The sequence below is a fragment of the Phragmites australis genome, chromosome 10 (genome assembly GCF_958298935.1).
Source record: "Phragmites australis chromosome 10, lpPhrAust1.1, whole genome shotgun sequence".
In the NCBI taxonomy this organism is placed as follows: Eukaryota; Viridiplantae; Streptophyta; class Magnoliopsida; order Poales; family Poaceae; genus Phragmites; species Phragmites australis.
The window spans coordinates 1,217,892-1,275,194 of NC_084930.1; the positions used below are offsets into that span (position 1 = coordinate 1,217,892).

At 49.1% G+C, this 57,303-nt stretch overlaps 5 protein-coding genes across 5 annotated transcripts; 2 read left to right on the top strand and 3 right to left on the bottom strand.

The window, feature by feature from the left end:
- Positions 1-2,125: 2,125 nt before the first annotated feature.
- LOC133883216 (NAC domain-containing protein 22-like) lies at positions 2,126-4,076 on the top strand. The gene is made up of 3 exons (XM_062322454.1): positions 2,126-2,425; positions 2,521-2,822; positions 3,367-4,076. The coding sequence occupies exons 1-3, from the start codon at positions 2,236-2,238 to the stop codon at positions 3,754-3,756; spliced, it is 882 nt and encodes a 293-aa protein (XP_062178438.1). The 5' UTR covers positions 2,126-2,235; the 3' UTR covers positions 3,757-4,076.
- A 17,513-nt stretch (positions 4,077-21,589) lies between these two features.
- Positions 21,590-22,815, bottom strand: LOC133931217 (chitinase 1-like). Its single transcript, XM_062378057.1, has one exon. It carries the CDS (start codon positions 22,713-22,715, stop codon positions 21,756-21,758), a length of 960 nt encoding a protein of 319 aa, XP_062234041.1. The 5' UTR covers positions 22,716-22,815; the 3' UTR covers positions 21,590-21,755.
- Positions 22,816-38,584: 15,769 nt separating this feature from the next.
- Positions 38,585-39,827, bottom strand: LOC133931250 (chitinase 1-like). Its single transcript, XM_062378099.1, has one exon. It carries the CDS (start codon positions 39,768-39,770, stop codon positions 38,799-38,801), a length of 972 nt encoding a protein of 323 aa, XP_062234083.1. The 5' UTR covers positions 39,771-39,827; the 3' UTR covers positions 38,585-38,798.
- Positions 39,828-44,486: 4,659 nt separating this feature from the next.
- Positions 44,487-48,321, top strand: LOC133931221 (ATP-dependent zinc metalloprotease FTSH 1, chloroplastic-like). Its single transcript, XM_062378058.1, has 5 exons — positions 44,487-45,719; positions 46,645-46,891; positions 46,984-47,167; positions 47,262-47,433; positions 47,917-48,321. Exons 1-5 carry the CDS (start codon positions 44,487-44,489, stop codon positions 48,136-48,138), a joined length of 2,058 nt encoding a protein of 685 aa, XP_062234042.1. The 3' UTR covers positions 48,139-48,321.
- A 7,427-nt stretch (positions 48,322-55,748) lies between these two features.
- LOC133883537 (uncharacterized) lies at positions 55,749-56,825 on the bottom strand. Its single transcript, XM_062322887.1, has one exon. The coding sequence runs from the start codon at positions 56,751-56,753 to the stop codon at positions 55,899-55,901; it is 855 nt and encodes a 284-aa protein (XP_062178871.1). The 5' UTR covers positions 56,754-56,825; the 3' UTR covers positions 55,749-55,898.
- Between the last annotated feature and the right edge of the window lie 478 nt (positions 56,826-57,303).

Consider the following 57,303-nt stretch of genomic DNA (forward strand, 5'->3'; position numbering starts at 1 on the left):
AGTGTTCACTAGCATCAAAAGGTGGTTAAGGGCCCTTTTTTAAACCAAGTTGAAATTTTGTGCTCAGCCATTCTGTTCTCTGTAGATCGTAAGAAAATAAAAAAAATAATTGTGAATGCATAGGAATAATTGCGTGGTCAAGAATGGCTTGGTAAATAATATAAATAGTGGTCAGATGATTCTCGCCGGCTCCGCATCCTATCGAAAGGGACGTCAACTCAATCTCATCGCTGCACATCCTGATAATTTAGTGAGTGTGCACCAGTGGACCAAGTCTTCTCGCACCACTTTGCAGGCTCGCAGCCACTCTCCTCCCCCTCACATATTTTCTTTATCGGGATAACCTTTTGTGTAGCCTCCACTGTAATTTGCTTGAAGGTGTATGCAAAGCACAGGAATGAGCTCCATCAATATTTACTTTATGCATTACTAGGGATGCACCCGGGTACCGATGATTAGTTCTGAATCACCACTTAGTTTTTTTTTTCTTAACTTAATTGGGTGAGAGTAAATCTTTATTAACCTTAACATCATATCAAGTTTAGTTCACTTTTTTATAGTTTTGGTTTGACCCAATAACCAAAAAATGCAAAACTTACATCCCCATGCACCACCATATTTACTCTTCCACAAAATTATACACAGTAGAAAATTCATTCTGCTAAATCTCATGGGTTTTAATGGGGAACACTTCCACATGTATAGACACAACCTATATATATATATATATATATATATATATATATATATATATACTGTGTTGCTATTCTGTGCCTATGTGCAGCGTATGTGCAGTATGAACACAGGCACATAAATAGCAACTCACGAGTTGCAACTCGCCGTATACTGTATTGTAACTGCCCACTGACCCAGCGCGCTCCCCTCCACCTACCCCACGGGCTCACTGGATGATCTAGCATGTTCTCACCTCGAGAGCAGCGATTTGCAGCCAGTTAGAACTAGGTGTATAGATAAGTTACAACATGTAGTATAGAGTGATTGCAACTACAAATAAAACAGTTATAACTATTAGTTACAGTCATAGACAGAGCGGTTACAACTATATGCATGTTGTAACTAGATTGTCTACTATGTTGTAAGTGTAGTGTTCACCATATTGTAATTGTTTTTAGTTGCATGATACAATTAATTTGATTTTATTTTTTCATGTTGCAACTGTAGTGTTCAGAATGTTGTAACTAAAGAGTTCACCAATGTTGTAATTAAAGTGCCTACCATTACCAGAAAACATTGCAGTTCACCATGTTGTAACTGCAATATTCATCATGTTGTAAATACGATGTTCACCATGTTGTAACTATATGGATGTAACTTCTTTATAATTCTAAAACATCATCAAAATATAGTCTTGATGAATCTTATTTTGTTAAGCATATTTTTTTCAACAACATACATCAAACGGATCGATAATCGTATATGTGGTTCTAGAGATATTGTATTTTAACGATTCGAATCAACAAAAAATTCTCCACATGTAACGCTCTGGCGGGTGGATGATGGGTGACATGGTACAAGCTGGTTGGCTGGCTATGTTGTTTGGTGCATGTTGAAGGTCGAGTTGTAACTGATTTATGTAACAAGTTGTAACTAGCAATTTTTCAGATTGTAACTGACGGTTGCAGGATGTGCACAACACGAATGGTAGCTGCGCATAGACGCAGAATAGTCTCGTCGTATGTGTGTGTATATATATATATATATATATATATATATATATATATATATATATATATATATATATATATATATATATATATATATATATATATATATATATAAGTTAGGACTGCTCCAAGATCATTACAAAATGGTAATTAATAATTCCAATAACAGAAATGCCTGTTAATAGAATTAACAACTAGAAGATCATTACAAAAAGGTAATTAAGAATTCCAAGTCATTCCACATACACGACACTGCTATTAGGCCAGTAAAAGTCAGCTACGACGCTCGGGAGGAGACCTGGAAAGAGACCATAGCACATCGGCACACACTTTCCTCTCGCTCACCAAGTCACCATCTCTCTCTCTCTCTCTCTCTCTCTCTCTCTCCCCCCCCCCCCCCCTCCACAACTACGCCGGCCTATATATACAAAGGGAAACCACTTCCCTCCTCCCAACTCATCTATCGAACAATTAAACAACAGCAAGAAGTTACAACGAAGACACTGCACTGATATCTACTGAACCATCAGTTAGGGTATAGTATAGATCGATGGAGCGTCGAGGTGGAGCATCCGGAGTCGGCGGCGCGGCGGAGCTGGAGCTGCCGGGGTTCCGTTTCCACCCGACGGAGGAGGAGCTGCTGGAGTTCTACCTCAAGCAAGTGGTCGACGGCAAGAAGCTCAAGTTCGACATCATCCCCACCGTTCATCTCTACCGCCACGACCCATGGGAGCTACCAGGCACGTACATGTTAGTCATGGCATGCAAGCCCATGCCGCATGCCTTCATGCATGTGCTTGATGAACTAATCATGGTGGAAATGCACGTACTGCAGGGCTGGCGAGGATCGGGGAGAGGGAGTGGTACTTCTTCGTGACGCGCGACCGGAAGCAGGCCGGCGGGTGCGGCGGCGGGCGGCCGAGCCGGACTACGGAGCGCGGGTTCTGGAAGGCCACCGGGTCGGACCGCGCGGTGCGGCGCGCCGCCGACCCGAAGCGGCTCATCGGGCTCAAGAAGACGCTCGTCTACTACGAGGGCCGCGCGCCCCGCGGCACCAAGACCGACTGGGTCATGAACGAGTACCGCCTCCCCGACACCAATGCCGCCGGCGGTGACTCGTCCAGTTACTTGCCCAAGGTACGTACACTCAGCTCATTAATCTTTGCACTGCCTCCAGTTTAAAATAGATGATATCGTTGTAACATATATTTGTGCATAATGTGGAAAAGTAATTAACATAGATCATAAATAAAAGATAGTACTCCAGTTAACAAGTAGTGTATATACAGATATTTATACTACTGTAGTATATGTGGATGGAAGTGTGTGAAAAGCTTGACTTCGACTTATTTACCACGCGATTTTCAGCTAGCTCCGAGTTAGTTTTTGATAGGGAACAGGAAGAGACTTGAGTGAAAAGCTTGACTTTGACTTAGTATTTACCACGCGAGTTTGTGCTAGCTCCGAGTTAGTTTTTGATAGGGAACAGGAAGACTTGCTTGGTGGTCGTCGTCGTAGCATCGCGCGTGCTTTGAAAAGTAGAGGGAGATATATATTTGTCAGGTCTAGCACGAAAGCAACATTTTTAATTGAGTCGTCCATAAGTGCAGTGCATAAATATTATACATCCTGATGGAGAGATTAAAGATTTATCTGATGATGTAATTAATTAATAATGCAGGAGGACGTGGTGCTGTGCAAGATATACCGGAAGGCGGTGTCGCTCAAGGAGCTGGAGCAGCGGGTGGCCATGGAGGAGCTCGCGCGCGCCACAGCCACGCCGTCCGCCTCCCACAACACCGGCTCGCCCGCCGACTCCATCTCGTCCTCAGACCACGAGGCAGCAGCAGTCCACCAGGGAGAGATCACGATGGCCGTGGCAAGCATGAAGAAAGAGGTAGGCGAGGTCGCGGCGGCGGTGAGGCCGGCGACGCTGAACCTGCCGCAGCTGGAGGTGGCGAGGCAGCCGCAGCAGCTGGCTGAGTGGATGCAGGACCCGTTCCTGACGCAGCTGAGGAGCCCCTGGATGGAGAGCTGGTCGCCATACTACGCCAGCGTCCTCAACTTTTGATTGCCTAATTTAGAGCATATACATGTGTATCGATCAACACAACTAGCTAGGATCGAATTACAGAGAGTAAGATGTATAATTGACGCATGTACGTAGCTTGTTAGATCCATATATACGGGAGTATGATACGAAAACGTGCATGCAACAAATGGGTTGCGATCAGGGGCAGACCCAGGCCATGGTTGGCTGGGCTTCAGCCCGGACCATAAACCCAAATCACTCTTTATTTACTGTAAAACAGTATTTTTTTACGATTTGACTTAAATTTGAATAGATCAGCCTGGGGCTTAGCTCAGAACTAGTTCCGCCCCTGATTGTGATATCAGGTAAACCTGACCAGCATGCATGGACATGGTAGCTGCTCGAGTCAGATTCGGTGGCCACGAGCATGGACCAGAGCTTGATCTCCCTGCTCGATTATTTTTTTTACAATTTTACAATTTTTTTCCTCGACGAAAAGATCTCGATTATTTTTTGTCATCTACTTTAGGAGTCCTACGTATCATTATTCCCCTCCAAAATTCATAAAATTGAAATTTGAATCTCTGCCCTCAACTAGAGTAAAATCTGATTTTACTCGCTCAAATACAATACCAGTTACAGCACCTCTCCCCATTAACGATACCAGCTATCTTTCCTCCCGACCTGATTCCGCCACATCACCCATGCACGCTGGCACGGTCCCACCTGTCATCATCTTCCTCTCCTTTTCCTTTCTTCCTGCTTCCCCTTTCTTCTCAGGCCGAGCAGGCGGCCACTGGCGCATCCCGCCGCACACTTCATCGTAGAGCCATGCTGTGCGGCATGCGCGTGCGGGGACGGTCGGCTCGGAGGGAGATAGCTCGCTCGGCAGCGGTGTTGGCGTGGCGGGAAGACGGCAAGACGCTCGGCCGGCTTCGAATCGAAGCGGAAGGGCGGCACGGGTGTGAGGTGGATCGGGCGTGGGCGTGGGCGTGTCACGATCTTCACGGGGACGACGGTGGATCCGAGTATTCGATGTGAAGACGAGAGAGAAGCCTGAGAGGAGGAGGGCCAGAGCGCCACCGGATCCGGCCGGTGGGCAGCGATACTGCTGCATCTCGATCTGAGCGGTTTAGGTAGTCCCTTACCTCATCTCTCTTCCAGATTGCTGTGCTTCCACCCAATCATAATCCAATCAGGAAGCTTTACATGGAAGCTATACGCCCAATCATAATCCAATCCGTTCCAACTCTATCATCCTCACACCCAAGCCCACAGAATCCCCAAATCAAGTCCATTCCTTTCGAGCGGCACATCTAACTACGCATCGCATGCATGGAAGCACAGCCTGATTCATTAGGACCCATCGAGCCTTTCCCAACCATTGCCGACGTCTCCCGTTCGTCGTAGCAATGCCGCCGCCACACGCGTCTGCGGCTGAATGGGTTGCGGAGAAGTAGAGGTCTGAGCTGGAGGGAAATCAGGTTTTTTTTTTTGCATAGTTGGGAGATTGTTTTCAAATCGGGATGGCCCATGCAGAGGCCCAGCTTGGCGGGAAATAGATGGAGGCCCACCGTTGCGAAGGCGGCCTAGGGTGATATAGATAGGCAGACCACTTTTTTTTTAGGAGGAAGAAAGACGAGGCAGGCTCTAAGCTTCATGAGCATTGCGAGTGACGTAACGCCAGTGCACGACAAACGACGCAGCATGCCGTCGCGGTCGGTGGCTGTTTGGCGTGTCATACCGCCACCCGCTGACGGACAAGTAGAGCGGTGCTAAGCTGTAACATTCTAGCGGTCGTACACTCGAACCTCCATTTTAGCGGCCACCCTCCCAGGGCCGGCCTGGGCTAGGGCAGCAGGGTGAGAATTTTTCTTTATTTTTATATTTTTTAATATAAATATTTATAAAAATATATTCTTTGCAGAAAGATTATGAGAATATGTGTCTATTGCTCCCATAAAATACTGCAATTCTTTTAGAGAGCCGTAAACATATCACGTTAGTACGAGTAACTCTTACCGTCATCTTATGGGACGCTTAGGTCTGTGTCACCCTTACCGTCCTATGAGAGTGTGGTTAGGTACTCTGCTCTCTGAGGGGACGATTAGCCTAATTTATTTTTATAAAAATCACAAAAATTCTAGAATTTATTTAAGATAAAAAAATAATAAAAATTCTAAAAAATATTTAAGTAAAAATAGAACCACATTGAATGAACATAGAATTCGTATATGAGATGTCTATATGAAATTTAAATATTACTAATGACATATGGGCTACATCTAATATATATACATGCCTTAGGTAATAGATTAAAATGAGAAAAATACCTTGAATTCAACAAGTATAATAATTAGTAGCATAAATATTACAGCCGGAATGGACCTTAAAGTTACCTGTGCCTTATCTCTCGGTCCATCCAATGGTAATCATATTTTGGGGATTTTGTTCTATGTGGTGCCAGTCATCGTATACGGAAAATAATCAAAATTAGGATCCTAGTAATCTGCCATGTGATCAGATAATTCGCAACATCGTGGAGTTCTCTGAGTTAAGCATACAGTCATCATCGTTGGAACCAACTCATTCGGTTGTGGTGAAAGTGGTAGAAGCACTTCTATGGTGGTTGTCGAACGACCACCTCTTTCACGATGGCTCGAACCACCACCTCTTTCGCAATGGCATAGAGGTCTCGAATGACCACCACTATGTCTCCAGTTATGTTCGGGTAGGTAGTCGTCGCTGAAGAGCAGATGCAACCCTAAAAAGCTCTCGATGGGTTTGTTCTGTAAATCTTCATCATAAGGGAATACCTAGTATAAAAAAGAGCACATGAAAATATAAATGTGTCTTAGAAGTGCAACCTAACAAATCACAAGGACATGTAATAACAATGAATGTACCTTAATGTGCTCCTCGTACTACTGAGGGTGTATAAATATGGTGCGCACTTGTTTGTTAAAACACTTTGCTATGTTGGCTAGTTGACACACCCCGATATATCGCTAACGTCACTCTAACAAGTGTTTCTTTAGGTCCATAGAAGTCACAGAGCTTACCGTTTGTTGCCATTCCTCTGTGGTGAAAGAGAGATAACAGGTCATAGTCTACCATTTCGACAATATTTTGTTCAGGTTCTCCTCCTTGAACACATCATCACCTTTTGCATGTGTCTCCTTTATAGTCTGTATAGCTATCATTGAGAATTTGGATGTCCACGAGAAATGTCTACCTGAAGAGCTAGCCATGGTGTGGTATTAGGTATCAGATGCTAGTAGTGTTTTGGAAAGCTGCGATGTTATGACCTTCTCGTTGTCTCGGTCTACTATTTTATAAGCAGGGACCGATGGTTTACATAAAGTGTAGATATGTAATTTAGAGATAGTGCATGCATTGGATGCCTTCCTACAGCTAGTGGTCATTGGACTCTGAGTAGTTGGCAGTGTCCGGTCACATTGCTCTGAAAAGGTGGCAGCGAGTGGTTTCATCAATTTACAAAAAAATAGGGGGTATATGTTGATGACAAGGTTTGGTTCTTATAGCGGCCATTGCAGTGGAATAAGGTCAGTACATGTGATCATGAATAGTACATCTGACCAGTAATCAGTATCTACGACCATAAACAGTACTTTTGACCAGTAGTCAGTACCCGTGACTATAAACAACACCCCTGATCATGAACGGTACCTCCGACCATGAACAATACCTCCAACCAGTGAATAATATCTCTGACCAGTGAACAGTACCCCCGACTAGGGACTAGGCGACACAGACAAATGTTCGGATCAAGAACATAATTGAGTCGAAGAAGGCTGAACTACAATAAAAGATACTCGGGTAGATATATGGGAAATTACATGGTTGAATAGGAAAGATATATTAGTTATAGAAAGTTTAGAGATCAGAAAGCATAGCAAAATCATATCTGTAAGTTTTATTCGATTTATGAGTCCTGATCTTATACGGCTAAGACATGCTACCCTTTAAATATGAGTGGGTCATAGCCAATTGAAATCATCAACCAATCGATTGGATATAGTTTACAATACCTTTCGTCTTTTGCCTAGCTCCTGTAGTCCCGCTCTCTCTTTTTTTTAACACACATTGCTATATGTTCTTGATCTCGATGACAAATGACAAGCCGTCGGATCTCTCCTGAGCGTGGGTGATAACGAAGGTCCTACGACGTAACGCCACGACTAAGGTATCATAGGTGCTGCTTGTCGGATTTTACATATGAGAAGCTCAGTGTTTGACCCGACATCTTTTTGTATCATACAGCATCCATAACATTATTATAACATCTCTAATTTTTTTTTATCTCCGACAATTATCTTATTTCTTACTTCCTATTACTCTCTTTCTTTTTAGTCCAACACATCCTTGTAAACAGTAATAGAGATGATAGATAATCGACAAATATGAGATAGCTGCATCACTATAGCAGTGGTCATACGGCAGCTGCTAGAGACGTTTGCTGGTTTCCAGGTTGACAAAAAAGACAACATAATGATGGAGATCAGTATTTGTGGTAGCTGCTAGCTTTCCTGTACTGTATTTAAATGTTATGTGCATGCATATTCTCCTCACGGCTGATGAGCTAGCGTACGCCTGCCAAGTCCAACGTAATTGTCTCCACTTCTGGGATTATTCCATGCATGTTGCTATATATCATGCCGATTCCACTAGCTTAGTTGCCTCTTAATTGCCACCGACCAAGCCACTCATTGCTTTCTTCGAACTAGGGATGACAATGAGGTGGGACGGGGCTAGAGAGTGCCCCGTTCCCACCTCGTCCCAATGTGGAGCCTCATTCCGGTCTCTGAAACACAGTTCAGGGTCAAAATCGTCCTCGTTCTTATCCCCATCAGATCCTCGATCTCTGTCAGGGCCTCATAGGGGAGGCGCTGTGAGCTATAGTTGTGCTTTGGTGGAGATGCTACGGTGTTAGAGGCCGGAGATGGGCTGCATGCTGCTATGGTGGAGGCCGGAGGCAAGCTATGTGCTGCCATGCTGGTTGCTCTGGCGAGTGACGCTCTGAAAGTGCATCTAGGCCCCCTAAGTGGGTTTTGGCTTATTGATGACAAAACGATTAAAGAACTAACATGCTTTGTGAGTATTGAACAGGTATGAGCATTAGTTGTGAAGGTATATGACGTTTGACGCCCGTCGAAACAATTGAAGAATCAACGAAGGATACAAGATAGGGCTTAAATTCTTTTTACTTTTGAAATTGAGTCTAGGATATATTTTTTCTTAGATGGATGAATTCATTTGCTTGATTAGTGTCTCAATGCTCAAGAGATCCTTTAGAATCACCCAATTGAGAGACACATTCACTCACGGACACGAAACTCTTTCTGAAAAATCTTCAGAGTCCGGAGTCTCCGGTGTTCACCGGATACTCCGGTACTCAGCGTTCAGCCGGAGTCTCCGAGCTAGCCTCCGGCAGAGAGTCTCAGTTACGGTTTAATCTTTTCAAGAAAAAGACCGGAGTCTCCGGTGTTCACCGGATACTCCGGTAAAATATTTTGTGTGCAGTCGGAGTCTCCAAGGTAGACTCCGGCAGAGGCTCTCGGTTAGCTTTTAATCTTTTTGATAAAAAGTAGTAAAGACCGGAGTCTCCGGAGTTCACCGGATACTCCGGTACCTGGAGATGCCGGAGGATCCGGCTAGTCTCCAGACTTAGTCTGTTTTGGAAAATCTGTCAGGACCGGAGACTCCGGTGTTCACCGGATACTCCAGTAAGCTCTGACAAAAACAGTAACGGCTAGTCTGTGAGAGAGGGCTATAAATGCCCCCTCTCTCCATAGCATTTTGAGCTTACTGTGGCTGGTTTCCTTGAGACCTCTTGAGCACTTTAAGAGCATTCAAAGCCTCTCCAATCATCCCTAGAGCCAAATTTGCATAAATTTGAGAGTGTGTGTTTGGAGAGGGTTCAAGCCACTTGAGCATTGATTTCTTCATCGAGCATTCACTGCGATTATCTCCTTTGAAGCTTTGGGTTTCTAGAAGGAAAGGAGTCGCCTGAAGAGCAACCAAAACTTGTGGTGTGCCTCGGGAAGTTTGTAAGCATCTTCATATTGAGTAAGAATTTCTAGCTTGATCTTTGTGGTCGCTAGAAGAGGATAGGGTTGGAGAAGACCCGGCTCTTTGTGAGCTCCTCAACGGAGACGTAGGCACTTCTTTGTGAGGTGGCCGAACTCCGGGATATATTCTCGTGTTCTTACTTGTGAAACTTACTTGATCGTGTGCATTTGGTAATTTGTCATTTAAATTGCTATAGTATCAATCTTGCTAGTTTTAATTGTTATTCTAGCTTAGTAATATCTATTTGACCTAGTGCAACTCTTAGAATCTAGCTGTGGCCTTTAGTTCAAATTTATTCTGAAATTTCCTGTCAGGCCGGAGACTCCGGACTAGACCGGATACTCCGGACCATACCGGAGTATCCGGACTTCACCGGAGTATCTGAGAGTTTAATCCGCTGTTTTTAGTTTTAATTTTCAGAAAAAACCTATTCACCCCCCCTCTAGGCACTTTCAATTGGTATCAGAGCCTAACCTCCTACAAGGCTTCACCGCTTGGAGGGAATCATTATGTCGACATCCGGAAGTCCGAGGGATCCGAAAGATGATCCATCAAGAAGTGATGATGGTAATGGTAAAGGAAAGGGAAGTGAGATTCCTTTCAATTATGATCGTTTGAATTCTTCTAGCAATTACATTTCCGTGCATTCCGGACGTGCACCATTCTTCGATGGTACACATTATGCCGCTTGGAGGCACAAAATGAAAATGCACTTAATTTCTCTTCATCCAAGTATTTGGAAGATTGTTTGCACAGGTTTTGAGCTGCCGGAGGAAGACCAAGAGCTCACCTCAAGTGAAGAACAAAATATGCATCGCAATGCTCAAGCTACAAGTGTGTTGCTTAGTGCCTTGAGTCCGGAGGAATTCAACAAAGTAGATGGACTTGAGGAAGCTAAGCAAATTTGGGACACACTTCAAGTTGCTCATGAAGGGACTACAAGTGTGAGAGAATCCAAAATAGAATTGCTTGAGGGAAAGCTAGGAAAATTTGTGATGGAGGATCATTAAACTCCTCAAGCAATGTATGATCGGATGATGGTGCTTGTGAACAAGCTAAGAGGGCTTGGAAGCGAGGACATTGATGATCACAAAGTGGTGAAGAGACTACTTAGAGCATTTGCTCCTAGAAATCCCACTTTGGTGACGCTCCTCCGTGAGAGAAGAGATTACAAGAGGCTCACACCAAGTGATGTGCTTGGAAGGATTCTTGCTCATGAGCTCATGGAAGAAGAAGCTAATGAAGTGAAGATTCATGCTAAACAAAGCTCAACCTCAAGGCATAAAGAAATTGCACTCAAGGCAAGCAAAAGCAAGCAAGTCCAAGAATCAAACACAAGTGATGATGAAAGCTCCGAAGATGAAGAAATGGCGTTCTTTGTGAAAAGGTTCAAGAAATTCATGAGAAAAGGAGACTATTCAAAGTACAAGAGAGACATGCCCAAGAAGAGAACATCAAGAAGGGCATGCTATGAATGTGGCGAAATTGATCACTTTATAGCCGATTGTCCAAACAAGAAGAAGGGAAAGGACAAAGAAGACAATAAAATCAAGTAATACAAGAAAGACAAGAACAAGATATACAAGAAGAAATATCCGGGTTAAGCACATATTGGAGAAGAGTGGGATTCCAACTCCGACTCGGACTCCGATGATGAAGGAGTCGTCACCATTGCTATTCATGAGCTTACACCAAGAAAATTACTCTTAATGAGTGATGATGATGATGATGATGATGATGATGGAGATTCCCCAAAATGCTTCATGGCCAAGAACCGCAAGGTAAAATCTCAATCCAAGCTCCTAGATAGTGATAGTGAGTATGATAGTGATTGTGATAATTTGTTCAAAGGTTTGAATAAAAATGCCATGGCTAAAATAAAGGAGCTAATGGATACAATAGATAGTCATGAAGAGACCCTTGAGAGACAAGAAGACTTGCTCATCCTTGAAAAGGAGAGAAACCTTGAACTCGAGGAGCTCTTTGCTAAAGAGAAAGAAAAAGTTGAGAAATTGTCTAAAGATTGTGATTTAGCCAATTCCTCAATTGCCGATCTTAAGAGTAACAATTTCTTGCTTCAAGAGAAATTATCTTGTTTAGATGAAAATTATAGAACTCTTGAAACACAAATTGATATTCTTAAGAAAGGCTCTTCTAACTCTAGTGAAGCAAATTTACTATCTAATGCATCTACTAGCAATGGATGTTCTCGTTGTTCTAACCTTGAAATAAATACTTGTACAACTAATATTGAATCCTTGCAAGCATTACAAAAGGAAAATGAGAGGCTAAATGCTTTGGTCAAATATGGGTGCATCAAAACTTATAAGTCAAAGGATGCACTTTACAAGACTATTCAAGCCAAAGACAATAAGCAAAAGAGAGGTCTTGGTTTTGACCAATATACAAGCAAGCCAAATGATCGTGTGGTATTGAATGGAGTGGAATGCCTCAAGTTTGTCAAAGGAGGCAAACAAGTTGATCACCCTACTCAAACAAGGCAACCGAAGGCTCATGCCCCCCAATGTTCCTTTTATGCTTCATACATGCTAAAGAGAGACCACTGTGGTAAAGTTGTTGCTCTCTATGTTGGTCCCCGCACAAGAGATAGAATTGTAAAAGGGAATGTGTGGGTGCCAAAAGTGCTTGTGACTAACGCTAAAGGACCCAAACAAATTTGGGTACCAAAAATAAAGGCATAACTTTGTTTTGTAGGCATACTCCTCCGGTGGATCAAGTTGGGTCATTGATAGCGGATGTACCAATTATATGACCGGAGAAAAGAGTATGTTCTCCTCCTTTGAAGAAAATGGAGGACCTCATGAAAACATCATCTTTGGTGATAATGGAAAAGGAGAGGTAATGGGACTAGGTAAAATTGTCATCTCAAATGATACTTTCATTTCAAATGTCTTGTTAGTAAAATCACTCAATTACAACTTATTATCCGTATCTCAATTATGTGAAATTGGTTATAATTGTCTTTTTACAAATGAGAGTGTGGTCGTCTCTAGAAGGGAGGACGCCTCTATAGTCTTCACCGGCAAGTTGAAGGGTAAACTCTATCTTGTTGATTTTTCAACGGATGGAGTGATGCCTAAAACTTGCTTGATGGCTAAGTCTAGCATGGGTTGGCTTTGGCATCGCCGACTTGCTCATGTTGGCATGAGAAATTTGTCCAAACTTCAAAAGGGCGAACATATTCTAGGACTAACGAATGTGACTTTTGAGAAAAATAGAGTTTGTAGTGCATGCCAAGCGGGAAAGCAAGTTGGAGCATCTCATCCCTTGAAGAATGTGATGACCACTTCAAGACCATTGGAACTTCTTCACATGGACTTATTTGGGCCAATCACTTATATAAGTATCAGAGGTAACAAATATGGTTTAGTTACTGTTGATGATTTTTCACGTTTCACTTGGGTATTCTTCTTGCATGATAAAAGCGAAACTCAAGCCATTCTCAAGAAGTTTGTGAGAAGAGCACAAAATGAATTCGAAGTAAAGATCAAGAGAGTTAGAAGCGACAATGGAAGCGAATTCAAGAACATACAAGTTGAAGAGTTTCTTGATGAAGAAGGAATCAAGCATGAGTTCTCGGCTCCATACTCCCCTCAACAAAATGGAGTGGTCGAAAGAAAGAATATGACTCTAATTGAATCCGCAAGAACAATGCTTGATGAATACAAAGTATCGGATCAATTTTGGACGGAAGCAATCAACACCGTATGCCATGCCATCAACCGGTTATATTTACACAAGTTGTTGAACAAAACTTCATATGAGCTTCTAACCGGTAACAAGCCAAATGTTTCCTATTTTAAAGTCTTTGGTAGCAAATGCTTTATTTTAAACAAGAAATCTAGAAGTTCTAAATTTGCTCCAAAGGTAGATGAAGGGTTTATGCTTGGTTATGGTTCAAATGCCTACGCCTACCGCATTTTCAACAAAACCACCGGATGTGTTGAAATTGCGAGAGACGTAACATTTGATGAATCTAATGGCTCCCAAGTGGAGCAAGTGGATACAAATGTTTTAGGTGATGAAGAAATACCAAGCGAAGCAATCAAGAAGATGGCAATTGGCGAAATCAAACCCTTAGAACAAGAAAAGACTCAAGAAGCTCAAATCGATAGGGATCAACCATCTTCATCAATGCAAGTTGAACCATCAACGTCAACCCAAGATCAAGACGACAAGAGATCACAAGATGAACATCAAGACCATGAAGATCCGAACAATTTCTTGAATAATGAAGTGGAAGACATCCAACATCAATCACAAGTGCCACATCCACGTGTTCATCAAAGTATCCAAAGAGATCACCCCGTGGATAACATCCTTGGTGATATACAAAAGGGGGTAACTACTCGTTCAAGAATTACAAATTTTTGTGAATTTTACTCTTTTGTTTCCTCTTTGGAACCTTTGAAGGTAGAAGAAGCGCTTGATGATCCGGATTGGATAATGGCTATGCAAGAAGAATTGAACAACTTTAAAAGAAATGAAGTTTGGTCTTTGGTGGAAAGGCCAAAACAAAATGTGATTGGGACAAAATGGGTCTTCCGCAACAAATAAGATGAAAATGGGATAGTAACAAGGAACAAAGCTCGTTTAGTTGCTCAAGGATTCACTCAAATCGAAGGTTTGGATTTTGGTGAGACATATGCTCCCGTAGCTAGGCTAGAGTCAATTCGTATTTTATTAGCCTATGCTACTCACCATGATTTCAAGTTATATCAAATGGACGTGAAGAGCGCATTTCTAAATGGACCAATCTCTGAATTGGTGTATGTGGAGCAACCGCCCGGCTTTGAAGATCCCAAACATCCCGAGCATGTTTTTAAACTCCATAAGGCGCTCTATGGGCTAAAACAAGCTCCTAGAGCATGGTATGAATGCCTTAGGGATTTTCTTGTCAAAAAGGGCTTTGAAATAGGCAAAGCCGACTCTACTCTCTTTACTAAGAATGTTGATAATGATTTATTTGTTTGCTAAATATATATCGATGACATTATATTTGGTTCTACTAATCAACAATTTTGTGAAGATTTTAGTAGGATCATGACAAGGAGGTTTGAGATGTCCATGATGGGAGAATTGAAGTTCTTTCTCGGATTTCAAATCAAGCAACTCAAGGAAGGAACCTTCATTTGTCAAACCAAGTACATCAAAGATATGCTCAAGAAATTTGACATGGAGAATGCCAAACCAATCAAAACGCCCATGCAAGCTAATGGACATCTTGATCTCAATGGAGAAGGCAAAAGTGTGGATCAAAAGGTATATCGTTCCATGATTGGATCTTTGCTTTACTTATGTGCATCTAGGCCCGATATCATGCTTAGTGTGTGCATGTGTGCAAGATTTCAAGCCGCTCCCAAAGAGTGCCATTTAATGGCTGTTAAGAGGATTCTTCGATATTTAGTTCATACTCCATACCTTGGGCTTTGGTATCCAAAAGGGTCATCCTTCGACCTTATCGGCTATTCGGACTCCGATTATGCCGGTTGTAAGGTGGATAGAAAAAGCACTTCGGAAACTTGCTAATTCTTGGGTAGGTCCTTAGTGTCATGGTCATCCAAGAAACAAAACTCCGTAGCTCTATCCACTGCCGAAGCTGAATATGTTGCCGCGGGAGCATGTTGTGCTCAACTCCTATGGATGAAGCAAACTCTAAGAGACTATGGCCACAAAACTCCCAAAATTCTACTTTTATGTGATAATGAGAGTGCCATCAAAATAGCCAACAATCCCGTACAACACTCAAGAACCAAGCACATAGATATTAGACACCATTTCTTGAGAGATCATGCAACAAAAGGGGATATTGACATTCGCCATGTGAGAACCGAAAAACAATTAGCCGATATCCTCACTAAACCACTAGATGAGCAAATGTTTTGCGAGTTGAGAAGTGAATTAAATATCCTAGATTCTCGGAATGTGGCTTGAACTGTTGCATACACTTGATTGTTGTAGATTTATAGCTTTTCTAGATAAGAGTTTGCGAAAACTGCATTTTGAGTGTTTTTCTCAAAATTATTTGGATTTTTTGATCTCTCGATCATAATTTGTAACTTGTGATCATAGTTATGTAATGATACTTGATTGGCTGATCACATTTGACAAATTAATCCTCTTGTCCAACATCTTCCTTCCAGAAAATCTTTTTCCCAATTCTTCAGCTCTAAATCTTGCTGTGACAGTTCCAGGTCCCGGAATGTCCGGTGTTCACCGGAGTATCCGGACCTGACACTGTTCACAGCCTCAGCTGTATTCCATTCTGTTTCTAGTTACCGAATAGTCCGGTATTCACCGGAGTCTCCGGTACAAGTGTCAGGACCGGAGTCTCCGGTCTCCATCGGAGTATCCGGTAAAAGTGTCAGGACCGGACTCTCCGGTCTACACCGGAGTTTCCGGTGTCTCCAGAATTCTATATATTCCCCCAGCCCGAACAATTATCTTTTCCCATCTATTCTCTTGTCCTCTCTCCAAACAACCTTCTCTCCGGCGATTTTGAGAGGAACCCAAGAATCTTCAAGTCTTGCTACGTTTCTCTCTTGGATTAAAGGTCGGAATCTCCGGAGATCCCTATTCTCAAAAATCCCTGGAGGATTTGGGCTCAAAGGTACCGTTTTCAACAATCTTCCCGATCTCTCAATGCTCTCGTCTAGAGTTATTTTTCTTTGGTAGAATAGTTCCTAGTACCCTCTAGAACCCATTCCCAAACTTGTTTCATCTCTAGTTGGCCATATCTTGCAAACCCTAGATGGTTAGGTTTTCTGTCGGGGCCGACCGGAGTACACCGGATACTCCGGTATCAGCCTGAAATTTCAGCTTTTCCTGTCCGATCCTTTTTTCCTCAAAATTCTTTGTTCATTCCATTTCTTCTAGGTGTTCTTGCAATGGCTGGAGACCATTTTGAGAAGGGTCGCACTTTCGAGAGGAAGAAGAAACAAAGAAGTGACCCCCGTGCTCAAGAATCAAGTGCTCCTGCCCAATCAGAAGATAGTGGAAGCGGCCATGCTAGCGGTGAAAGAGTCCGCAAAATAGCCGCAAGTGGTGGTATTCACATTGAGGAAGGCGGAGTTGCTGGAAGTTGTGACAGGGACCTTGTGACCATCTGCCGAACCAAATCTCAAGCTATGCGAGGCCGAGAGTCTGCAAGGGGAAAGGGGCCAGCCAAAGTAACTGCAGGAAGAGGTCGAGGAAGAATGCCCTCTACTGAAGAAAGAGGCAAAGGTGTTGCACAAGATAACTCATCTGAATCCGAGGATAATGAAGAAGAACAAGCTGATGAAGTCATTGGACCCTTAAAGCTTCACAGACCCCGGAGAATTGCTTCTGTTGTTGATGCTCCAAAAAGGACAGTAAACTACATGAAGAATGTATCAAGGGTTGTTAGTGAAAGGTTGAACAACCCATATGATTTTGAGAAGAATGTTGCCGATTATCGTTTCTGGAATGACTTTCAGGCAGACTTCTATGAGACAGTAATTTTGGCCAAGAAGAAGCCTATTACTCCCATGCAATGGATTGATTGGGATTATATGGCCAGGAAGAACGACCCGGTGTTCACTGAAGTGATTGCAGCTTGTGAGAGCAAAAGGGTAAAAAATATTATGGCTTTCAGGTATGATTGGTGCGAGGAGGTTATCGCACAATTCTATGCCACAGTGTGGTTTGAGGGATGTGAAAATCCCATTATGCACTGGATGACAGAGGGAGTCAAATACAGGATCAGTTTCAGAGGCTTCGCTCACTACTTCCATCTAGATGCCAGAGATACTTACAAGGATCAAATTCACAATGAGAATCAACTGACATTGGAAGAAATTGGGTTCATGTATCTAAATCATGGACGAGTTGAGTTCGGAAAACTCACAGGGATGAGGCATTTCTATCGATGTTTGAACTCCCTATTCCGGCTCACCTTGGCACCCAAGAGTGGAGATGCAACAACAGTTCAAAGTATCTCCAGAAATCTCCTTGCAGCCATGTCAAATGATCATGCTCCTTTCAGCGTGGCTCACTTTCTTTGGGAGGAAATTGTTTTTACATCCAAGTCGCCCATAAAAAGTTGTGGATATGCCCCTTATCTCATGTTTATCATTGAAAGGATATCCAAGAAGACTTTTGTAAAGGAGATTAAGCATAAACCATACAGAATGAGGCCTTTGAACATTCGAGCTCCCTCCCCATCTCCATCACCTCCTCGTGCTCCTCCAGCTCAAGACCGTTTGCCTCGAGACGCGCTCCTCCTCGAGGGTCTTCTTTCATCAAGAGTGCTCTCAAAGCAATTTTCAAGATTTGCACCCACAATGCCACTCAAATCAAGGATCAAGGTGCTCGCTTAAAGAAAATGGAGAATCGTCAGAAACAAATGTACACATCCATGAATCTCCAACCTCCTTGCTCTCCTATTGAGTCAGATGAAGCGGAGAGTGCACCTTTTGAGGTTGAGAACCCTTGGGCATGGTATGATGAAGCTCAAGCAGCAGCCGAGAGTTCTCAACAACAAGCTCAAGACGATTCCTCTGACGGCAACGAAGGAAGTGAAGACGAGGAAGAAGATGATGAGGAAGATGGTAGCAGCGAGTAGGCTCTCTTTTTTTGGTGCTTGATGCCAAAGGGGGAGAGATAGTTATCCTTTCTCTTAGTTTCCTTAGTTTTGGTCTCCTTTAATCTCTTTCGCCGTTGGACAATTGGATTTTTGTTTGTGATGAACCTTGTGTTATTTAAATTCATAAGATCTTTTATGTTAGTATGATGATTGTTGTACTTTCATTAGTTTTGTGTGCTCTATGTCTTATCATAAACTTTTGCATCCCACGGATTCTAGGATATAGGGGGAGCTCTTGTGGATTCAAATTCCTAAATAAATGCATTGTTGGTTAACTTCGCTTAAAACAATGCACACATTTAGGGGGAGCTTACCATATCTTCTAGAATTCAAAACCTTTTTCATATATCCTTGTGTATCCTTTGATCGGGTTGTCATCAATCACCAAAAAGGGGGAGATTGAAAGTGCATCTAGGCCCCCTAAGTGGGTTTTGGCTTATTGATGACAAAATGATTAAAGAACTAACATGCTTTGTGAGTATTGAACAGGTATGAGCATTAGTTGTGAAGGTAAATGACGTTTGACGCCCGTCGAAACAATTGAAGAATCAACGAAGGATACAAGATAGGGCTTAAATTCTTTTTACTTTTGAAATTGAGTCTAGGATAGATTTTTTCTTAGATGGATGAATTCATTTGCTTGATTAGTGTCTCAATGCTCAAGAGATCCTTTAGAATCACCCAATTGAGAGACACATTCACTCACGGACACGAAACTCTTTCTGAAAAATCTTCAGAGTCCGGAGTCTCCGGTGTTCACTGGATACTCCGGTACTCAGCGTTCAGCCGGAGTCTCCGAGCTAGCCTCCGGCAGAGAGTCTCGGTTACGGTTTAATCTTTTCAAGAAAAAGACCGGAGTCTCCGGTGTTCACCGGATACTCCGGTAAAATGTTTTGTGTGCAGTCGGAGTCTCCGAGGTAGACTCCGGCAGAGGCTCTCGGTTAGCTTTTAATCTTTTTGATAAAAAGTAGTAAAGACCGGAGTCTCCGGTGTTCACCGAATACTCCGGTACCTGGAGATGCCGGAGGATCCGGCTAGTCTCCGGACTTAGTCTGTTTTGGAAAATCTGTCAGGACCGGAGACTCCGGTGTTCACCGGAGACTCCGGTAATTAAACAGAACTGTAACGGCTAGTTCTGACACGTTCGTGACCGTTCTGACGCCGTTTTTGGAAATAGGACCGGAGACTCCGGTGTACACCGGATACTCCGGTAAGCTCTGACAAAAACAGTAACGGCTAGTCTGTTAGAGAGGGCTATAAATGCCCCCTCTCTCCATAGCATTTTGAGCTTGCTGTGGCTGGTTTCCTTGAGACCTCTTGAGCACTTTAAGAGCATTCAAAGCCTCTCCAATCATCCCTAGAGTATCCGAGAGATCCAAGTGTTTAATCCGAGAGTATCCGAGAGTTTAATCCGCTGTTTAATCCGGAGTATCCGAGAGTTTAATCCGCTGTTTTTAGTTTTAATTTTCAGAAAAGCCTATTCACCCCCCCCCCCTCTAGGCACTTTCACGCTCGTGCCCTTGAGGCCATGCGCCCTGGTGAGCCACGTCCAGTTGAACAACGCCCATGCTCTGGAAGCCGTGCGCCCTGGCGAGCGCGCCCTAGTGAGAAGTGCATGCGCCCTAGAGGCCAAGTGCTCGTGCGCTAGAGGCAGGCTATTGCCTGCTGCCGCGTGCACCTACTGCTAGCGCCCGCTCGCCCCTGGACTTTGGGCCCTATGGGGGCCAAACGGGGAGAACTCCGCCCCCGCCCCCATCCTGACTTAGACTCGGGGCCTTGCCTTGTGAGCCCTATAGGGAAAAAAACTCGCCCCGTCCCTGCCCTGTTCGGGATGGATCCTTGCCCCTTGGAGAAAATTGTCATCCTTACTTCAAACCATGTATTGCTTTCTTAATTAATAATAGTAATTTATTCAAACCACATATTGTACCCAGTATATTGCACGGATTTGATTGGAACATTTTGTTCTACAAAGATATTTTTGGTACATGCCTACTATATATCCACATAGCAGCTATTAGGCCTAAATGATGAGTTGATGACTCATTCGGATATGATTAATACCGCTAATAATTCTCAAATCATCCAAGATCCAATTACAAGAGCACGTGCATACCAAATAGACCACTAAGTAAACTTGTTTTTGGTTGTTTATGCTTCTTTGGATGGATTTCTACTAAATTCTTATGATATTTTATTGCTTAGAAATATGGGAGAAGCACCACAACCTTATCCGGATATCACCCCTCAAAGGTCAAATCTACTCGGACTCAAGGCTGAGCTCTAGTCATGGTCGTGTCGCAGGATAACATTCTAGTAAAACAGGCATAACTCTCTCATACGAAGTCCGTTTTAGACAATCTTGGATATTCTGGAAATCTTACGACGAGCCCTTTCCAGTGGATATGAGATCGACCAAATATTTCTTATAGTTTAATCAGAGTCAACGAAAATAAGGTGGTATGTCACCGTTTTAGACCTAGTTGGTCTTGTTATCGTGTCAGGATCGAAGTCCAAGTTGTGTACACATCTTTCCATAGTTGCACAATGCTAGGTTGATCTCCTCACGTATCCCCTATATTTACACAGTTGTTGTCGTAGTTTAGGCTCAGATTATGTTTAGATTATTCTGTTTTATATAGTTTCGCCGCTTGTTCGGTTTGTGAAACCCCAACTTGAGTACTTCATTCGTAATTAGCAATATTCAGATTGCATCTACCTGTTCTTACTTATGTTCTCGATTCACTTGTAGAAAAAACCTTCTTAGTGAGGTCAATCGCGTCTTGGCACGGTCGATAACCACAGAGTAGTGGTGTAATGGTCGTGAGGATTCTCGATCTGTTCTGTTTGAAGCCTTTAGATCATCAACGTTGAAATTTTACTAATCAACTTATCATATTATCTTTCAGAAGACGAGTAAACGCATGTCACCCAATATACTAGGGAGTCACAGAAATAGAGTATCATATGATGCATCGTCCATTAGTTGGATCGTATATATCCACATCAGTAATCCATTGTATTTTTGGCATTTGTGAGGCCCACTTGGGACGCGGAAATTGTTCTCAATTCCCACGGGACTTGAGCTGTTTGCTACAAAATTTCCATGAAATCCCTGTGTTCCAAATATGCCCAAAAACGTGACAGGATATCTTAATTAATAAGCATCTTTTTTATTGTATATATCCCATAACATAATGCATTATTTCTGCACGAGTCTTTTATTTCGTAAGTTTCTGTCGGACCAGCAGATCCATTATTAGTGTATTTGATGACCCGAGCTTATCTGTCTCTGTAATAGCTGGGTAGAGAGCTCTTATTACAGTGAACTAACTGTAATTGATGAGCTGAAGGGCCTCTGGTTGTAGCAGTCCAGGTTGGCGCCGTAGCTGACCCCGAGGATGTCGCAGTAGCGCTTGTAGAACCCGATCCGGTCGGCGACGCGGTTGTCGGCGCCGTGGCCGCACTCGATGCCGCCGTTGATGATGTTGGTGATGACGCCGTACCCTGGCACCCTCCCCGCTGCCTGGTCGGCGCCCGAGGGGCTCCACTGGCCCGTGATGACGGCGTGGCACGACGGCTTGGGCGACTGAGCCGTCATCCAGAACCAGATGGCCGTCTTGAAGGAGATCACAGGGTCCGTGGCCACCAGGTCCGGGTTGTTGAGCAGGTCCACGCCGATCGCCTGCCCCGCCGGGCCGTAGTTGTAGTTCCAGGAGATCTGGATGGGTCCGCGGCCGTAGTACTTCTTGCCGGCGGCGCAGGGGTACTGGCTGCTCGCCTGGCAGTAGTCGGAGGTGGCGCCGTTCTCCTGCTTGAAGCAGTAGCCCCACGAGTAGGGGCCATCGGGCGCCGTCGCCCACCCGCCCGTCGTCTCGTGCGACGTCTGCGCCAGGAAGGCCGCGATCTCGCGCTTCTGGGTGTCCGCGTCGCCCGTGGTGCCGAAGCCGTCGAAGGAGCCCGCGGCGGCGATGAAGGCGTCGTACGTGTAGAACCCCCTGGCCGGGCACGCCCCGTCGTTGCGGTGCAGCAGCATCTGGTCGAACAGGGAGCTTGACACGATGGACGCCACGCCGCCGCCGCCGCCGCCGCAGCCGCTGCACTGGCTCTGGCAGCCGTTGCCGCAGTAGTCGGAGGTGGAGCCGCACCAGCCGAATTTGCTGCAGCAGAGGCAGTTGGGGCAGAGCGCCCCGCCGGCCTGCGAGCCGCACTGCTCGGCGCGCGCAGCCACGGCGAAGGCCGTGGCCAACATGGCCACTAAGGCCAGTGCTCTCGTCATGGCAAGCAACTAGCTAGCTTGCTCGGTCACTAGGTAGACGTGTAGTAAGTAGTGCAGTCGCAGGACCGGCCCTGCTTGTGCGATTATATTACTGCAAACTTGGATACCTAAGAAATCTACTTTATTGATAGAGATGAGTTGTGCAAGGCCACACGCCACACCACCTGCCGTTACGCACGCGATTCACGTGGAACTAGGCTGGAAAAATCATCTCGATCAGTTGGGGCTAGCTGGCTGCTCAAATTTGTCTCGATCCACCTACCCAGTCTTCGCATGCATACTGCAGCAAGTCGTCGTCGTGCATACTGCAGCTTGCTACGAAGGTGCTGCTTCCAGAGATATATTGAGCCACGTTGTCATCGATCAGTTGGATAGATTAGTCTTTGATGGTACGGAACGGAGGACTACTTCATTAATACGTACACAATAGTAGTGTACCACCACATGCTTTTCACTGGGAATTGAAGAAATATAATATATAGGCTCTTGAATGAACCATGGAGGCAAGGAGCGTGGCTAAGTAGACCTAATGCTACCGTTGACGACAATGGAAGGAAAAAAAAAAAGAGGGGACTCCCTAAATTTCAGTGCTTGAAATTAAGGATTTTTCTGATTGATGTTTTGGTCCGGTGTGTTGGATGACGACCAAGGGTTCACGTGTTGTCTTCAACCTTCCGTCTTCGTCGGATTTTACATATGAGAAGCTCAGTGTTTGACCCGACGTCTTTTCGCATCATACAATATTTGTCGGAAGATGAACTCTTGTCGCAGAGATCTCGAGAGACCCCTTTTTAGAGATTCGGCCGGGGGATGATCCTGAATAAGTTCGTCGGAGAAATAAATGGAAGTGGAAGTGAATGCAACGGCCGATGGTGGGTGATGATCGACCTAGTGCAAAGAGAAGTAAATGCACCGGAGTTTAGACAGGTTCGGGCCGCACGGGGGCGTAATACCCTACTCCTGTATGGATGAAATAACTGTCCTGAGGGAGGTCCCCCGAGGATGTAGCTGGTTACAAGAATATTGTGTCTAACTGAAAGCTTGAAGCCCCTTGCTCTTGGGCAGGGACTACGGTTTTTTGTTCTTGGTGCTTCTGTGCTCGATGCTTACGGTCTCTTCTTCGTTGGTTGCGGCACGGTCGACTGCTTGGGCTTGTTCTTTCCTTCTTCGTTGGTTGCGGCACGGTCGAACGCTTGGGCTTGTTCGTCTCCTTCTCTTTCTCCCTGTGTGCCGACCCTTTTATGCACTCGCCGGCCGCGATATACCCCAAACGGGAAGGAAGGGGCACAAGTTCCAAGACGTCATGACTGAGAAAGGCATCATCATTTCCTCTGGGCGAAGTGACCGGCGCGTCTGGTCACTTGTCACTGTGGACGCCCTGGCAACGGGCGTTGTTGAGATGGCCCACCGGGCAGCCCCAGAGCCACCCGGCGTGCCCACCCTGTCTTGTTCCTCTGCCACGGCAGGGCGGCAGGCGGAACGCCTTGATACTGGCAACGTTATCCCGAGATACACCGGATAATACGGGACGGGACCCATGCAATTAATAGCCCCACGCCCCTCTGCCAAAGCATGGCAGGAACTGACGCCGCGGCGGGAGCAGTTGGATATGTCAGGCCACGCGCGCTCATTTAATGCGACCTTGGACATCTGACGGGCGGACACCTCATCTGTGGGCCCCTTGGGGGCCTCTCTGGGTCATCGGGGAACCGAGTGCTCGGGGGTACCGTTCACCTCCCCGAGCATTCTCTCCCGGGAATGCCTATCTTTGTCCGCCCGGCGTGCCCGCCCTGTCTTGTTCCGCTGCCACGAGCACTCTCTCCCGAGCACTTTTGCACAGACCCTTCGGGGAACCGGGAGCCCGAGGGCTGCCACGCGCAGCCCCGAGCACTCGCTCCCGAGCATTCCCACGCTGGCCCTCGGGGAACCGTGCGCTCGGGGACTGCTGCGCGCGGTCCCCGAGCACTCTCTCCCGGAACTTAGCTCTTCTGATCGTCGGGGGACTAGGGTGCTCGGGGATGAGCGGGCACCTCCCCGAGCACTTTCTTCCCGGTACTTGGACTCTGCGGGTCATCGGGGAACTGGGGTGCTCGGGGACCAGAGACTGTGGCCCCGAGCACCTTCTCCCGGAACTTAGATTTTCCTCATCCCGCAGGAGGGACCTCGCGGGATGGTGACACGTGACGGACGGCTGGCCTGGCCTCGGGACTCAGGGACCCCCGGTTCCTGATACACCGACAGTAGCCCCCGGGCCCATTGGCAGGTGATGGCACGGAGACTGCGGATGGGCCCTTCGTCGCGGACGAGGCCGAGGCTGGCGTGCACGCCACATGGCAGGCTTTCAAGAGGTGGCCCTTTAGACCCGGGCCTAGGGTACGGCCCAGCAGGGAGACAAGCGGATGCGTGTCCACACAACTCCCGAAGGGCATGACAACGTCACGGGCGGCACGCGCGGCTGCCGTGTAGATCGAGGAAAATACGCCTGGCAGCTGCTGACGCCACACGACCAGCAGGAGATTCGCCTGGCAGTTGCGTTGACCGAGGAAACCGTCCCGCCGAGTGCACCGTTGGCAGGAAACGTTTGAATCCTCTGAGATATAAAAGGGGGAGGGGATCGCTATCTTGCGATCTTGCTCTCGTTTCCTTCGTGCTCTGGAGCCCTTAGAACTCCTTTAGGCGATCAGAGCGCTTCTCCTCCTTCCTCTCCACCGCCAGACAACCTCCCCTCCCGTCGAGATGCCGAGAGCCGGAGGAGGCCGTCATGACAGTACTCCGGACAGCGTGCTGCCGGAGTCTCGCCTGAAGAATGAAGAGGCGGCTGATAAGATCAGGAAGCTGCTGGTCCCCGAGGGCCAGCAGGGAGCCGCGGTGGTGACGTCGGCGAACTTCCCGCCGGCGACGACCGTTCCCGGGCACATTGTCTTGTTCACGTCTTTCGTGGCAGCGGGACTGGTTCCGCCGTTTTCAACGTTCTTCCTCCAAGTCCTCGACACCTACGGCATCCAACTGGTGCACTTGATCCCCAACTCCGTCGTGGTGCTGGTGGTGTTCGCGCACCTCTGCGAGATGTCCGTGGGGGGTGGCGCCTTCGGTGACACTTCTCCGACATTTCTTCGTCCTGCGGCCGGCTGGGAAGAGGGGGGGTACTCCACGGCGAACGTCGCGGGGTGCTGCAATCTTCGGCTGCGAGACGGCTTGGGGGAGCAGTACATCCCCCAGGTGCTGCGCAGCAAATGGGAGGAGTGGTGGTGGGATTGGTCCTTCATCGACGTCGACCCCCATGATCGTCTCGCTCTACCGGAAGTGGCGGTGGAGCCCCGAAAGTTGACGTGGGAGGTGCCGCCACCGGAGGACGTGAGGTTGGAGCCAGTGTTCGAGCGCATCAGATTCCTGCGCGACTCCGGGCTGACCTCGGTAATGGTGGTGGCGAACTTCTTGAGGCGTCGCCTGGCGCCCCTGCGGGAGCGGGCCCGGCCGTGCTGGCTCTACATCGGGCCCGAAGATATCACCCGGAACCAAATCGGCGCAAGCTGGGACCTGGGCCCAGCGGAGCTGAGGGGCATGACCCGAGTGGTGACCGGCGTGGAAGACATGAGCCGGGTGGAGCTCCCGTGGCCCAAAATGGCGCTCTGCGCCAACCCCGAGCGCGCGGTGATCTTGGCGAAGTTGCCGGAGTTCGACGCCCAGGGGCTCGTCGACCGGCCGAGGAGCCAGAGCCCTGAGGCTCCCGAGCTCCCTGGGTTAGACGAGGTGGCCAGCGAGGAGGCTGTGAGCAGCCCGGTGCAGGCCGGTGGCTCGGGTGCCGCGTGCAGCGAGCCGTAAGCCAGCGATAGAGCTGCAGCGACGGTGGCGCCGGGAGATCGGGGGAAGCACCCCCGAATCTACATCTCCGTGCCGGAATCCCCGCCGTCGCCATCGGCGGCGGTGTTCCCGGTCTTGGAGCCGCGCCTCGTGAGGATGGGGCCTGACTCAGCATTTGGAGACCACGCGATGGCCCCGCCGAGCCCCCGGCGGAAGAGGAGACGGGAGGATTCCGGGCCGGCACTGCTGGACCCGGAGTTCAGGCTCCTGGCGGCCAAATGGCAGAACCAGGGAACTACGACCGCGTAAGTTTCATTCTTCGCTTTTTCTTGGGCACCCTTCGCCCGAACTAGACTTCGGTTTTGACCTTCGCGTATCTCCTGCAGGCCACCCACGGGCACCGCCGAGGGCGAACGAACGCTAGCGCCCAAGCCAAGCCTGTCGGCCGAGCCGAGGCAGGCGGACGCGGCGATGGCGGGGGGGAGGGGGGGTCAGTGGATGCGGCTGCCGAGGGGAGAACAGTGGAAGCGACGACCGAGGGGAGGACGGAGCCGTCGCCCGAACCCTCGGCGCCGGTGGAACCTACCCCGGGCGTGCAGAGCCCGGGGCGGATGATGGCAGAAGCAGCGGCCTTGCCGGGGCCGACGGATGCGACGACTGAGGCGGGAACGCGGCCGTCGCGCGAGCGCCCGGCGCCGGTCGAACCTACCCCGGGCGTGCCGAGCCCGGGGCGGATGATCGTGTGGCGACCCTTGGGGACCCCGAACCCCCCCGGAGGCAGATCATGGGGAAACCAGCGCTCCACCGGCGCCCGGCCGGCCTGCCGACCCCTTCCTGGCCGCGATCGAGAGCGTCTAGGCGGCGGTCGAGCGGCTGGGCACGGCGGTGGACGCAAAGGGGGGACAGCTTGAAGCGGAGCGCGCCCAGCTGGACTTGGAGAGGGCGCAGCTTGCGAACGCCTGGGAAGAGGCCCGTGCGGCGGCTGCGCGAGAGCAGAAGCTTTTGGAAGATACCCGCGCGGAGGTCGCGCGGGAGCGGGAGATTTTGAAGACCGCCCGCGCTGAAGCCGCGCGGGAGCGAGAAGACGCCGCCTGCCTGGCTGAGGCGTCGCGGCAGCAGGCTGCCGAGGCCCTTGCCAGGGAGGCGCAGGCGCAGGAACGGGAGGAGGCGGTCGCCGGCCGCGAGAAGGTGGCGGAGGACCTCCGGGCTGAGCTAACCCGTCGAGAGGGCGAGGTCGATCGGACGCGCGCCAGCCTCCAACGTTGGAAGGATGAGCTCGAGAGAACGGACGGAGATGTCCGACGGTGGGAGGAGAATGTCTCCATCCGGGAGGTCGACAAGGAGATTACGGCGGCGGAGCTGGGCGCCCGGGAAGACTCGCTGACCCGCCGGGAGGGGGAGGCTGCCGCGGCGGCGGCGGCCGTTGCCGCCAGGGAGGAGGAGAACGCTAAACACGAGGCGAAGCTGACCGCCCGTGAGCGCGCTTTGTCTGAACTGGTGGCGCGGACGAAGCAAGCCGCCGGCCCGGCAACCGACGCCGGCTCTTCTGGCGCGGCCGAGGGCCAGGGACTCGAGGAGTAGCTATGGGCCGCGAAGGAGAAGCTTGAGGCTGCGTTTGTCTCGCGGGTCAACTTGCAGCAAATGTTGGAGGACGTACTCCGGCGGATGCGGCGAGCCGTAGAGAGGGCCAGCCTTGGCCGACTCGTCGCGGACAAGAAGAGCGATGGCCCCGGAAGACAAGTCCTGGGGCTTCAACAAGTCTGCGAGCGCCTCGAGGCGCTGCCCTGGGCCGTCCAGGAGCTCGCCGCCCGGGAAGTACGCAGCTTGTCCCAAGCGGTGGCCGAGCACGTCCTGGCCTGCTACCGGAGCAGAGACTCGAACTTCCCGCTGGAGCCAGCGCGGGAAGGAGTGATCGAAGCCGAGGGAGAGGCCGCCCGGGAAGCAGTTCGGAGCACCGCTGCCGAGGTGGCGGCCGGCTTCAGGCGGGAAGTGCCGTCGCCGCCAGCCCCCGGGGATGGCCAAGACGACTCCGACACCAACTCTGCCTCCGATTAGGTTTTTGTAGTAGTTTCCTCTTCTTTTATTTTTGTCTTGACTGGATGTAAATATGGGAGTGATCCCTTAGAAATGCTTGTATCCCCCTTGTAAATATAATGGAAGCTTTTCTTTGGGCTCGCAACTCTGGTGCTCTTGAGTATTTAGCGTTTCTTCTGATGTTTTGCCTTGAAGCCCCGGGGAGTACTTAGTCGGACCGTTCCCGATCTTTCCGTCCTCGGGAACGAAGTCGTCCCGATCGTCTTTCTTGGCGCGTTCAACCCCCGAGCCCTCGCGAGTCCGAATCGATTAAGTCAAGAGACAAAGACACGAACTTCCTTGCTCGGGAGATAGGTCGATCCAGCACGGAACACGCCATGACCGGTGAACACTTTTTCACCTTGCGACCACTCAGTCAGCAGACCGGAGACACGTACGGGCGGGAACGCGACCAAGAGTCCCCATGGTTCGGTGGTGCCCGGGCTTCAGACGGACCGAACCGAGCACCGACAGCCCACCCCTGAGGCCTATGCTCCGAACTACTCGAGTGGCTCGAGTGATAGGATTACCCAGGGCACCCAGGGACTCGGTAGTGCTCGGGGCCCTTAAAAGCGGATCGAACACCACGACCACCACGAAGGACTTCGATCGGACATTACCGCACGTACAGTACACCTTTCTACGGACCGTTCTGTTGTTCTAGGAAAAAGTAGACACATGGTAGGGTTTTGTGCGCGAGGAGATCATCTCACCGGGCAGATTAGAATACGAGGGCCCCCGAGGATGACTCGGGAACAAAGTACTATTGAACACAAATTCATCTGAATTTAATCACTCACTAGAGAGCCGTCGGCCCTTCGGCCGGCCGATCCAGGAGGAACGTGCGCTCCGAGCTCGGGGTGCCCGGGGGCTTGGTTCCTTCAGCCGGGGTGCCCGAGCGTCAAGGGGCACGCGAGAAGCCCGGGGTCGGGTGATCTTGACCACTCATGCCTAAGCGGTAGGACCACCCGAGGACCCTTGGGGCCGATCAGCAACCTGGGCATCGAGGCCCTCGCAGTCGAGCTGCTTTTGCTTTGATTGTCGACCTGTGACATAAGAGGGAATAGGGAATTTCTTTGCTTGGTGCGCTCTGTCAGTGCGGTACTTGTTATAGACTGCCCTCGTTTTCGACCCGAGATCTCTTGAATACCCAGACCGGCGAACAAGAGCAGGCAGAGGCATAACCCAGAGGTCCTATGGTTCGGTGGCGCCCAGGTATGACAGACCAGACCGAGCACCGACAGCCCGCCCCTGGGGCCTGAGCTCCGGACTACTCGAGCGGCTCGAGCGATAGGATTACCCAGAGCGCCCAGGGACTCGGTAGTGCCCGGAGATCAGCCAGGACACCGAACACCACAGCCTACCACATCGGACGTAAGCCAGCGGCGGTTGCTCGCGCGCATACCGATCGGGATTCTTTTATCAGCGGGGAAAAAGAGATAGCGAACTTTTCTCGCACAACCGAGCATCTCACCAGATAGATTAAACATACGAAATCCAGAAAAGCGAAATGGTTGCATATTAACATTTTCACTGAATTGACAATTTTTACAAGGTTGGGTGACTTACCCAGCTATTGGTAGCCCCCGGTTAACCTGGGGCGGGGGTGAAGCCCCCGGCCTGGTTGACCTGAGCCGCGAGCATGGCCATCTACGGGTAGAACCTACGCAGGTGCTCGATATTCCACGGGTTGGGAAGCGGTCGCCCGTCTTCTGCCGCCAGCCTGAAAGAACCTTCTCGCGGGACCCCGATCACAGTGAAGGGACCTTCCCACATAGGGGATAGCTTATTCTTTCCTTCGCGCGACTGGACGCGTCGGAGAACTAGATCCCCCACCTCAAAGGATCGTGCCCGGACGTGGCGTTGGTGGTAGTGCCGCAAACTTTGCTGGTACCGAGCCGCCCGGACGGCGGCACACCGCCGGCGTACTTCCAGGTAGTCGACGTCGTCGCGCCTTTGCTGCTCTTGCTCACCCTCAGAATATGCATGCACCCGAGGGGAGCTTTGAGTGAGCTCGGAGGGGAGGACCGCCTCAGCACCGTAGACGAGGAAGAATGGAGTCTCCCCGGTGGCGCGGCTTGGCGTGGTCCGATTAGCCCATAGCACGGCGGGCAGCTCGTCTGCCCATCCCTTCCCGTGTTTTGCGAGCACGTCATAGGTCCGGGTTTTGAGGCCCTTCAGTATCTCCGCGTTGGCGCACTCGACTTGCCCGTTACTCCGAGGATGAGTGACAGAGGCGAAGTAGAGCTTGATGCCGAGGTCTTCGCAGTAGTCCCCAAACAAGGCACTCGTGAACTGGGTGCCGTTGTCGGTGATGATCCGGTTCGAGACGCCAAAGCGACTGGTGATGCCGCGGATAAACTGGAGCGCCGTGTTCTTGGTCACCTTGATGACTGAGACCGCCTCCGACCACTTGGTGAACTTGTCGATGGCGACGTAGAGGTACTCATAGCCCCCGATTGCTCGGGAGAATAGACCCAGAATGTCCAACCCCCAGACCGCAAAAGGCCAAGACAGGGGAATGGTGTGCAGAGCCTGAGCTGGCTGGTGAATCTGCTTTGCGTGGAACTGGCACGCCCTGCAGCGCCGAACCAGCTCGGAAGCATCCTAGAGAGCTGTAGGCCAGTAGAAACCTTGCCGGAAGGCCTTCCCGACCAGCGTGCGGAACGATGAATGGCCACCGCACTCGCCCTCGTGGATCTCAGCGAGAAGCTCGCCGCCCTCTTCCCGAGAGATGCATTTCAGGAGGACGCCTCCTGCGCTACGCCGGTAGAGATCCCCATCTACTATGGCATAGCGTTTGGACTGCCGAGCAACTCTTTCGGCAGACGCCTCATCCCCGGGAAGGGACTTTTCCTTCAAGTACCCTCGGATGTCGGACATCCACGAGGCATCTTGAGAACATTCAGCAAGTGCAGTACACTCGCCGGACGGTGACACCCTGACGGGGCTTCCCACTGAGGGCACCACCGGGGTCCCCTGAATTGAGTTAGAGGTTTCCCCTTCGTCCTGTTCGGCAGGCAGGACGGAAGGCCGTGTGAGTCTTTCTTCAAAGACTCTGGCAGGGACGTGCGCACGGGAGGAGGCCAGGCGCGAGAGCTCGTCGGCCAGGGCGTTGTCGCGGCGAGGGATGTACCGCAACTCAAGGCCATCGAAGCGCCTCTCCAGCTTCCTGAATGCTGCCACATACGCCGCCATTTGGGGATCCGTGCACTAGTACTCTTTGGACACCTGGTTGACCACCAGCTGGGAGTCTCCCTTGACCAGGAGGCGACGAATCCCGAGGCCCACCACGGCTCGGAGGCCGGCGTCGAGACCTTCATATTCCGCCATGTTGTTGGATGCACGGAACTGCAGCTGCACAACGTACCGGAGTTCTTCACCCGTTGGGGGAGGTGAGAACCACTCCGGCCCCCGCGCCTTTCAGCATGAGGGAACCGTCAAAGTGCATGACCCAGTATCCGGGCGCGTCGTGCCTCGGGGACGGGTGTCCACTCTGCCACGATGTCAGAGAGCGCCTGGCTTTTGATCGCCTGGCGACTGACAAAGTGCAGGTCGAACTCCGTCAGCTCCACCGCCCACTTGACAACTCGCCCGGTGCCTTCTCGGTTCTGGAGGATGGGTCCTAGTGGATACGTGGTAACCACCGAGACCTTGTGTGCTTGAAAGTAATGGCGCAGCTTCTGGGAAGCGATGAGCATGGCGTAGAGCAGCTTCTGAGCCTGGGGATACCTTGCTTTGGCCTCCCGGAGGACTTCACTGACGAAGTACACCGGTCGTTGTACCCGGCAGGCCCGGGCGGCGGCTTCACCCGAGGGGCTGTTACAGCCCCCAGGCTCGGCGGCGTGGTCGGGGTTGGCCGGGTGCCCGGGCTCGACTCCCTGGTCGGGAGGAGCAGAGTGCTCGGACTCGACCCCTTGCTCAGGGGGAGCCAAGTGCTCGGGCTCGACCCCCTCCTCGGGGGAGCCGCGAGGACGGGTGAGTGCTCGGGGGCCATCGGGAGCTGGGACCCAGCACCTGGGCCCGCGCACTCGTCACGCTCCACCACCAGCACCATGCTCACGACCTGAGGAGTGGTCAAGACGTAGAGCAGTAGGGGCTCGCCTTCGGAGGGAGCCACTAGCACGGGTGGTGAGGTGAGGTACTTCTTCAGATCGCGGAGGGCCTGCTCGGCCTCCGGCGTCCAGTCGAAACGACCAGTCTTCTTCAGAAGCTTGAAGAGGGGGAGCCCTCGCTCCCTGAGCTTGGAGATGAAGCGCCCGAGGGCCGCCATGCAGCCGGTGAGACGCTGGACCTCCTTGAGTCGACTCGGGGGTCACATCTGCTCGATGGCCCGGATCTTCTCTGGGTTGGCCTCGATTCCTCGGCTGGAAACCAAGAAACCGAGGAGCTTGCCCGCGGGTACCCCGAAGACACACTTCTCGGGGTTGAGCTTTAGGCGGGTAGTGCGGAGACTATTGAAAGTCTTGGCAAAGTTCTCGAGCAGGGTGGCGCGGTCTCGGGACTTGACCACGAGATTGTCGATGTAGGCCTCGACGTTGCGGCCAACCTGCGAATCAAGGGTAATGCGGATGGCGCGCTGGAAAGAAGACCCAGCATTGCGCAAACCAAAAGGCATTAATGTATAACAGTAAGTCCCCACCGGGGTGGTAAAAGCAGTTTTTTCTTCATCCTCAACGGCCATGCGGATCTGGTGATACCCAGAGTTTGCATCTAAAAAACATAAAAGATCGCATCCCGCGGTTGCATCTATAATTTGATCAATGCGAGGCAAGGGAAAAGGATCTTTAGGGCAAGCCTTATTTAGGTCGGTGTAGTCCACACACATGCGGAGCTTGCCGTTGGCCTTCGGGACGATGACTGGATTTGCCAGCCAATCGGGGTGGAGGACCTCTAGGATAAATTCGGCGTCAAGGAGCTTGCTGACCTGTTCCTGGATGAACTCCTGGCGCTCAGGCGCCTGCTGCCGGACCTTCTGCTTCACCGGGCGGGCGTTCGGGCGCACCGCCAAGTGATGCTCGATCACCTCCTTGGGGATCCCAGGCATGTTGGACGGTTGCCATGCAAACACGTCTGCGTTAGCCCGGACGAAGGCGACGAGCGCGCTTTCCTATTTGCTGCCCAGGTCACCGCCGATCCGGACGACCTGGGTAGCGCCTTCGCCCACCACGACCTCCTTCGTAGGAACAGAGGCGTCGGCGGCGAGTCGGGGTTTGGATGAAGAGGGTCCCGGGCCCCCTGTGCAGCCTTCAACTTCGGCCTCGTCTGAGACCAAAGCCATGTACATCTGTTCAGCGCAGGAAACAGCGCTGCTGGAATCGGCAGTCACGGAGATGGAGCCTGCTGGGCCCGGCATCTTAACCGTGAGATATGCATAATGGGCGTCCATCATGAATTTGGCGAGCGCCGGGCGCCCGAGGATGGCATTGTAGGGGAGGGGGAGCTCCGCGACGTCGAAGAGGACGTTCTCCGTGCAGAAGTTGTCCCGACTCCCGAAGGTCACGGGTAGCTCGACCTGCCCGAGGGGTAGGGAGTGCCCGGGCGTCACTCCGCAGAATGGAAGCGACAACTTTAGGCGCCGGGAGGGCACCTGCAACTTTTTGAAGGCCTCCTTGGATAGGAGGTTGAGGCCAGCACCCCCATCGATCAGCACTTTGCCGACCTTGACATTGCAGATGGTGGGGGACACTACCAGGGGTAGTCGCCCCACGGCTGCAGTACTCGCGGGGTGATCGGCCATGCTGAACGTGATCGGGGCGTCCGACCACCTCAGGGGCCTGGCGGCCTCCTCGCTCGGGGTTGCCGAGCACACCTCGCGCCGCATGACCTTGATGCCACGGCGCGAGGAAGGCGTGTAGGCGCCTCCATCGATGAAGGCAACGGTATGCTCGGGCTCCTGGAAGCCGAGCTCGATGTTGCCGGGGGCGGCCTCAGCATCGCCTCCCCCACGGAACTCATCGCGCTCCCTCTGGCGTTGCTCGATGAGACCTTTGACCGTACGACACTCCGTGAGATCGTGCCATCTGGTCTGGTGTATGGGGCACCATTTGCCTGGCTCGGGCCCCGCGGGAGCTGGGGTCCTCGCTGGAGCAGGGGCCCAGTCGGGTGCCGGGGCTCTTGCGGGAGCCAGTGCCCTAGCTGGTGCCGGGGCCCTCGCAGGGGCCGGGGCCCGAGGAGGGGCCCTCGTCTTCTTCGTTGGTTGCGGCACAGTCGACTGCTTGGGCTTGTTCTTTCCTTCTTCGTTGGTTGCGGCACGGTCGAACGCTTGGGCTTGTTCGTCTCTTCTTCGTTGGTTGTGGCACGGTCGAACGCTTGGGCTTGTTCGTCTCCTCTTCGTTGGTTGCGGCACGGTCGATCGCTTGGGCTTGTTCGTCTCCTTCTCTTTCTCCCTGTGTGCCGACCCCTTAATGCACTCGCCGGCCGCGACATACCCCGAACGGGAAGGAAGGGGCACAAGTTCCAAGACGTCATGACTGAGAAAGGCGTCATCATTTCCTCTGGGCGAAGTGACTGGGGCGGTCAAAAAACGCGGCGCGCGTCTGGTCACTTGTCACTGTGGACGCCCTGGCAACGGGCGCCGTTGAGAGGGCCCACCGGGCAGCCCCAGAGCCACCCGGCGTGCCCGCCCTGTCTTGTTCCTCTGCCACGGCAGGGCGGCAGGCGGAACGCCTTGATACTGGCAACGTTATCCCGAGATACACCGGATAATACGGGACGGGACCCGTGCAATTAATAGCCCCACGCCCCTCTGCCAAAGCATGGCAGGAACTGACGCCGCGGCGGGAGCAGTTGGATATGTCAGGCCACGCGCGCTTATTTAATGCGGCCTTGGACCTCTGACGGGCGGACACCTCATCTGTGGGCCCCTTGGGGGCCTCTCTGGGTCGTCGGGGAACCGAGTGCTCGGGGAGTACTGTTCACCTCATCGGGCATTCTCTTCCGGGAATGCCTATCTTTGTCCGCCCGGCGTGCCCGCTCTGTCTTGTTTCGCTGCCACGAGCAACCCCGAGCACTCTCTCCCGAGCACTCGCTCCCGAGCATTCTCACGCTAGCCCTCGGGGAACCGTGCGCTCGGACACTGCTGCGCGCGGTCCCCGAGCACTCTCTCCCGGAACTTAGCTCTTCTGATCGTCGGGGGACTAGGGTGCTCGGGGATGAGCGGGCACCTCCCCGAGCACTTTCTTCTCGGTACTTGGACTCTGCGGTTCATCGGGGAATTGGGATGCTCGGGGACCAGAGACTGTGGCCCCGAGCACCTTCTCCCGGAACTTAGATTTTCCTCATCCCGCAGGAGGGACCTCGCGGGATGGTGACACGTGGCGGACGGCTGGCCTGGCCTCGGAACTCAAGGACCCCCGGTTCCTGATACCCGACAATATCCATAACATTATTACAACATTTCTAATTTTTTTTTATCTCCAACAGTTATCTTATTTTTACTTTTCATTGCTCCCTTTTCTTTCGCATCCACCACATCTTTATAAACAGTAATAGAGATGATAGATAATCGACAAATAGCTGCATCACTATAGCAGTGGTGATACGGCAGCTGCTAGAGACGTTTGCTGGCTTCCCGGTTGACAAAAAAGACAACATAGTGATGGAGATCAGCATTTGTGGTAGCTGCTAGCTTTCCTGTACTATATTTAAATGTTATGTGCATGCATATTCTCCTCACGGCTGATGAGCTAGCGTACGCCTGCCAAGTCTAACGTAATTGTCTCCACTTCTGGGATTATTCTGTGCATGTTGCTATATACTTCCTCTTATTGTAAATATAGTTCGTTTTAGCCTCCTCAACTATTCTTTAAATATAAGTCATTCTCAAATTTCTATACACTTTTTTCTCTTTTGTTCCCTTCTTGCCCTTGTTTAATAAATGCTATCACTCTCACAAATAAATGAGTTATCTTTTCCAATGCAGAATAAATAAGAGGCAATAAAGTTATTTGATCTACTTTCTTAATTCTTATGTATAAGTCTAAAACGACCTACATTTGCAGTCGGAAGGAGTATCATGCCGATTCCACTAGCTTAGTTGCCGCTTAATTGCCACCAACCAAACCACTCATTGCTTTCTTCGAACTAGGGATGACAACAAGGCGGGACGGGGCTAGAGAGTGCCCCGTTCCCACCTCGTCCCAATGTGGAGCCCCATTCCTGTCCCCGAAACACAGTTCAGGGTCAAAATCGTCCTCGTTCTTATCCTTATCAGATCCTCGATCTCTATCAGGGCCTCGTGGGGGAGGCGCTGCGAGCTATAGTTGTGCTCTACTGGAGATGCTACGGTGTTAGAGGCCGGAGATGGGCTGCATGCTGCTATGCTGGAGGCCGGAGGCGAGCTGTGTGATGCCATGCTGGTTGCTCTGGCGAGCGACGCTCGTGCCCTTGAGGTCGTGCGCCCTGGTGAGCCACGTCCAGTCAAACAACACCCATGCCCTGAAAGCTGTGCGCCCTGGTGAGCGCGCCCTAGTGAGCAGTGCCTGTGCCCTAGAGGCCAAGTGCCCGTGCGCTAGAGGCAGGCTATTGCCTGCTGCCGCGTGCCCCTACCGCTAGCGCCTGCTCACCCCTGGACTCTGGGCCCTCTAGGGGCCAAACGGGGAGAACTACGTCCCCGCCCCCGTCCTGACTTGGACTCGGGGCCTTGCCTTGTGAGCCCTATAGGGAAAAAAACTCGCCCCGTTCCTGCCCTGTTCGGGACAGATCCTTGCCCCTTGAAGAAAATTGTCATCCTTACTTCAAACCATGTATTGCTTTCTTAATTAATAATAATAATTTATTCAAACCACGTATTGTATCTAGTATATTGCACGGGTTTGATTGGAACATTTTCTTCTACAAAGATATTTTTGGTACATGCCTACTATATATCCACATAGCAGCTATTAGGCCCAAATGATGAGTTCATAGCTCCTTCGAATACGATTAATACTGCTAATAATTCTTAAATTATCCAAGATCCAATTACAAGAGCACGTGCATGACAATTAGACCACTAAGTAAACTCATTTCTGGCTGTTCATGCTTCTTTGGATGGATTCCTACTAAATTCTTATAATATTTTATTGCTTAGAAACATGAGAAAAGCACCACAACCTTATCCGGATATCACCCCTCAAAGACCAAGTCTACTCAGACTCGATACTGAGCTCTATTCGTGGTCGTGTTGCAGGACAACATGCCAATAAAACAGGCATAACTCTCTCATACAAAGTCCGTTTTAGACAATCTTTTATACTCTAAAAATCTTACGATGAACGCTTTCCAATGGATATGAGGTTGACCAAATATTTCTTATAGTTTAGTCAGAGTAAAAAATAAGGTGTTGCGCCACCGTTTTAGATCTAGTTGGGTCTTGTAATCGTGTTGGGATTGGAGTTCAGGTTGTGTACACCTCTTTCTATAGCTGCACAATGCTAGATCGACCTCCTCACATATCCCCTATATTTACACAGTAGCCGTCGTAGTTTAGGTTCAGGTTAGCTTAGATTATTCTGTTTTATACAGTTTCGCCGCTTGTTCGGTTTGTAGAACCCCAACTCGAGTACTACATTGTTAATTAGCAATATTCAGATTGCATCTAACTGTTCTTGCTTATGTTCTCGATTCGCTTGTAGGAAAAACCTTCTTAGTGAGGTCAACCGCGTCTTAGCACGGTTGATAACCACAGAGTAGTGGTGTAGTGGTTGTGAGAATTCTCGATCTGTTCTGTTCGGAACCTTTGGATCATCAACATCGAAACTCTACCAATCAACTTATCATATTAATTTTCAAAAAATCAGATAAACACATATCACCAAATATACTAAGGAGTCACAGAAATAGAGCATCATATGATGCATCGTCCATTAGTTGGATCGTATATATCCACATCAGTAATCCATTGTATTTTTGGCATTTGTGAGGCCCACTTGGGACGCGGAAATTGTTCTCAATTCCCACGGGACTTGAGCTGTTTGCTACAAAATTTCCATGAAATTCCTGTGTTCCAAATATGCCCAAAAACGTGACAGGATATCTTAATTAATAAGCATCTTTTTTATTGTATATATCCCATAACATAATGCATTATTTCTGCACGAGTCTTTTATTTCGTAAGTTTCTGTCGGACCAGCAGATCCATTATTAGTGTATTTGATGACCCGAGCTTATCTGTCTCTGTAATAGCTGGGTAGAGAGCTCTTATTACAGTGAACTAACTGGAATTGATCAGCTGAAGGGCCTCTGGTTGTAGCAGTCCAGGTTGGCGCCGTAGCTGACCCCGAGGATGTCGCAGTAGCGCTTGTAGAACCCGATCCGGTCGGCGACGCGGTTGTCGGCGCCGTGGCCGCACTCGAGGCCGCCGTTGATGATGTTGGTGATGACGCCGTACCCTGGCACCCTCCCCGCTGCCTGGTCGGCGCCCGAGGGGCTCCACTGGCCCGTGATGACGGCGTGGCACGACGGCTTGGGCGACTGAGCCGTCATCCAGAACCAGATGGCCGTCTTGAAGGAGATCACAGGGTCCGTGGCCACCAGGTCCGGGTTGTTGAGCAGGTCCACGCCGATCGCCTGCCCCGCCGGGCCGTAGTTGTAGTTCCAGGAGATCTGGATGGGTCCGCGGCCGTAGTACTTCTTGCCGGCGGCGCAGGGGTACTGGCTGCTCGCCTGGCAGTAGTCGGAGGTGGCGCCGTTCTCCTGCTTGAAGCAGTAGCCCCACGAGTAGGGGCCATCGGGCGCCGTCGCCCACCCGCCCGTCGTCTCGTGCGACGTCTGCGCCAGGAAGGCCGCGATCTCGCGCTTCTGGGTGTCCGCGTCGCCCGTGGTGCCGAAGCCGTCGAAGGAGCCCGCGGCGGCGATGAAGGCGTCGTACGTGTAGAACCCCCTGGCCGGGCACGCCCCGTCGTTGCGGTGCAGCAGCATCTGGTCGAACAGGGAGCTTGACACGATGGACGCCACGCCGCCGCCGCTGCCGCCTCCGCCGCTGCCGCCTCCTCCTCCGCCGCCTCCTCCGCAGCCGCTGCACTGGCTCTGGCAGCCGTTGCCGCAGTAGTCGGAGGTGGAGCCGCACCAGCCGAATTTGCTGCAGCAGAGGCAGTTGGGGCAGAGCGCCCCGCCGGCCTGCGAGCCGCACTGCTCGGCGCGCGCAGCCACGGCGAAGGCCGTGGCCAGAATGGCCGCTAAGGCCAGTGCTCTCGTCATGGCAAGCAACTAGCTAGCTTGCTCAGTCACTAGGTAGACGTGTAGTAAGTAGTGCAGTCGCACTGGTGGTGTGTGCAAGGAGAGATGAGCGAGCATGTCCTTATATAGATAGAGTATTGGAGCAGCGTGTACGTGTCCAACTTGACACGATGCATGTATCGATATCGCTTCTCCATTTCATAGTCCACTCTAGGAATAATAGTCGTACTGGATTCATCTCATCTTACTGATGACCGGGTTGCTCATAACGAAGCCAAGTCATGGATGCATATTAATTGCCATAATTCATGCATGCAGCACGTACGTACGGCTGTTGCCGGATTTGATTTAGCTTCCGCTGACCTGAAGCACAAATCTGAACCACACAATTCATTTCTTATTTTATTAGAAGCTAGAACTGGTTTAGACAAATTTTTATAGTTTCTGAGTGATAATGTTTTGAGAGGTATTACATATATTATATATTTAATCTATATCAAAAATTAATTCAAAAGTAACTTTTTTATAAGCAGCTTTAAAAAAAATCTTAGTCCAACCAAACATGTATTTAAGCTAGAATATATATATATATATATATATATATATAGTACATGGATACAATGTTTATTGGCTAACCACATGTCAAAGTTTAGCCAGTGGTGGATCTAGTCGGGCAAAGTAGTTAGGACGAACTTTAATATGAGATTAAAGAAAAGTATCTTAATTAAGATAATAATTAAGTGAAGCGAACAAGTCCCTAATAATTAAGTGAAGCTAACAAAATCCTTAATACCTTTTTATTCTATACGAGTAGTTGTAGGAGCAAGAGTGGTCGAGTGGGGATTACTGTTTCATTTTCTGCATCACGTCTATCACCAACTCCACTCTCTCACTCGTACTTCGGGTATCCAAAGATATTGGTTTGAAAAATCTCTTTACTATTGATGTCTTGATGATCTAATAATTGATATCCTACAAAACACACAACACACGGTAAGAAATCTCTTCATTCATTGCACAATGCAAATTGCATATTTTGCACTTGCACAAAGCAAAGAGTTCTCAATTGCTCATCACCAGTACCTCAAATCCTGAATCTGAATGCCTCACACAGTCACACACACACACTCTAACACAGACAACTCAACTGGACAAGCAAAATCAGTTTGATAGCTAACCAATTTAGTACCTTACCTCAAATGAATTTGTGGCTCGCGGTGGCAGCCAGTGCCGGAGTGGCGGAGTGCCCTATGCAGCAATGCCACTTCACAATCCAAGTCAATTTATAGTCTATGACCAAAGCCTGAAAATGTTATGCAAATCATCAGGTACGACATATAAATGAAAGAAAATAGGTGTTGATGCATATATCTTCAAACCTGTAACAGCTTAAAAGGTACTAAAACACGCAAGGGTGTCTCATTTAGCAGTTTTGGAGAACTGATATCAAAAGGCTTAAGCAGTTGAGCTAGCTAGAAAAAGATTGCCAATATACTACTTCAAAATTGCATGTTGTTGTTTTCGGGGAAAAAATACTGTATGCTATCCTAATGCTCCATTAATTCGAGATAATTTGTGGAAATGGACAAAGTAGGCACCTTTCTAAGCGGGAGGCCGGGAGCAAGTTGAGAAGCCCCACGAAGCTAATGGCGAGAAGGAATCCGGCCATCCACCCGACGTCCCGATGTTGGGCTCCTTGTAGCTCCCTGGAGGCTGTGCCGCTATGCGGCTGTGTGGGCCGGCCGAAGCCAATGGCGTCCTTGACAGTTGACTCCTTGCTCCTTGCCCGCAGGCCACCGCCTTCAGGAGCCCGAGAGTTACGGTTGGCAGGGGCTAATTGGAGTTGTGGTGAAGATTAGGAGTCTGATTTGGGGGAAACGGGAAATGGCGAAGAGGAAGCAATCCAACTGGGCCAATTGGAATCCAATTGGGTCACTGGTCCGTGCAGATGGAAAGATGCGGGTGTTGACCTCACAGCCCAACTGCCCAAAGCCCCAAATGGGTCTTCTTCTTCCTAGGTTCCTCACAGCGACATAGCCTCACGCAGTCACGCTGTCGAAAATCGATGAATCCTCTGAAAATCCATAAGGGGGAGGGGGAGTCCGCCGTCGGGGAGCTCGGGCGGCCGCTCAGACTCGCCCAAGCGGTGGATCCGCCCCTGAGTTTAGCCCAAGCTAAACTTTAGTGAAGGCCACTGATCTAGATCTCGTCACTTCTTTTACTCTCATTCTTTCCAAGCTAGCTCACGAAGTCTGAAGCTATCTCACATTCTCATTCCCATCCTCTCCTCAAATAAAAGCAATCTTGCCAGCTGGGTCAGCCTTCGTTATTAATAGAAGACAAAAGCATAATCTCAAGTGCTTCTACTTAATCCACCTCTAATAGTCTAATTTCATCTATTTACAACAATTCTACTCAAAACACATAAAATCATTTCATAGGTAGTACATTATATGTTCTTGTTTTTTTTTCCTTCTCTCCCGTTCTAGAATTGTTTCATGGGGCCTACTAATATTTACCAACAACTAGAATGTAAGTAATTATTCAGTTTGTATTCTTGTGATGTATTCGGCATTACTTCTAATTTTGACACAAGAAATTTGTTATTGCTTGTGTTCAAATATAGGGCCTCAGGGATTAAAAATGTGCTAAAATTTCATAAATTTGGGATTTCGAAGGGGAACAAAATATATAATTCCGAAATTTTCTTTCACTGACATATAGAAAGCATAGAGCGGATGGCGAAAAATGACCGAAATTTCAACAAATTTTCACGAATTTTAGTTTTTTTCACGGTAAAGAAAAAAACTGTAAAAGAAAATTGAAATCCCTGAGGCCTCTAATTTTGTTTCACCCTGGACCTCAAAAAGGTCAGGACCGGCCCTGCTTGTGCGATTATATTACTGCAAACTTGGATACCTAAGAAAGCTACTTTTAGTGATCGAGATGAGTTGCGGAAGGCCACACGCCACACCACATACCGTTACCCGCGCGATTCACGTGGAACTAGGCTGGAAAAATCATCTCGATCAGTTGGGGCTAGCTAGCTGCTCAAATTTGTCTCGATCGTCTCTTCCATCCAGATCCAGCTACTCAGTCTTTGCATGCGTACTGCAGCAAGTCGTCGTCGTACGTATACCAGTTGCTTTGATTTGACGATGGATATATATCATCGATCAAACTTCGCGGCCGGCCGGCTACGTACGCAGAAGTCAGTTGCTACGAAGGTTTTGCTTCCAGAGATATATTGAGCCACGTTGTCATCCATCACTTGGCTGGATTAGTCTTTGATGCTACGGAACGTAAGACTACTTCATTAATACGTACACAATAGTACTGTACCACCACATGCTTTTCACTGGGAATTGAAGAAATATATAGGCTCTTGAATGAACCATGTGAGGCAAGGAGCGTGGCTAAGTAGACCCAATGCTACCGTTGACGACAATGGAAGGAAAAAAAAGAGAGGGGAGTCCCTAAATTTCATGTGCTTGAAATTAGGGGTTTTTCCTATTGATGTTTTGGTCCGTTGGATGACGATCAAGGGTCCATGTGTTGTCTTCAATCTTCCGTCTTCTTCGTCATCTACAACGACTGTTTCTTTCCTTCCTATGCTAGTGTTGTCTAGCTCTCCTGCCTCGCTGTCCTCCACCATCTCTGACCTGTCATCTGTCATTGTGCTAACCACTTCAACACTGTCCATCGACCCTGCGGCCAACGATATCTCACTCTTCGTCTGTTGTTACTGTAGGATCAACCTCCTTCTAAGGCCATCCCTCTAAACCTGTCAGCCTCCGAAACCCCATAACCCTAAAACCCCGTCAGCTAAACTCATCGTTGGCTATGAGTGATTTTTTTTTTTTGCGTTTTCAATCGTAGGTGTGAGAAAAAAAGAGATACCAAAACTTGGACCAGCCCATATGTAGCACCAGTTTCATGGCTACATTTGCCATTTTGGGCCTCTGATAAAACGGTTACGATTTGGATAGGCCGACGGGCCGGTCTCCAACAGATACTCGTAGTCGAGTAATAATCTCAGGCCTAAGTTGAAAGGATGATCAGGTTCTGGCCCAGAGTTGGCATTTCGTCGATGGAGAATGGCGGTGAGAAAACAAGAGCAGAGTTCTGTGGCGTTGAGAATTTCGTCGACGGAGTGGAGTCTTGCTGACCAGTTGTGCTCGCTTGGCTCCCAAAGCCACACCTCGCACGAACGACAAAAAAACCAAACCAAACCAAACCAAACTGGGAAAAAAAAGACGTGTTCTTCAAGATGACACGCCAGCGCAGGCACACCCGTTTCATAGCATCACGAAGGTGGTCACATTTCCTGGTCCCTTTGCAGTCTTGGGCTGAGGCTGTAGTGCCAATAAAATGAACAGCAGCCTGATCAAGAAAGATAAATTCTGAAATTTCATGAGCTACATATTCCTCAATCAGGAAATTAAAAGAAAACAAACCATTTGTTTTGATCATTCCTCGATCGTGAATTCTGAAACTCTGAAGAAGAAGTGCACTGTGCACGAGGAGGCGGATACTACGAGTCCGAGTGTTTCGCTGGCTGGAGATATGATACGAGCCATCACTCCCTTCCCTCCTTCCCTGGACCCCAGAGCAATCTATGGCCATCGTCGTCTCCACGTCCAGCCGCGAGCCATCACTCCCTTCCCTCCCTCTATATCTCCTCTCCCTACCGCTTCCCCTTCCCCCGCCTCGCCTCATCCACCCCAACAACTCACCATGGCGCCGCCGTCGGTGTCCGCTTCCCACCTCCTCATCACCGCCTCCCTCCCCAAGCCCAAGCCTTTTTCCCTCAGGCCAACCCGCCTCCCGCAGCCCAAGACCCTCCCCGCCGCGCTTCTCGCGCTCGCCGCCGCGCCAGCCCTCGCGGCCGACGCGCCCGCGCCGCCCTCGGCCCCGGCCCCCGCGCCCGCCCCTGAGCTCCAGGCCGAGGCCCCCACGCCGGCCGCAAACCCCTTCGCCAACTCCCTCCTCACGGCCCCCAAGCCCTCCGCCGCCGCCGACCTCCCCGAGGGCGCGCAGTGGCGCTACAGCGAGTTCCTCAGCGCCGTCAAGCGCGGAAAGGTCGAGCGCGTCCGCTTCTCCAAGGACGGCGGCCTGCTCCAGCTCACTGCCGTCGACGGCCGCCGCGCCACCGTCGTCGTCCCCAACGACCCCGACCTCATCGACATCCTCGCCACCAACGGTGTCGACATCTCCGTCTCCGAGGGCGAGGCCGCCGGCCCGGGAGGCTTCCTCGCCTTCGTCGGGAACCTCCTCTTCCCCTTCCTCGCCTTCGCGGGGCTCTTCTTCCTCTTCCGCCGCGCGCAGGGCGGGCCAGGCGCGGGCCCCGGCGGGCTCGGCGGGCCCATGGACTTTGGCCGCTCTAAGAGCAAGTTCCAGGAGGTCCCCGAGACCGGCGTCACTTTCCTCGACGTCGCCGGCGCAGATCAGGCCAAGCTCGAGCTGCAGGAGGTCGTCGATTTCCTTAAGAACCCCGACAAGTACACCGCGCTCGGGGCCAAGATCCCCAAGGGCTGTCTCCTCGTCGGTCCGCCTGGGACAGGTAAAACGCTCCTCGCGCGTGCCGTTGCCGGGGAGGCCGGGGTGCCCTTCTTCTCCTGCGCGGCGTCCGAGTTCGTCGAGCTCTTCGTCGGTGTCGGTGCCTCCAGGGTGCGCGACCTCTTCGAGAAGGCCAAGGCCAAGGCACCGTGCATTGTGTTCATTGATGAGATCGATGCCGTCGGGAGGCAGCGTGGTGCCGGCCTTGGCGGCGGAAACGATGAGAGGGAGCAGACCATTAACCAGTTGCTCACGGAGATGGACGGGTTTGCTGGAAACAGTGGTGTCATTGTGCTCGCCGCGACAAACAGGCCCGATGTGCTGGACTCAGCGCTTCTACGGCCAGGGAGGTTCGATCGGCAGGTCACCGTTGACAGGCCAGATGTCGCCGGGCGTGTCAAGATTCTTGAGGTGAGGAACTTGCTGCTGCTAACTTTTTACTGCTTATCTGCTAGTAGATAACCTCCTAAACTAGTTATGATGAACTGATATGCAAAATCGTTTAGAGCTACTGCCAATGATGATATGTGGTTAAGTAACATTGTTGCGGTTGCTAGTCTAGCAAAAGGGTCTTGCTTCCTTGGAAATTGACAAACAAAGGTAAAAGTTGGAACTTTGGAATAGTTAGATGTTCCATATTATGGTATAAAATGTTAGGAAATGCTGCGGTATAACCAATTTCATTAGCTGAAACGGGTTCAAGTGTGATGTGTTGAATCCAACAACAGAAAGGCTGTATTCCCAATAACAGAACAAAGGATTTCTATTATGATACATTACAGCTTATGCAGCTTATTAGTTTGCGAGTTCTTGCTTTCATCGATACATAGGTTACCGATTTTGTTGAACCCTACATGGCTAATGAGCCCAGAGATCATTCTTAGTTTAGATGGGAGATCTTTTTCATAACTTAAACTGGACGTTTTACGTTGGCTGGTTGGATATTCACTTAATCATCGTTTCCTTAGTCTGGATGAGAGATCATTTTCTTTATTCAACTAATATTTTTGGGGCATACAATTTGGTCCATGTTTATTGCCTTTGTTATGCACTTGTTCATCATTTGGCTCACTTCCTTAATGCAACTTTTTCTAGAGTTTGGAACTTTTAATTTCCAAACTTTAAAATGTTATGCTTCCAATTAAAATTTTGAAGCCAATTTGTAATGATCTATATCAACATCCATATTTTTTTTTTTCTGAAACTCATTGAAAGATGGAATCTGTTTCATGTATGATGGGATGCGGTTATATGGCTGGCACGGCATGATTTTGTTCTGCATACTAATTTTGTCATTACGAACTAATTAGTCCTGTTGCATGTTGTCATCTAATAGGTTCACTCCAGAGGAAAAGCATTGGCTAAAGATGTTGACTTTGAGAAAATTGCTAGAAGAACCCCTGGTTTCACTGGAGCTGATCTTCAAAACTTGATGAACGAGGCTGCCATTCTTGCTGCTCGCCGTGATCTAAAGGAAATTAGCAAGGATGAGATCTCTGATGCTCTAGAGAGGATCATTGCTGGGCCTGAAAAGAAAAACGCTGTTGTTTCTGAAGAGAAGAAGAGACTTGTGGCTTACCACGGTTATTTTTTGACGCCATGAATTGTAACTTGAAGTTAAACTCATCCTAGGGGCCACAGATTCCTAATCTGTTTTTGAATTTTGGACCTGCAGAGGCTGGTCATGCCCTCGTTGGTGCCCTCATGCCTGAATATGACCCGGTTGCGAAGATTTCCATCATTCCTCGTGGTCAAGCTGGTGGACTCACATTCTTTGCTCCAAGTGAAGAGAGGCTTGAGTCTGGATTGTACAGCAGGAGCTATCTTGAGAACCAAATGGCTGTGGCCCTTGGTGGCAGGTGTGGTTTTCATGAAAAGTTTATTCATTTCTGCACCCGCTAATTGCTGCTGCTGTGCAGAGTGATGACCTTTGTGAACTATCATGGTTTGCAGGGTTGCTGAAGAGGTGATCTTTGGCCAAGAAAAAGTGACAACAGGAGCTTCCAATGACTTCATGCAGGTGTCACGTGTTGCAAGACAAATGGTTGAACGATTTGGATTTAGTAAGAAGATCGGGCAAATTGCGATTGGGGGACCTGGGGGAAACCCTTTCTTGGGACAGCAGGTATGCTACTATAATTGAAATAGGCATGAAAAATACTGTTACCCAGGAACCAGAACCTGTAAAAACTAGTGAAGAACTAGACGTGCAAACTTCAACAACTACAACACATCTGCCCAACATTTGTTGTTCTCATTTGCTTAGTGCCCAGAAGTCACTACCATCCTCTTGGGAAAGTTCTATGTTCAGTATTGCCCACTTACCTTGATGACTACTGCATCCTGGCTTCCAGTCTTCTAATGCGTTCCCGTAAACACGCCACTCCTGTACTTCCAATTGTGTCGTCATCAACGTCCTGTTTCAGCAACGGGTGTGAATAGGCACATATCTCATTTCGTATGGCTGCTGCTAGACCCTGATTTCCCTGCCTAACCTGGAAGCGTCTCACCTGGATTATTAGCTACCACTTCTCGTAATTTCTCTCGCTAATTCTCAGAAACTGTGCGAGTCAATCTGACAATTTTTCACATTGTTGTCTTGTCGCAGATGTCAAGCCAGAAGGACTACTCGATGGCGACGGCGGACGTTGTGGATGCTGAGGTGAGGGAGCTCGTGGAGAAGGCCTACTCGAGAGCAACGCAGATCATCACCACGCACATCGACATCCTCCACAAGCTTGCTCAGCTTCTGATCGAGAAGGAGTCCGTCGACGGCGAGGAGTTCTTAAGCCTATTCATCGACGGCCAGGCTGAGTTGTTCGTCGCTTGAGGCAGGAAGGCATCGTATGCTTTGAGTGATTTGTACGGGTAAACACAAAGGGACATGGAGAACCCAACTTGTAGGAACCACATTCATGTAGCCAAAGATGTTTTTGCATACTTGTATAGTTTCTTAATTGTAAAAAGCATCTACTGACATTGAGCAAGTAAATTGCTTACTGTTATAGCACCACTGACATGTCACTTATGATCGGTACCATTAAAAAAAATTGGAGGCTACGGATGATATAATAAAACATGGTGTATAATTGCACAGGGGAAAATGAAATGTGTGATGTACAGTACCGAGCCCACTTTCACCGCAAAGAAAACCGAATGAAGATTGTAGTCTACAAGAAATCACGAGCCTTTCAGTACTTTCCGTTTTCACTATATACATCTACACTGAAAACCATTGACAACTTCGGAGGCCTGAAATGTATTCCTACATGCTTTCACCATTCTTCACTAAAGCTCTGCAGAACCTAAGCAGAAAGAATACAACAAATCATCAACTGCTGTGTAGAATGTGTTGTACTGTCATATCTTCCGAGCCACTTCGAATGCAACTTATCCAACATGCCCTGAAAATTACCAAACATACTACTGCTTGTATTGTAACTTTTTTAGTTGTTGCGCACGAATTCATCTGATAGCGCAAGAATCGATTAAAAGAAAGGAGCATAGTAGCAAACAAATATCACTGCTGTTGGTGGTACAAGGCGCAAGATAACATATATATATATATAACAATACAGTTCATATAAAGGCATACCCCACTAAAGGTTACAGAGAAAGTTTTACCTCTCCTCATCACCTATATAAAGAACTCAAAAGGTCAAGAGGGAGGAGATCCCATCAACATCCACTCCGCTCTCTCCGCCCTAATTGAACACTTCGGTACTGTTCACAAAAATAGTTTCAACAGTTGGTGTCGTCCATAGGGATCCGGTTCCAAAGAGTGAGGAAGCCTTCGTCCCCATGCGGGGGCCTTCATTCAGGTTTCGTTCCCGAGCGTGGGCCTCCATCGATCCCGAGCATGGGCCTCCATCGGTCTTCGTCATCATGAGAGCGCCATCGTCAACCTTCGTCCCTACGCATGGACCTTCGGCTAGACGGGCCTCGCACCACGCTCTTTGGCCTTCGACTAGGTGGCCTAGGCCTTTGGATCACCGGGCCTTCTTGCAGACCTTCGGGCTACTCGTCCCTTTGTGTGGGCCTTCGAACCGGGCAGACCGTGCTGGACCTTCGTCATCACGTCTAGGCCCTCATTGGCTTTTGCCCCGCACCCCTGTGCCTTTGGACAGGCAGCCTTCGCCCCAAGCCCGTGGGCTTCGGAGGTAGCAGCGCATGCCTTCTCGCAAGGATGAACACTCCAGAAGCAACAGCTTCAGCCATCGAGCAAGGGAGGACTCGCTCATGGGCCTTCGGGAGCGGCAACAGGTATGGGCCTTCAGCAATAGCTGCACTCAACTCCCATGATTTATATTCTTACACGTTCCTTATTTGTTTCATTTTTTTTGAGTTTTAGATATTTTTCTTTGCATTTCAGATTTTTTTGCAGCCGATTTATTAATGTAACTAATATTCATTTCGATATTTTTCTTGAATTTGCAGAAAAAGAAAATTACATTTATATGTATACGTATATATATACACACATATGTATATATATGTAATACATGTGCATGTATACCTATACGTATATATATGTACATACACAAGGCCCACTGTTACAGTAGCTACAATAGCATGGGCCTGAGAATTCACAGATTCCAAGCACTTTAGTATATAGTAGTTGATTAGAAGGAGATAAACATAAGTATCGGAGGAAACATGCATTTCCTTTCTTGCAAAGTTCAGCCATCTTTTCGACAGATTATAAGGTATTTTTCTCACAAAAACTCTCTCATATCTCTTTTCCTCTAAAATCCTAACATACAAACTCAAGTAGCTGGCTTAAATCTCCTACACAGTCCTACCCCTCTATTTATAAGCATAGGAAGATAGCTAAGTCCTTAAATTTTCTTGTTCCTAAAATACCTTTACTTCCAATGACCTACCAACCACCAGGTCAATTTAGCCTATTTTTCGCTTTGTTCATTGAACGGTCATGATTTCTTCATAACTTAGCTTCGTCTGAATGCAAGCTCTGGGATGATACCATGTGCACCCATTCCTTCCATGATTTTGTGACTCACTACCACTTGCTATCACCTCAAGCAAGTTTCTCGATGTCGACGCGTGTACTTTATCTTGCGATCTTAACCATCGGTAAATCTCTCCCACTCCCGCTCCCGATCCCTTGAGCTGCCTTGTCTCTTGCACCAGCATTTCCTTCGCTTAACTTTATCAGCATCCATCTTCTCATACTTTGCTTGATCTCCATATACATAGCTAGGACCACCCTTGACTCTGTCTGGCATCCTCAATCATTCGGCATCAAGCACCTTGCTTGGCCCCGATCATCCCGCCGTCAACCACCAAGTTGCATCCATCACATGTACAATATGAGATAAGTACACACATATCTCCAACTCCATTATAGATTAGTCCATAATCAAAATACTCAGTTAATGCACATCTCAGAAAAATCATGAACGCTGGGTAAAGATGTCCAAATAGGCCGTGCTTACTGGGCCGGCCTGAGGCACGGAACTGTACGCACGGCCCAGGCACGGCCCGGCCCGAGCCGAGATGGGCCGGGCCAGCACGGCACGAGGCCACGGGTCGTGCCTGGGCTGAGCGCGCGGCACGGCGGGTCGGCCCGGCACGGCCCGGCTCAGGCACGAGTGGCCCAGGAGGCACGGCTGGGCCGAGCCGGCACGGCACGGCCCGAGAACGGGGCGGCCCATCACGGCACGACCGGCCCATCACGGCACGGCCCACCGTGCTGGCTCGGCACGCGGCGGCCCAAGGCACGGCCGGGCCGGCACGGCACGGCACGGCCCACCGCGGGGGGCACGGCCCGGCCGGCACGTGGGGGCACGATGGGCCGGCGGGGGCACGCGGGGGCACGCGGGTTAACGGGTTAAACGGGCCGGGAACGGCCCGTTTAACCCGTTAACCCGATATTTTTGAATTTTATAGCCGTTTTGTGACCGTTTGAGCTCCAAAAAAATAGAAAAAAATTGCAAAAATCACCATTTTTCACCTATAAATAGAGGAGCACCTTGCCCTTCCATTCCACACCAGCAACACCATTTTCTCTCTTGTTTCCTCCTCTCATTCTTGTCTCAAATTTCCTGAGAATTAACGATAATTTGGCAAAATTAGTTTGAATTGTTGCAAAAAAATCCGAGCAATTCCAAAATCGTCATCCTGCTGACTTGCTATCTTGAGTTGAAGAAATCTTGGTGATTTTTTTGCATCGTTGTTTAGTCTTATTTTATTATTAGTTTTATTACTTGATTATTTCTAACTCTGAATATTTGCAATTTTTGTAGTATCATTCGACATTGATCATGGATGCCGGTGATCATGATACATCCATAGATCATGATTTTTTTCTCCAATGACTCACATGAGACTACGGCCCCTTTGATACCAGTGTTGCAGGTGATGATGGACCCGACGGTGAACCTCCGGTTGGTTCACATCCAGATCTAGGTGATGCAGCAGCAGTTCCATCGTCAGGCTCGACAAGTGCGCACGCATTAGCAAGCAGCGGGTCTAAAAGATCAAGAGCCGGTACTTCCGAAGTTTGGCAAGACTTTGAAAGGATCTACAAAGAGGAAGATGGGGTAAGTGTCATGTATGCTAGGTGTTATATTTGTAAAAATGAATTATCTGCAAAGCCCTCGGGTGGAACGGGGCACTTGAAGAGGCACGCCATAAGTTGCAAGCGAAAGAGTGGAGCAGCCATGAAGCAGACGGTGTTGCAGTACAACCCCGACGGTACTGTTCATCATTGGTAGTACGACTCTGTCAATGCTCGAAAAGAGCTATGTCGCTTCATTGCAAGAGCAGATCTACCACTCAATATCGGTGAGTCTGCTGCATTTGAAGATTACATTAAGTAAGCTCATAATCCTAGGTTCACGCATGTTTCTAGACAGACAACTAGTAGGGATATGGTAAAATACTACAATGCGTGTCGTAGCAAGCTTAAATAAATGTTGCAAACATGTACATTTTCAGTTGCTTTGACCTCGGACATATGGGCAGGTAGGGCTAGAGAGGATTATCTTAGTGTGGTTGCTCATTTTGTTAATAATGATTGGGAATTAGAAAAAAGAATAATAGGTTTTCGTTTGATTGACAACGCGCATACTGATGAAAATATTGCTGAAAAATATCTCAAGTAGTTGCAGACTTTGGCCTCACGAATAAAATATTTTCTATCACTTTAGATAATGCCGGTGCAAATTCTAGAGCAATGGATATTCTTACTCTGTTGTTTAGTACTTATGCTGAATCTTTCTTGTTACATCAACATTGTGCTTGTCATATTATCAATCTTATAGTAAAATCTGGTTTGAAGAGGTTGTCGCGATACTTAGAAGATTTTCGTACTGCAATATCTTTTGTGAACTCCTCTAACCAACAAATTGTAGCATATAAACAGTATTGTGTTGCAATGGGTGTGCGTCCACGTAAGTTTGCTCTGGACATGCCGGTGAGATGGAACTCTACTTTCTTGATGCTTAAAAATATTATACCATATAAGAGCATATTTGGTGTGTTTATTCATACACATTACCAACAGTATGGGGGTCAAACTTTACTCACGGAAGCGCATTGGTATGTTGCTGAAAGGATACTGGAGTTTCTTGAATTTTTTTATGATTCAACTGTGAGTTTATCAGAAGTTTATTATCCAACATCTTGTTTAGTAGTGCATAATATTATTGAAATTGCTACTCATTTAAACAATTATGAAAATGACAATCTTCTAAGAGATTGTGTAGTTCCTATGAAATCTAAATTCTTAAAGTATTGGAAAAAAAATTCCTTTGTTATACGCCTTTGCCTTTATTTTAGATCCTAGAGCTAAAATTGCAGCTTTCTGTAGAGTTCTAGCAATTCTAGGTGATGCTCTTGGCCATGATTATTCTAATTATTATACTAATGCTCGTTCTAAGTTATTCGAAGTTTATAGTAAATATGAAACAAAGTATGGCGGAGTTCGCCTGCAACGACCTCCACTGGCACCCACAACAAGTAAAAAGACGACAACGTGGGGGAAAATTTTTGGTGCAGGTTCTTCATCAAGAAGTTCAGACTCTTCGTCACGGTCGTCTACGGGCACTGGAATTCCAACATCCGGAGGGGAGCTAACTAACTTCATCGACAGTGACGTTATCAGCCACGAACAAGAAAACTTCAACATACTGCAATGGTGGCATGAGCACAAGACGAATTATTCAGTGCTTTCACTGTTAGCGCGAGATTTGTTAACGGTCCCTGTATCTACAGTTTCTTTTGAGGCTACCTTCAGTCTTACATGAAGGATAATCGAAGAGAGAAGAACAAATCTGTCAAGTGAGATGGTTGAAATACTCACCATAGTAAAGGATTGGGAACAAGCTGAAGCACGAATGCAACACACTGCAGAAAATACTGAGCTTGAAGAATCATTCCAAAATTTGTATCTAGATGCTGATGAGAACGTGTAATTTCAAATTTTCTGAGCTAGGTTGTACTCTTTTTTCCTTTGCTAGAAAGGTTTTTAATGAGGCAACCTATCAATAAAGCTCATTTTTAGAATTAATCATGTGCCCCTATTATTTCTAAGTTTTTTTTACTTTATTCATGTTTTTTGTTTATTTTTTTAAAATACCCCCGCGGCCCCACCCCCACCTACCTCTCCTCTCATCGTGACCTATAAATATCATCTACTCCATCTCAAACTCCATGTATTCTCATTGCCCACCCATCTCTCTTTTCCTATTTGCTAGCCAAGTAGCCAGTAGTCACTTCACATCAAGAAACCAATTATATATTTCAATTCATGGATCAAGACGCCGAGAACTCGCGTGTATGGTCATGGGTGTGGCAACATTTTGAAAATGTCTTCAGAGAAATTAACGGGGAACAAGTAAGATTTGCTAAGTGTAATATATGCAGCATAGAAATAGGTGCCAGATCTCTAAATGGAACGGGACACTTGAGGAAGCATATTAAAAATTGCAAGCAAAATTCTGGAGTTTCTAATGAAACCATATAATTTTCGGAGCATAATCATAGGTTGTACTCTTTTTTCCTTCTAGTAGAAAGGTTTTTAACGAGGCAATCAATCAATAAAGATGTTATGTATTTATTTTCTATATTTTTTATTGTTTTTTTGGATTTTTTTTAGCTATTATTTTTTATTTTTTCCTATTTTTTTAAGTGTTGACGGGCCCAACGTGCCTCCACCGTGCCGACTGGGCCCGTCGTGCCTTCCCGTGCCGACCTGGCCCGTCGTGCCTCCACCATGCCGGTCGAGCCCGTCGTGCCAAACGGGCCTGCCGTGCCTCCACCGTGCCGAACGGGCCCATCGTGCCGGCCGGGCCCATCGTGCCGACCGTGCCGTGGGCCGGCCCGGCACGGCACGGTGACAGTTGGGCCGTGCCGTGGGCCGACGGCTCGGCACGCGGGCCGGCACGGCACGGCCCGTAACAGTAAATGGGCCAATCGGGCCGTGTTGATTTCGGGCCGTGCCGAGTTGGGCCCGTGCCGGGCTGGCCCGATTGGCCCATTTGGACATCTTTAATGCTGGGTGTTCCGGCGTTATCGCCTCCTCAGCACTGGATCATTCGACGTGTTCAATATAGCAGACCGGCCATATTGCAACCTCTCTGCAAGAATTCTTTGGCGTACACTTCATCCCATCACCGGACCATCCAATGAGTTCACTTTCACCAGACCACAATTCTGCAACCTTTCTGCAAGAAATAGTCTAGCGTGCATTGCTCTCCATCGCCGAGCCATCCAACGAGTTTGAATCCACTAGAGCCAACTTACAACCTCTCTGCAAAAAATGCACCGACATATATTGATGCTTATCACCGAATCATCCAGCGTGTACTTCAGTTTCTACCTCTGGTATGAAAAGCTTCGGCATGAACCTCATTTGAATGCCAAACCTTCCCGTGTGTACAAAATCCCAAACGCTGGATCATCATGTGTGTATAATTTTTCTAGACTTAAAGATAAACACGCTAACTTTATTTCTCTCTATAACTTTGGTTATCTATAATCATAATTGCAAGATATATACATGCTCGTACAATTCACAAATTCATAAATCAAAATAACAACATTATCAATCACTCATCACAAATAAATTAAAGCACATTTCAACTTGATTTCTCACCAAACAAAACACAGTAATATACTCAGTAAAACATCAGGTGTTCCCTCGTCTCCTCTAAGAAAAAAAATGATGTTCCCTCATCTCCCAGGGCAAATCACATGCACCTTGGTCTGCTACACGGTGTACAGCGAAACAGAGTAGAACAGAGCAAACAGAGTTGCAGATTATGCAATTAAATATCATTGTGTTTTACAAGCTACGAAGCTTACAACCTTCAGCACCAGTCAGATGCTAGCTTGCTGCAAATTCATCATCAATATGAGTCCGAAAATGCACACGAGCAGCACCAGTGAGTAATGATCAAATCTTTGCCAAAAAGAATTTCCACTCTTATTGTCTTACTGCAGTAATCACATACATACATAAGCGCATTAGTTTTCTCTCATGAATATATATCACAGCCTAAAAAATTAATCTTTTAATTATAAACTTTATTCGATTTATGCATCAACCTTCACCACCATGTCTAATTAAAATGTTGGTGTGTGAATGTTGAGCAAGGAAACCCTAGTCTGCACTAGACTCCTAAACACCTTCTCGCTCTCGCTCTCCAGCTCCCCGATGCACTGCTCCAGCTCCTGCAGCTTCTCCAGCGCCACCAACTCTCTCTGCTCCTCACTGGCAGTGGCAGGCCTCTTGCTCCTGGACGAAGCGTTCGCCAGCGCCAGCCTCTGCTTCTTGGACGAGGAGGATGACGACGACGCCGCCAGGGCCGCCGCGGCGTCGGCTACTGAGCCGACTTCCAAGAAGACGGAAGCCGACGCCACCGCGGTGTCGTTGATGGCTTCGGCTACCGTCCGCGCGACCTCCAGCTCTGTGGAGGACGCCAGGCTGGCCCTGGCGCACCTCGCGGCCTCGCGCGCCACGGCAGCGGCGAGCTGTTCGAGCTCCTTCGCGGCCTTCCTCTGGGCGCGAGCGGCGGACGCGACCTTGGTGGGGTCGCGCCTCCGCAAGGCGGCCCGCAGCTCGGACGCGTGATGCCTGAGCGCGAGGAGTGCGGCGAGGAAGGAGCCAAAGGCGTCGGCCAGGACGAGGAAGCCGTTGAGAAGGCTGTCCGTGCAAGCGGCGGCGCCGAGGACGAGAGCGCCCTGAGCGAGCGGGAGGTGCAGCAGCTCGTCGAGCACGCAGAGGAGCGCCCTGACGTGGGCCAGCGACAGCGGGTTCTGGCCCGGGTTCGACGTCCACGAGCGCAGAGCGAGGAGCTGGTCGTCGACGTGCATCAGCAGCGGGTGCCAGTGGCACGGCACGCTCGCCGACCGCACGTGCCCGGCGAGCGATCTCGCCGGCCTGCCGGGGCTCGGCGGCACGGTCATCATCGGCGCCATCGCTCGTTGCGATCTCTGTCTCTAGCCTTAGCGTGTGATCGGCGCAATGGAATTGAGCTCGATCGATGACAAGACAATGCAAGCGTGTGCGTGCGGCGTGTGTATATAAACGAGACCAGAAGGGAGAAGACGAGGACGAGGTAGCTACCTGGAGCTGTTGGGTTGTCGAGGCGTTGGTCACTGTTTGAAAAGGCTTGCACACGGAAGCAGCTCGGTCGAGCTTCCTTCGCCGACGAAGCTTCCCTGAAGTGGACGCCTCACATGCACACGCATGCATGCAGCCGCCGAAGGGAAAATTTCATAACAAGTATTCTCTATCTCAGCTGTACATTTGCGTTGAGATTCGCCTTGCAAACTGTACTCGCACAGCATCTAGTTTGATGGATACGCCTGTTGCTTTTGGGATCGAACGTTTCTCCCTGTCTCGAGCCCGGGAATTCTCTTGTTCCCTACCGAAACTGAACCATTTTTTCATGAGATTTTTGTAAAAATTCCAAGTTCCAAATATATAGTCCGTCGAGGTTTCACCACGACCAAATAAACAAGCAGA

What these genes read in the sequence shown, in the direction of transcription:
- LOC133931217 (XM_062378057.1), bottom strand. Translation starts at nt 22,715, where the DNA reads ATGACGAGAGCACTGGCCTTAGTGGCCATGTTGGCCACGGCCTTCGCC.
- LOC133931250 (XM_062378099.1), bottom strand. Translation starts at nt 39,770, where the DNA reads ATGACGAGAGCACTGGCCTTAGCGGCCATTCTGGCCACGGCCTTCGCC.
- LOC133931221 (XM_062378058.1), top strand. Translation starts at nt 44,487, where the DNA reads ATGGCGCCGCCGTCGGTGTCCGCTTCCCACCTCCTCATCACCGCCTCC. An exon ending in GAGACTTGTGGCTTACCACG is followed by an intron (nt 46,892 to 46,983) that starts GTTATTTTTTGA and finishes TTGGACCTGCAG; the next exon opens with AGGCTGGTCATGCCCTCGTT. An exon ending in ACCCTTTCTTGGGACAGCAG is followed by an intron (nt 47,434 to 47,916) that starts GTATGCTACTAT and finishes GTCTTGTCGCAG; the next exon opens with ATGTCAAGCCAGAAGGACTA.
- LOC133883216 (XM_062322454.1), top strand. Translation starts at nt 2,236, where the DNA reads ATGGAGCGTCGAGGTGGAGCATCCGGAGTCGGCGGCGCGGCGGAGCTG. An exon ending in CGACCCATGGGAGCTACCAG is followed by an intron (nt 2,426 to 2,520) that starts GCACGTACATGT and finishes CACGTACTGCAG; the next exon opens with GGCTGGCGAGGATCGGGGAG. An exon ending in CGTCCAGTTACTTGCCCAAG is followed by an intron (nt 2,823 to 3,366) that starts GTACGTACACTC and finishes TTAATAATGCAG; the next exon opens with GAGGACGTGGTGCTGTGCAA.
- LOC133883537 (XM_062322887.1), bottom strand. Translation starts at nt 56,753, where the DNA reads ATGGCGCCGATGATGACCGTGCCGCCGAGCCCCGGCAGGCCGGCGAGA.